We start from the raw sequence: 72,089 nt of genomic DNA, 5'->3' as shown, positions 1-72,089 counted from the left end.
AACATAAATTAAGTTCGTCAGTTAAGTTGCATTACATATGTAACATACTGTGAAGAGTCTCAGTCATCCAGGTCATGGCGTTCAGAGAAAGGGTTGTCATAGGCAACTGGACTTGGTTCCTCAGGACATTTAGCCTCTCATCCAAGAGGCTTCTTCAGTTCTGACTGACTAATTGGAGGTTCCAGGTATTTAACCTCTGTGGGGTTGTTAACACCTTGAGCAGTATGTGACTCATGTACCCACCCCTCCATTGAGTGAACCATTAGGGTCAACTGAGTAAAAGTGTGAATGAGACTCGTTAAGGTCACTTGTGAGTCATTGACGGGCCCCCGCCATCATGTGAGTCGTAAGAGTCAGAGACTCTCAAGGTGTTAACAGAGGTAAGAAAAACCTGAAACTCAAAACTAGTCAGTAAAAAATGAAAAAGCCTTTTGGATGAGGGGTGAAATGTCTTCAATAATGCGACCAAGTCCAGTTGCCTATGACAACCCGTTCTACATAAGTTAACTTGCGGACATAAGTTCAGTTAAGTCATTTAATGTGGTTTCACACAGGCCTTGAACAGCAGTGTCCTGGATGCAAGTCTGGGTGTGTTTGACCCATCTATCCACCTTAACCTCCATCCTATGCTAACTTTTTGTCCCTCTTTTACTCTTGTCTTACACATTACTACAACCACTAGATGTCAACACCTAACAATAAAAAATATGGGTTGTAATAAGCTGTCTGCACAGATAACCTTGCTTGTTTTTCTAGTGAGGGAGAAGTTTATACTTCTGCAGAGCAAGATTATATAATATTCTATCAAGAGACCCAACTTTTATCTCCTCTTCATTTTGGCCTATCTGGGTCCACTCCCTCAAAGATCAGCCCTAACAAAACAGTAAATTGTTGTTGTTTGAGTTCACCAAAGTTTTGTGCAGATTTTCCTCACATCTGTGTGTGAATCCATCAATTGCATTATTGAAATAAATTCATCTGGGCCTGAAATTTCATTAATGCAGGTGCAACCAGCCAGAATTCAAACTATTCTATCAGCATATAAAATAGTCTTGCAAGATATAGATAATCCCTCTTAGGAAAATGGATTATTTTCTGTTTGTTAAAATTGGTAACAGCTGACACCAATTAGGTGCACTGTAAATATCATGCAGTCTGCTATAAATGCCTTATATTCTGTAATACTACCTCACCTGCTTTTATCCTCATTCATCATTCTACGGTGTTCAGCTTAGACTGTCATTTATCATTGAGTGAGGGGAGAACAAGAGTTGTTAGTCTTCCATCTTGTTCCATTATAGTATAATGTGCTGAATATAATTCAGCATTGATGAGTCAGTCTGTGTGTATGTGTATAAGCTCTTGTAGTCTTGTGTTCTTGTATGGAATATGAACACATCGGTTTCCCATGCATGCATATTTGTGTGTGTGCAAATGTGCATGCGCATTTCTTAATGAGCGTGTATTAAATGGTTAATGAAGGATTTGTGGTTCCAGATGGGAAGGCACAGTTTGACTTCCTGATTCACGATCTGTCACATCCACTTTTCCTTTCTCCACCTCTCAGTGGAAGTGGAGCTCAAGCATAGACTGCACTGTGGAAAGTGATGATCAGGCTTAAAGAGGGAGAATTTGAAGACTTATTGCATTTTAATGAGGTTTTGACGGGAATTTATAAGGTATGTCTTAATTTCTTTGAATTCCAACATTAACTGCATTACTCGTTTTTGTTTAAATTAACCCCAATTCCAAAAAAGTTGGGATGTTGTGTAAAACGCATAAACTTTTTGACCTATAATGAAATGAATACAGTACGAAGACAGGATAATCAACCATGTAGCTTAGCATAGCGAACACCATCCATCAACAACAACTCGAAACGCTGCCAACTTCTCTGGAGTCCAAACTCATCTAAGATGCATGCTTATTTCAGCAAGACAATGAGACATTCGGCAAGCACGAACCAGACCCCAGACTGCTGAGCACCTGAAGTCATACATCAAGCAAGAATGAGAAAAATATTCCCTCTCAAAACCTCAACAGTTAATGTCCTCAGTCCCAAGCTATTACTGGGTGTTGTTAAAAGAAAAGGAGATAGAGTATATCACAGTGGACACGGTGAGCATGCCCCTGTCTCAACTCTTTGGAACATGGTGCAAGCATCAGTTTCAGAATGAATATATATTTACAAGAAACAACTAAGTTAATTAGCTTGGACATTAAATATTAGTTCATAGAGCTGATTGGATGGCAGCCATCATGTTCCCACTCAATCTGCACACACTGTACAGATTGTATTTACACTTGGCTCACTCCCGCTGATATCTGACCATCTCCAAAAGTTACCAGGCAGATCCAATCACATCCATTAGCATTGCATGCTATTTACATTATCACTTATCTACTTTACATCAGTCCATCCATGAGCTTGTGCCCAGAGATGTCTGCAGAGTTTCTGGACATTGTTGCTACATGGCTTTTGCTTTGCATGGTAGATTGTTAACTTACATTTTTAGAAACTGTGTTTACAAACAACTGCAAAAAGTACAGTATGTAAAATATTAATGGCAATGTTGACCCTATGTTCACATGGTATTTAAATGTGATCTTTCTCTGGATATCTTATCTGGATACAGAAAAATGCATGTTAATTGAAGGTGATAATGCACACTGCGTGCATGGACGTGATCGGATCTGCCTGCTAACCTTTGGAGGTGGTCAGATATCAGCAGCAGTCAGCCAAGTGTAAATGCAATCTGTACAGTTTGTGCAGATTGAGAGGGAACATGAAGGCTGCCATCCAATCAGCTCTATGATCTGCTGCCACTTCTCAGTGTACTATCATTTACTGCCAACAAGACTGCAGCTTCAGTGCCAGCGTATAAATTAGTCATTATGAATATATATAGTACCTTTCAAGTGATTCCAAATACTTTATTAGTCTTCATTTGAATTCACTACTGTCTGCTACAAGTCAGAAATTTTCAAATCATAGCCTACACATAGTGGCTTCAAGTTTGCTAGCATATGTACCAATCAACATTTGTATCTTGGAATAGTTCCAGTGTGAGGATCAGCATAGATGTAGCATAAATGTAAGTGTCAAAGTTCAGTCATGACCTTAAGACTTAAAGTTTGACAAAATAATCTTAAACCAAGGTGAGCTTACAAGCTTTTCCAGGAACTTTTACCCACCTCTCACAGTCTTCCTCAGTGAACTGAATTTGAAGATTAATAATATCTGATAACAAGTGGGCATACACGCTGTAGAGTGAATTGACAGTGTAAGATGTTGTCTTCAGATATGCTTGAAAGCTACAATAAATCTGTAAAAAAAAAAAAAGCTTGATTGTTTTGTCAAAGCCAAGATAAGTGTTTGTGTATCCCAAAATGTCATCCATCTTCTGAATGGAGAATAAAAGCTTATACAGATGTAAGTTTTGCATATATTTTCATCATGTGGTACCACAATACCATTTCTGGATTGAAGCTACCAATGCATTTATTTGGTTAAGTCTGTAAAGATTTGGTAGTACAGATCAAATATAAATCAACATACTGATATGTTTTCAGCCCAACAGAGGAAGGAGGGACAGCCCACTGTTAAAGGAGGTTATGGCATATTTTTAACCTCCTAAGGAACAGAGGGCCAAATAAAAGCAAATCAAATTAAACTGTTCGTCATGGTGAATGAAGTGCAATTGAACACAAATGAATAAACAAGCCGGTAGATGTTTTTGTGGATGGCAGTAAAGGTCTGCCAGGCTTCAGTTTTGAGGAGCTGCGATCGGCATTTCTGGTAAGGGCACAACAGCCGTCCTCATTTTGAGACAGTGCTACCCTGTTGAAATTCAAACACTATGAAAGTGAGTACATGGGGTCTGATTTACTGATTTACTATTGCACGTTTGGTTGGTGTGCGTTTTGTGGGTGAACAACTAACAATAATTGTGTAAATGACAAAAGGTACAAAAACTGTGGAGACTGTAATATCTAAATAAGGGTTTTGCATGTTTTACAGGTTTCTGCCATGGGGAGTTTGGTGCAAAATGAAATTGGGTCCCATGGAAATGTTACTGGAATAAGTAAATAAACATATTGTTGAGCTACAGCAAAAAAGTCAAGAACAACAGATGAAATTAAGAGAAGATGGCAAGATAAAAGATGAAGGTCAGTGTTAATTTTAATTTACAGTGGCTGAGAACAAGGCAGTTTCATTTGGTTGCAAATAGGCTGCAATGAATTTATGTTTATGTGCATTAAGGATTATTGAATGAAAATAAAAATAAATGGATCCCCCCCCCAAACAGCTCATGAGAAATGACTTTAAATCAGAATGTCTCCTCCTCACCACAATAACAGCAGCCATCTGTGCACACCACTGGGCTGATTAGCACCATCCTTTCAAACGTATTATATAGACACACAGTCAAAGTCATATTATTTTCAGGCTTGGTAAATCACAGGGTGTGTGCTAAAGTAGCCTTTTTGCATGTTCTACTCCCAACATTTTGCACACCAGGGTAGAAACGCCCCGTATTACATATTCATTAAGGCAAATGTACTAAAGACAGTACATCTCTTGATTCAATAACTGCATTTTCTAAAACTTCGGATGGCTCCTTTAAGATATGTTTTGTCTCTGTTATTTCCTACAGTGGCGCTGCAGTAATAAACCCTGCTCTAGTGCACATTGCAGAGGGGCTGATGCTTTGTTAATGAATCCAGGTAAACTGAGGTTATAGTGCGCTGTAAAACATTATGCTCTCACCTATTAAAAGCAATAATTTGTGTCACATTTAAGCAGATAAACCTACACAGACAGTACAGATTTTGCAAAATATTATCATGCATATAATCTGTTTTGTTGCATGTTAAAGATCGCATCACTAACATCTACAGTATAAAGTACAATTTTCATTCCTCTAAGGACTTGTCCTGGAATACCCTCACCACTCGCTGCAGCAGAAATAGCCAGAATGTACAAATGTCTAATAGAATTACTTACACTGACTTAATAGCTGCTTTTTTAATTGATTTAACACAATTATATTTTTTGGTAACATCATTTCTTCTAGTGTGCATCTGCACTCAACACAACCCTTCTGCAGTTTGCACAAGGACATCACTTGAGACCTTAACGTGTACTAATTAATGAATCTGAATAATACAATGTCTCTTCAACTATCTTATGCTGCTTCTACACTGACTGCTTTAAACATACAGAATTATTGTCTCTATGGAGTTTATACTGCAATTGGCAGAAGTCAAACGTCAGGATTACTGTTTTTCTCCATCAGTTGCTTTATTGTCTCTGCGTATCCATTAAAAACTGAGGTCAGTAATGATGAGTCACATTTTTTCAGTCATGGTGGCTTTTGTTGTGCAGATACAGCCTGGAGGGAAAACACTATTTGCAGATATTTCTCTGATGAACTTCCCATAGCAATTTTACCTGTGTGTGCTCACTATTTTGTGTGATGCAGTACTGTGGGAGGGTTGAAAAGTTAATTACAGTGCTTATTTTTCAGAGCCTCAGCATAATCTTGCTATTTTTTTTCTCCTGGCGCAGATTTTATCATCAAATAAATACAACACAACAACATGTTGCAGAGGTAAACACATGAGGTGGACAAAAACAGAAGCACCTGCGCAGTGTAATACAATCCAGTACAGCAAAGCTATAATGAATCCAACCCTCGCCCCAGCCAGTTTTTTTCTTCTAAAAGATCATTAGCTTCACATGGTGCTGTTGTTCCCCAAACAGGAGTGGGGGCAACAAAACATAAAAAAAAAGCTGTGAACTAGCTTTAAAGACACAAGATCCAACTCTGAAGAAACGGTCATGTGTACAACACCAAAGATGGCAAAATATAGTGATGCTCTACTAGCTTTGTAACTTTTTCCCAAAAATCAAGTTTGAACTAATTCGAAATGTGATACATAATTTGCTTGACTGAATGCGCATCCCCACCAACACACACACACACAACAGATAATGCTGCTGACAGTGTTATTTTTGTCATTTTATTAACTTTACATTACAGTAGTCTAACATCACATTCGTCCAGCTTTTAAACATTAATTATTTTGTACTACACTTTTCATTCATCACACAACCTAACCAAATAGTATTGTGCCTAAACCTAACCATCTGCGACCATTTTACGATATAAAGCTATGTCAACCGACTTCCGCAACAAAGTTGAAGTCTGGTTAGCCTGTAGCTGCCAGCACACTCTAATGGTAATATAAATTGTTTTGGCAGTCCTTGGTCACTGACTTGTGTAGGTATGACAATGTGTTGCAAGCTCAACAAGCATAGCACAACAGTTTAACACCACATGGGAAAGCATTACGCTATTCTAAAGGATAAGACATTTACTCTTACCACAGATGGATAGACATTGTTGGACATACCTGGTTAAAGTGACAGTTCACAGCTCAGTGTCTTTCATTTTCCTCATGTATTCTAACCTGAATATGATCCTAATAAAATATTTTGCCTGTACTTTTCCCAGCTTTCAAAAGATCAGGTTTATTTTTTTGCCAAGCTGTTCTGTTGTATCAAATGTATGATAAGACTTATCCAGCACTATCTTTCACTGAGCTATATCAGTGTGACGCATCTTGTCTCCTGATTAATTTAGTTTGACAACAATGTCTAAATTATACTCCTTAAGATTTTTGTGAACTCAAACCCCCTTACAATACAAGAACTTTTGTTTGTTTGTTTTTTTAACAGATCAGTTTTAAGTAAGACATCTGCAAATGCCAACCTGTAAGCAAAGTTACCAGCTCTGTTTATTTTTCCCTGTAGTTCTGTGGAAAATTGTGTGCTGAGTTCAGCATGAAATCAGACTGCAGTTGCCCAATTATTTCTGACTAACTTCATTAAAACAACATTAGTTTGTTTATCTACACTCTAAATACATACAGCGGTCGCTAGAAGTAGCTGCTGAAGGAGTGTTGAACTGCACATGCTGTTATCACCGGAAACCAAGGGTGCTGTCAACATCTTTGGTTTGTGTCTGTCTTTCAAAAAACAGTGTCTCTTTGGGGGTCCTTTCCTTTTTCAGATGTCTACAAGTCGTGAGCAGTTCCACCAAATAGTGATTGCTCCTCAGACAGTTTCATTTAATACCCAAAGAGGACCAATTATTTGCAAAATTTCATAAAACAAAGCACAAATTCAAGGTCCAAAAACTCAAAACATATTTTTTTATTTGAACATGTTTTCTTCTTTTCTCTACCATCAGTCATTTCACAGCCCCTTTGGAGGGGCTTGACCCCTAGGTTTGGAACCACTAGTATAAACTTTCTAACAGTGTAGATAAAACAGGCTGTAGCTAAATCAGCTACAACAGTAACTACACTACATACACATTTGTGCATCAATCTGATAATGTCAGATATGGGACAGGTACTTTTACTTTGACACTTTTAAGTATATTTAGCAAGTTTTAATTGTAGGAAGGACTCTTACCTGTACTGGAGCATTTACTTTTACTCAAGTAAAGTATCTCAATTAGGGATTCTCAGATCAATTGGCCACCAATCATAATCGGCCACTTGTAAGTAAAGTATGTTATTGGGATCATTGTTTTTATAGTCGCTATTCCCTAAATAATTTAGCCACTTCTCAGCTGAGTGGGTGTCATTGTCACATGCTAATTAACCAAAAAGAGCATGTCACTCCCAAAATGATTTCTGAATCAATTATTCCTTCCATGCAGCCTTGTGTTTTCTGTACATGAATGTAGAATGAATCCAGAACATGCTATCCAGACTTGATGGCGCTTCCTGTTTTTAAAACTATATCAAAACAGCCATTTAAAATCTCTCACACACCTTGTGCAGCAAAATCTAAGTCTCATATGTGTAGCTGTACACTCAATACTTCCAAAAAACATTGCTGATATAATCAATGTAATCAAACTGTTTTCGCGGTAAGTTGCTGGAAAGTTAATAAATAATGACCTCATCATTTTGCCTTTTCAATCTAACTCTAATATAACTCTATCCCTGATAACTGTCTTGTCACTAATGTTTATCACATCTGTTTACTCTGTCAGTCAGGTAGCCAGCCAGCTATATATTACGCTGTTAATACAAATTCAACACTTCTTGTATCTGTTTTAAATTTAAAGCTGTCTAGTATTTCAGTGTTTGAAAAAAAAAAAGTTCTTAGCATGACTTTTATTGTTTAACATTTACAGGAATGCGTGTGGAAAACTCATGACTTGCAACTCCATTCTCATTCATGGGCGTTTATGTCCCACTCGGGGGCGGTTAAGTCACCTGCAACATCTAGTGGGAAAATTCAGTCTTACAGTTTGGCTTAATATCAAAATGAGCAATAAAAGTGCTACTCCAGCTGCTATAACAAAACATCATCTCCCATCGCTTCTTTGCAGTAGAAGGTAATGCAATGCATCCTTTTAATGAATGAATCCTGGATGCACGCTTACTGCCCCTAGTGGTCAATAAATGTGTCATTTGGAACTGACCTCTGGGAGATCAATTGTTAATACACACTTGTCATTATCACAAATAACCCCAGGTGTTGTCAGTAAAAGCTCAAGAGTTATAACATAAAGCTCTTTGTAGTTTGTAGTCCTAACAGTGTGCTCTGGTTTATAGTTTAGTTCTTCCTTCACTTTCAGGTATGGTGGCAGTCCGTCTGACCTTTGTGCAGACAAATGAGCTGCAAATCCATGCGAATTGACCATAATGCATCTCTGTGAAAGCATCCTCCTGGTTTCATTGATATCCTGATATCATATCAGGTTATACGATCTTCCTGAAATGACTCCGGTGAAATCAATATAACCCAATATAACTCCACTTAACCTCGTACGATTCCGACATGAAAATGAGTTTGATGTCCCTCTGAAGCGCTCGATGTGAGCCAGATGAATTATACAAGGGACCTGAATGAACTCTGCATGACTCCGACAGCAACTCGATAACTTTATACGTCTCCAGATGACTTCTGTGACCTGAAGGTGTGCGGAGCAGACCTGGTGACTTGATACAGATGTTAGACACCCCTACAGAGTCCATATGGACCCATAGAACTGCAGTCAGCTGCTGAGGGATTCTAATGACTCCAAAGAACTGTGTGTGTGTGTGTGTGTGTGTGTGCGGAGAGAGAGAGACAGAGAGAGGGCCTGTGTTTGTTTTTCTTGTTGTGCAGAAAAGTACCAAAACTTTAACTACACATTGATTAGGTTGTACTATAAATAATTGCTTCAGATATGTAAGTGTGTGTGGGGGAGTTGGAAAGGTTAACTCTCTGTCTCTTCACTCTTAGAAATAAAGGTACTAACTAGAACCATAAACAGTTCTTTGGCCTTTTATGAAGGTTACACTTGGAACCCTTCTACCTAGAACTCAACATAAAGGTTTACACATTGTACCAACTGTGGAAGGTTCCACCCAGGTACCTCTCCACCCAGAACCCACCCAGGGGGGTTCTACTGGAAAACTTTTTTTTTTATATTACATTACAAAGAACCCCTTAATGGATCCTTGACAAAAAAGCTCCTTTTATTCCCTTCGGTGGGTCTATCTAGAACTTTTCCCCTTTCCAAAGATGCCACCAAGAACCCTCCCACGGGGTTCTACCAAGAACCTTTTTATTTTCCAAGGGTAGTATCTAGAGCCCACCCCGGTGTTCTACTGAGTTCATGAAAGTCTCACCCCAAAAGCCCCAGTGTGAGGTTCTACAGAGAACGTGTCTATGGTATATCGTTACACCCAAAACCTTGTCTGAGGGTTCTATCTAGAACCTTTCCACCTTCTAAGGGTGCTTCCAAGAACCCATCCACAGGATTTTCCCAACCCCTTTTTATATACTAAGGGTTTTCATCTAGAACATACCCAGGGGGTTCTGCTGAGCTTTTTTTTTTAATTGTATTCCAAGTGTTTTATCTTAAACCTACCAAGGGAACCAAGAACTCTTCCATATTCTGATTCAAAGAATTTTTTTTTTTTTTTTTTAATTTACTGTTTATTAATTTTCTTTTAGTAACACGTTGTGCTTATTGGGCACAATACATACAACAGAACATAACAGTACACGAGGAGAATTTAGACATTAAATAAGACAGCAAAAACAACATAAGTACATCATATATAGAAACATAAAAAAATTGCTGTTGAAAATAGGGAAAATCATTTTCTATTAAGGGGTTTGATCTTACTTTTGTCATTTATATAAAATCAGGTCTTACATTTGACACATAGGTAAGCCATTTTGACCAGTTTTCTTCAAAAATATCTGTTTGATTTCTTAGTTTGAATGTGATTCTCTCCATCACGTATATATTATAAACTATATCAATCCACTCGTTTATTGTTGGTTTGTCTTTCTTAAGCCATTTTCTGGTCAAGGCCTTTTTGCATCCCACTATCAACACTCTCAAAAGATATTTATCCTGTTTTGTATATTCCAGTCTGTCTAAATCACAAAAATACATGACTTTAAAGTTTAAGAACATTTTCCTTTTGAAAACAGCCTCCAGGACCCTGAGAATCTCTCTCCAAAATGGAGCCACAGAGGGACAGCTCCAAAAAATATGAAAATGGTTTGCTACTGTGTTTCCGCAGGACCTCCAGCAGGCAGTTTGAGTTGAATATTTGGTCTTTTGTGCTGGAGTACGAAAGAATCGAGTCACGTTCTTCCAGCTGAATTCCCTCCAGGAGGGGGAACTTGTTACTGACCACTGCTGTCTGCAGATCCTGTCCCACTCTTCTTGTGAGACTATAAAGCCTCCCTCTGCTTCCCATCTTGCCTTGATATCCAAAGTATGATCCCTTTTAAGGTTTTGGAGGGCTGAATATAATTTGGATATTATTTTCTGAAGAGTAGCATTCTTGTAGGCTCTTAGAAAAATGTTAAGTATTTCATCCCTCCCTGAAATGATATCCCTTGGAAATTTTTTGCCCATAAAATCCCGGATTTGTAAATATCTAAAGAGATCTTGATTTTGTAGACCAAATTTTTCTTTAAGGTCCTGGAAGCTGAGAACTCCATCCTGATCTAAGAGTGTGCAATATGCTGTAAGTCCATTTTTCATCCAATTTTTAAAACTTATATCATAGTTATTCGGCATAAATTCTGAATCATATGCAAACCATTTGAACATTTCAGTTCCTTTCTTCAACTGGTAACTTTTGATTACTTCATTCCATACTGTCAGCGAGCCAATTATCCATGGGTTGTTGGGGTCTGATAGGTGATTAGCTGTTGAGGGGTCTCCAACCAAATTATTAACTGGTAGTCCCTTCCCCATTGCCATTTCTATTTCTTTCCATTTTGATCTATAATTTGGTGTACACCATCCCACTAGTGGCCGAATTTGAGCTGCTCTATAATAGTCTCTCAAACAGGGAAGGGCTAATCCACCTTTCTCCTTTGGTAATTGTAAAGTTTTATATTTTATTCTTGGTTTTTTCCCTGCCCATATAAATCTGGAGAGGATTTTGTCCCACTCCTGAAAATAGAATTCTGGTTTCTCAATTGGTATTGAGTGAAATAAATACAAAAGTCTTGGCAAAATGTTCATTTTAATTGAATCTATGCGAGAGCTAATATTTAGATAAGGGATTAAGTTCCATCTATTGATATCTGCTATAATTTCTTTTTTAAGAGGGCCATAATTAATTTCTTCTAGTTTTGATATGTCTAAGGGCAGAAATATTCCCAAATATTTTATATAATTTTTGTCCCAGTCTAAATGGTATCTGGAGCGGAGACCTTGAGGGGGATCATAGTGAAGACTAAGGACCTGAGTTTTTCTCACATTTAATTTATAACCTGAGTATGACCCATATTCATCTAATATAGACATCAACACCGGTAAAGATTCTGTTGGGTTTGAAAGGCTAACAAGCACATCATCCGCAAATAAGGCCAGCTTTTGTTCACCTGCTGCCATGTTTATACCTGTGATCCTACTGTTCTGCCTAATCCATTGTGCCAAAGGCTCAATAAAAATTGCAAATAGGGTTGGACTTAGGGGGCAGCCCTGTCTTGTTGACCTTTCCAGCACAAAAGAGTCCGTGAGCTCCCCATTGATTTTTAACCTAGCTGATGGTTTATCATAGAGGGCTTTTAGTGTATTAATAATTACTTGATTGAAACCAAATTTCTCCATAACACTGAAAAGGAACTTCCATCTAACTGAGTCGAATGCCTTTTCAGCATCTAAACTAACCAGCATAGCGTGGATTTTATTTTGATTTATATGTCTAATAATTTGTAAAGATCTTCTAATATTATCGTGTGTCTGACGTGACAGAACAAAACCTGTTTGATCCATATTAATTATTCTGGGTAAAATTTTCTCAAGTCTTTTTGAAATAATTGACGTAAATAATTTATAATCTAAATTAAGCACACTGATTGGTCTGTAATTTGCGCAGTCTAATTTGTCTTTATTCCCCTTAGGTATAACTGATATAATCGCTTCTTTCCATGACTCTGGGGTTTCCCCTTTTGTCAGGACCCAGTTAAATGTTTTTAATAAAATAGGTGTCAGAACATCCTTCAGATTCTTATACCACTCCGAGCTGAATCCGTCTGCACCCGGGGACTTATTAGCCTTGAGTCTGGAAATAGCTGAGTGGATTTCTTCTTCTGTTATTTGTGAAGCTAATATTGTATTTTCTTCTTCTGTAAGTTTTGGCAAATTTAGGGATTTGAGTAGTGACTCCATTTTCTGGTCAGTATTTACTTGAGGTTGTGAATATAACTTTTCATAGTATACTCTAAAACAGTCTTTTATTTCTTTAATTTGGTGGTAGATATTCTTGGTTTTTGGATCTCTTATCTTGTATATTGTATTGTCTGCCTGTTGTTTTCTTAGTTTATATGCTAATAATTTTGAATATTTGCTGCCCCCTTCATAGTATTTTTGTTTAGTGTATAATAATTTCTTTTGAATTTCTTGTGTGTATAATTCTTCAATCTGGTTCCTTTTCTTTTTTATTTCTATATTAACTTTTGGATCTATTGATTCTTTATGTTCAGATTCTAAGTTTTTGAGTTCAGTCTGTAGAGTCTTGATTTTTTCTTCCCTTTGTTTTTTGAGAAAGGATGTCACTGCAATCACTCTCCCTCTCATTACCGCTTTGCAGGCATCCCAGAGTATGGGCGGAGACACCTCTCCGTTATCATTATATTCTAAGTATTCCTGAATTTCTTTTGCAAATTGTTCTGTCCTGTTATTATTCAATACACTAGGATTTAATTTCCAATGTGTATGCTTCATTCTACATGTCATTCTCAAAGACAAGTAGAGTGGGCAATGATCCGACAGGTCCATTGTTCCAATATGGCAGTCTTGTACCATGTTACAGTCTGTTCCAAATATTAAAAAATAATCAATTCTAGAGTATGTTAAGTGTGGAGATGAATAGAAGGTATAATCTCTGACTAATGGATTTAGATGTCTCCAGATATCAATTAATCCTATTTCTGATAGGAGTGAATTAATTTTTTTTGTTATTTTTTGGGGGCGAGATATTCTTATCCTAGTTGAGTCAAGGTTTGGGTTGAGCATAATATTAAAATCACCCCCACATAATAAAATCCCCTGTGCTTCAGTTGCAGTCTTCTCAATTACTTGGGTATAAATGTTTGAGTCTGAACCAGGTGGAATATATACATTATATAAAGTAAACAGATTTCCATCAACTTTCCCCCGGATCATTATGAATCTACCTTCCTTATCTTTTATAGTGGAGACGTGTTCATATGTTACTCTTCCTGAAATAAGTATTACTACTCCTCTAGTGTGTTTTGATCTATTTGAGGAAGAGAAAACATATTTAAACCCTTGTCTTTTGAGTTTTTCATGTTCAGCTTCCATCAGGTGGGTTTCTTGCAGAAATGCAATATCTATGTTTTCTCTTTTTAGTTTAGTAAGGATTTTGTTCTGTTTAACTGGGTTACGAAGCCCATTTACATTTAGAGAAATCACATTCATTATATGGTCCCTATATGTAAACATTTATATCTGAAGTTGTGTAAGGCTATAACCTCCGTAAATACAGATTTCCCTTATTGAAGAAAAACAAACCTCCCCTGTATTGAACATAGAACAAGAACAAACATTTACAATGAACATAATAAATGTGAAAACTTCCTGTAACTGAGAAACCCTTGTCTCTCTAAGGTCCCTGTTGGTGGGGGGAGGGAAAACCCCCTCCTGGATGACTGGGGCCCTCCTTAGTGGTGTAGTGACAGATCTGCTGCTGTACTCCATATCCACTAATAAGTCCAACACTGCTTTTCTGTTCAGTCGGTGATTTACAGTCATTTCAACAAAAGAAAGAAGGAGAAAAAAGACGGGTTACCTTCCTTATTTTCCAGTCCACTCACATGTTGTGCTGCTCAGTTATTCAGTCTAGCATTGGGATGGACTTCTAAACTCTTGGAGCTTTTCTTTCACTCGTGTCTCCATTTGTTTTCCTCCGTCGGCCGCTCGTTGCCATGGGAACGCCTTCCGTATTCTCTCCTCTAGGTTGGAAGCCGGGTCCTCTCTGACATCAGGTACCTCCATTCCTCTTGCGCGTAGCTCCCGTGTAGCTTGGTGTGCATCTTCGTATGTCCGTGGGCCGGTGCTCCAGTGAATCCGGATCTTTGTGAATGGGGTTTGGAAGCGGATGCCTTTTTCTTTCAGCGCTTTCTTAATTCCCCCGTAGGTTCTGCGTTTTTCCATCACTTCATATGCGTAGTCGTGGTCAAAGAAAATCGGTTTGTTATTTAGATACATTTTCTTTTTCCATGCCAATTTCAATACTGTTTCTTTAACATCGTACCGCTGAAAGTTTATTACAATGGATCGAGGTGTAGCGTCAGGTCCCGGCTTCTGTGTCAAAGCTCTATGAGCCCGCTGAATCTGCAAAGGCATACCGTCAGGGAGGGTTAGCTCCGTGGTCAGCAAGTTTTCCATAAACTTTATCATAGAGTCACCCTCCGAGTCCTCCGGTACACCATACACTCGGATGTTGTTTCTCCTGGATCTGCTTTCCAAATCGGTGACTTTTACTTGCAACCTTCGTTGTTCTTTCAACAGACTCAGCAGAGCCTCTTTCGTTGCAACGCCACTTGTTTCTATGTCCGAAATGCGCTCCTCTGCCTCGGCGATCACCTGGTCATGGCCCTGGAGTCTGTTCCCGACTTCAGTTAGCTTCTGATTTAGCTCGTGTCTCAGCGTCGCTAGCTCGTCTTTGAAGTCTTTCTTTAATTCTCCTTTGAGGTCGGAGATAGCTAAATGAATGTCATTTTTGAAGTCACGAATGTTATTTGAGATAGTTGACAATTCCCGAAACAACTTGTCTTGACATTCACCGCCATCTCTGCTAGCTAGCAGGTCGCCATTTTCCTCGTCGGTTGGCTCCATTTGTTTTTTACTGAGCTTTAGTTGTTCAGTTACCCGTCCTCTGCGGTTCGTATCTTCTCTTTTTTGTTTACCCCCACTCATACCTTGTCCCTCAAAGTCCACGTTAAAGTTTTCGAGTTCGGGGGTTATTTTTTGATACCGACTGATTCTGAGCAATTAACTATGCGTCCACCTCAAGCATGGCCTCACCGGAAGTCCCTGATTCAAAGAATTTTTGACAAACCTTTGGTGAACTCCTGTAACAATTTCAACAATTCTTGAAGAACTATTTTTTTTTCTAATAATCCTTAGTCTTACGAAGACTCCTTCACAAATCTCTTTCAAAAAAAGTGTTATTCAGAAGCAAATGGTTCTTGGTGGAACCACAGCCCTTCAGGAAGCCCTTATTGTACCCTTACTTCTGAGAGTATATATCTCTGCCTTTCAACCTAAACACACACACACACACACACACACACACACACACACACACACACACACACACACACACACACAAACTTCCTGTGAACTTAAACCTTGCTCTGTGTGACTCCAGTGAGGTGAAAGTGTGTATCTATGTGTATGAGAGGAGTGGAAAATCAACATGGCCAGTCTGTATCACATGCCCTGGGGAATCGGCCAATCAATAATGCAGCGAACTGCAATACATCCCCTCTGTCTCTGACACACACACACACACACACACACACACACACACACACACACACACACACAAACATGCAGCTGTCCCAAGGGGGCTTTTTGAATGTGTTTGTGCCCATGTGTTTAACGGAGGGAAAGAAAAGGGTGAGTGAGAGAGGGAATGAGGAATGTGTGTGTGTGTATATGCCTACGTGTTAAGTGTAAAAGCACACTCACACACACACTCTAAGCCGCAGGGAGCTAAGGTGCTTCCTGCAGGTGTTGTTGATATTATGAATATAAATCCATAAGGCTTTGTGAGCCTCCTAACTGATGCTGCAGCTTCTCACTATGACTCACAGTTTACAGATGTGTCTTATGGAAATTTCACTGTTGTTCTTTGTTTTTCTAGTCTTGCGTGCTCAGTTATGTTGCATTTGAAAAGCCCATCACAGGTGCAACAATTTGTCTCTGACCAAAGGAGCGTGATTGTCAAACCCGAACCTGAGAAAGCAAAGAAAAAAGCTATGGATCTGTAAGCAAATGGACCTGTATCCAGAAAAAAAGTGGTGAATACTCCCTGTCGCCTGAGTTGCTGCCTGAGATTCTGTCATCACAAGAAAAATTACAACATTGGTCATTGGTTCTAATACTATAACAACTTCTAATTATATTTTTAGGACAGGCGATTATATGAATGATTGTTATCCAAAGGTGGCAAAAGTACGCACATTCTTTGCTTGAGTACAGATAACTGTGTGAAAAAAACACTCTGGTATAAGTGGAAGTGCTGATTCAAATTCTTTGCTCAAGTAAGAGTGAAAAAATACAGACTTTGAAATCTGCTCAAAATATTAAAGTAAAAAGCCTCTGTTTCATCTTGTTGTGTCTTTGTTGTCTCGTTACATTTTTATGCTGTTTTTATCCTGTTGTGCCTTTTACGTTGTTTTTCTTATTATGTCTCTTATGTCTTTTTTTGTCCTGGTGCATCTTTTACATTTTTTTATGTCTTTTACATCGTCTTTACAATATTATTTTAGACCTATGTCTACAGATCAGCGGTTTTTTGTCAAAATTTTTCCAGTGGTTAAGTTTTAGAATTTAATAGTTGAGGCTCCAGACAGATTTTTTTTGCTACTTTTTTGGCCAAAATGTCTTTTTTGATAGGGTTGCAGACCCCTGGCCTAAGTCGAACCAAACCTCGACAATAGAGATCAATGGCTCTGAAAAAGTTTAACAATTTTATGTACTTCTAATTTGAAATCTCTTTATAACTTTTTACTGAGAAACAATTGACCTTGATCTGACACTAATAATGGAAGGTTAGGTGATTTACTGGTGGTGATGGTACTTTTTCTGGAGAAGCCACAGGGACAAATTGGCTCAAGGCTGGATCTGCCATGCCGGATGTTTTTCATTTATTGCGTGATAGAGGAATTTTTGACTTTATTGGAAATCTAATGGTATAGAGGGAGACAGAAAATGAGGTGAAAAAGACGGGTATTGCAAGCAACAAAGACCAATAGCTGCAATCAAAACATGGATGTTGTGGTTATATGTTATCACCTTAAACATTCAGCTACTGGGATACTATGTATCCAGCTACTGTAATACATTAATGTGAAAAACTTACTTCACCATATTCACACAGTGGCCATTTTCCTCAGATGTCATGCTAAGGGTGGGGGTCTCAAATGCTCTCATCAAAAAGGACAATGCCATACTGTTATGTTCCAGGTATGCTACGTCATATGAATGTAGGGAATTGGACTTATCATTATCATTTCACTGGAAAGCTATTATCTCAATCATTCGGTTACCAGGATACCATGTATCCAGCAATCATAATACACTGATGTGAAAAACTCACCATTTCACATTGCAGCCACTTTACTCAAAAGCTGCTATCAAAAGGACAATGCTGTACTGTTGTATCCCCAGTATGGTAAGTCATGCATGTAGGAAATCTGACAAATCATTTTACCATTTCCTGATTCGTAACTGAAAAGCCAATGGGTTGTGAAAATCTGGAGGGACATCAGGCCATCTTTCGAGTTAAAATAACGTATTTGATAACCCATCAGCAACATTAGACAACAGCTAACATTAGCAATCAACAACTTCTGCACTAACATTACTGTTTAAAAGTGTTAAACAATGTGTTGGTTCTTAATCATTACACAGGGCCTGAAAGCTAAATCAGAGTTAATGTAGTTCTAATACCAATATTGGAAAATGCTTACGATATGCAGCATTGGGCATCATCAAGTATGCAAGTCTGTGCACTGATCAAATACCACATTATGTATTAGCCCTGAAACAGGACCTTACTACTTCCCAACAGTGTCCTGTGTGCCAAATTTTATGGTCAGTGGAGGGGAGAAATGGCAGTTTTACCTCGGCGATGCAGAGTCCGCGTTATTGTGGAGTCTGTGTCAGAGGGAGCATTAATCCTGTGGATTGTGTATTTCCCAGTCGGAATTTCTCCAGGAGTTGCTGGTGTTTTGTTTAAGGCCAACGCTCCAAATCTGACCAACTATTTTATATCGACTAATCTCTGAAATCTTTCTCTTATTGAACTGCAAATGCACATGTTGTTATATCAGTCTTTATGTCCTGATTTGGCTTGTTTTTGTTGGGATCTGTGGTAAAATCGAGCTATGATCTCTCTTTCTTTTGGGACTGTTAACTGGATTGGACTGAGCAGTTTTGGGTTTATGGAGAAAATTGAGTAGATTGAAATCTTATTTTTTTTTTTTTTCAACACAGATATTGGGGTGGTACTGAGTATCAGCTAATATGCAAAGTTATTGGTAAAGAAAAGACAAAGCATCTGAAAAACACTAGCTGTATGGATTTTTCTCACAGCTGTAAGATATAAGATAAAAATACCCCTTTATTAGTCCCACAATGGGGACACTGTCAAACATGGTTGGTTCTATGGTTCTATTATTGTTACAATTCTTCCTCCGATACTTTGTCAAATACATACTTTCTGGTTGTAAACTTCATGAGAAGCGGTGAGAAGCTGTACACAGGTTTACGACCAAACATGAAGATAAATCCACTTTTTAATCCCAGAAAAAATTAAAGTTAAAAGTAAAATAAAAGTAAAAGTAATGATCTGACAAACTCCTGGGCTGAGCATGTTGCTCATTGCTGGACTCTTTTTAAGATTCTCTCTCTGACAATTCCCTTTCATAGCGGCTTTTCCTGCAGGGCTTTCCACCATTGATTCAGGGTCTCACAAAGGGAATTTGCACACACAGTGGCACTAGTAGGATAACCTGGTCTCTGAGATGACCTGTGATCGGTTTAATTGTACTGTCACGGGCCTGATTTCCTAAAACCTAAAAAGTGAGCAAAGAGAAGGTGCAAAAGTCTAGTTCCCTCTCAGACCAACTGATTTACAATATGCTGAAAGGTGATTATGAAATTATTGTTATTGACGTAAAAGAAAATGTGATTAAAATATTATTAGGCTGTGGAAATATACTTCAAAATTGATTACATGGCAATATAAAATTAACTTGATGCTTTAAGGGCACAACAATAGCATTGCCAGTATATATTAGGTTTAAAAATAAAACATTTCCCCCATTTAACATGACTTCCCGTACAAACCATGTCCGCTTCTGGTCCTCTATCTGATTACAGATACAGAGACAGATCATTTTGTTTGTTGAACAGATCCAGACAGAGATAATGACATCTCTGTGCACCTCTAGTTGTGACCATTTCACTTGTGAATGTATTTGTATCTCCTGCTTGATTTTCTGCGCCAAACATCCTCTTAGACACTGAAGATGACCAAATTAGTAGAACATGAAGCGTCTAAAGCATGTTCTGCCCGTTCAGACCAGAGAGAGAGACTGCAGTACCCAATCTGACTCTGTCTCTCTGCCTCTCCTGATTTCCTTCTATCTCTCATGATGAATGAGGGGATCTGCTGTAAATCTGGGCTGGTTGGACACACAAGTCCATGCATTGACAAACACACGCGCACACACACACACACACACACACACACAGACACACAGAGGCGGTGAATCTGGGCTGGTTGGTTCTTTTATAAATGAGCTCTGCTGAGCAGGGAGGGCTGCAGTGATGACGCTGCAGAACCAGGACGCTGTGCCCCACGCACACACACACACACACAAACAAACTGAGAGTCAAACACACACAATGGAAGAGTGAACACACTCACAGTCACATGCATGAGCAGGTACAGGCTCAAATGCCCTGAAACTCCTCGATGCGTCACATATTTTTTTGAAAAACAGCATATCCTTACATTTGTTCTGCTTGTATTACTGTCAATAAAAAGGAGTTTGCTGAACAGTGGTGGACTCTGAATGACAGGGTTGAAAAAAAATAAAACGGGCACCACCTGTGTGCGATGGGGCACCAGCATGGTAAAAACCGTTAATCAATAAAAAGACACAGGGAACTATTTATCTCTTTAAATTCACATAAAGGCCAAATAATTTTCTTGTATGTAGGATGGCCAATGGTACTGCATTATATCGCATTACATTTTCTTCACTAGAAGTGCGTTTAAATTCAACAATTTCCCACATTTTGTCCACTAGAAGAGCACTTTAGAGGGCATTTTTACCAAGTTTTATCCACTACAAGGGCACCCTAGATGGCACATTTCCTTTAGTTGCATACTTTAGAGGGCATTTCACCACATTTTGCCTATTAGAAGAGTACCCTAGAGGGCAATTTACCGGATTTATAACCCCCCCACCCCCAAATCGATCAGTGCTGCTGAATATCATTATATAAGACCAAAGCTGCACAACACACAATGCTTAAGTTTGAATCAATACACAAACAAATGCAAAAACTGGCTCAATCCTAAGAATATTAAAGCTAAATAAATAAATAACCCCGCCCCCTCTACACGCTGTGATTGATGAATAGATCCTTTATGCTATGCACTGCTATGCAGTCTGCACACAAACACATATCGGCTCTCTCTATCATACACACACACACACTCACACACACTATCAGTCTCTCAAATACTTCCAACAGTTTGGCTTTTCATCAGTAAGCAGTGACCCACTGTTAATGTATCTGACTAAAAACTCCAGTAACTGCTGATGTGGCACTTCCTTTCTCATTTCAACTTATCTCCCGTTGATTAAAGTGAATATTTAAAACATAATACGCTGTTACTTTTCTTTGTGTGTCCATCCATCTGTGCATAGCTGAAACAGAATCATAAAATTTTATATCGAATAGTTATGTCACTGTAAAACAAATTATAACTGTTCAGTTTCTCACCCAATCCCTAGAGCGTGAAAGGAGTCAAAATTAATTTTGGCCAAGAGATTCTGCATCATGATGGCCAAGTCTCACCAAATGATGTATGGATAACACAACAAGTCCATTTAACGCTGTTTAGTCTGCACTGATTTAAAGTGTGCAGACAGTGTGTCATTTTACTTGCAAATGTCATAACGAAAAAAAAAAGTCAAGTGATGTAGTGTAAAGCAGTTGTTCCCAACCTATTTATATCTAAGAAAAGCTGAAGTAACCTATACGGTATTTTTGAGGGAGGACAAAAGATGTATAATTTTCAGCAGTTTTTATACAGACTTTTGTATTTAAAAAAAGAAAAAGAAAAAATAAGACATTTCAGGATGTCACCTAAGGCTTTGGGAAACAGTGATTGACATTTTTTCCGATTGTATAATACTTTCCTTACATTTTTGGATCAAATAACTGATGTTGCAACAGCCCTTGCCTAAAACCAATCAAACTGCAGCCTATTTTACAATATTAACTACACTGGTCACCGTGATGGCAACGGTCACGTGACTCCATAGAAGATAATAGGAAAGACTGGTGTAATACCTGCATGTAAAATTGGACTGTGGCATATCTACTGCATGCAATTTGAAAGTGTGAAGTACTACAAAGTGCCTGGCTCGATCATGATGACCGCCACATTAATCAGACTGGCACATAATTGACAATACAGACACATCGTAGAGAGAACAGTGGAGGCCTGCAGGACATTGTCAGAGAGGCACTAATCCATAATTTCACATTAACATTTGATCAAATGCTTGTAAAATAAAAGAGCTTTTTCCTACACAATGTCTACCCAGGGGTTTGGCAGCAGTCAGAGTCCAACACAATCATTGTAGTTACACGCATAGAATATGAGAAAATAGACTTGCATACACTTCAGATGCAGATGTGGATGTGTATATAGTGCCATGAGTTATTACTTTGCCTGTGTAGACAACTAGATTGATTATAATAGAAACAAATCTGTCATTGAAAAGTGGGTTCTCAATGTTTAAATGACAGTGGCAATTTAGGAAGTAAGCATGATTGGGAGACGTCCAAGAAAAAACCCCTGGACTCACACCTGTCAACTCACCCGATTTCACCTGGATTTTCCTATATTTCGCCCTTCTCTCTTCTGTTTAAATATTTTTGTGTAAATGTCAAATTAAAGAGCTTAAAAGTCATATTTTACAAAGTAAAAATTAGATAAAATATTTTTAAAACATTGAACTTACGAGATAAAAGTCATAATGAAGTTTTTAAAAGTCAAAATTATGGGATAAAACTACAAAAAAGCAGAAACTCTCAGATAAAATTCAATTCTGACATTTAAAAAAAGCAAAATATTAAAAAAAGTCAAAAGTCATTATTAAAAAGTCTACATTTGAGATAAAAATAAAAAAGTTGAAATTATGAGATAAAAGTAATAAGGATTTTTTTTAATTGAAATTATGAGATAAAAATATAAAAACATTGAAATTATGAGATATAAAGTCGAGATTTTAAATAGTTAGTAGAGTAGATAAAGATGAAATAGTTATAGAATTATAAGAAATTTTCCTTTATTTTCAAATCGTGGTCTCACGCATAAATAGTAGTAATAGTAGTATTTTTTGGGGGGGGTTGCTTTAAATGTTCCTTAGCAACTTTATTTTGTATGTATAAATGGACATTATGTGTTACTGTTAACTTGACCGCAGAACAAAAGTGAGGGAAAATGTGACGCTGGTATGTTAGACCGGTGGGCCTGTTGCACACCTTAACGTGATACTGGGTTGAAAAACAAGGCTGAAATACCTCACACCATAAGCGACAAACCAACAGAGATGTCATCTTTCTTCCCTCCCATGAGTATTTGCCTGAGGAAAACCTGTAGTTGTAGAAATGTCAGCGATAAAATTACAGGGAGCTGTGATTCCAGTGTCGGGTACTCCTTGTGTTGTCATTTTATTGATTTTCACGTACCCCGAACCTATTCCACTGAGGTTCAGTGGATGTATGGATTACAGGAAGCCACAATAATTGAGTCAACAGATCACTACCCAACTGAACACCTGTGGGAGATTCTGGAGTGACATGGCAGACAGCTACCTCTATCACCATCCTCAATATCCTAAGCTCACCCCTCCAGTAGAATTCCACAGAGGAGCTGTGACAGGGAGCACTGGAGCAGCTCCTCTGGAGGATATTGAAATGATTTACTGGTAAGTAATTTTTAAGTTCCCTCCAGCCATCCTTCCATCTTTTTTTACATGTCAGTATAAAATTCACATTCGACACTTTTATACACTTACAAATTATACAATTCTTCATATAAACCTCTATGTGAAGATAAAAAACATGGTTAATGCAGCTTTTACACTCAAATATCGTCTCTGTCCTTTTCTGTTCTACACGTTCAGGATATTTGGCTTACTATCAGTATGATCAACTCGTAGCGCCCGAGTCTTAGAAAGTAATGAATGGCTAGAAATAACATAACCCACGCACACACCCAGTCACACTCGCCGATACGTGTAGCAGCTCCCCTCTGAATACTCTCCTCAGGTTCAGGATATTGACCTTGTCATCAGAATGCAGTGACCCTCAAGCAACAAATAATGAATGGTTTGACATCAAAAAGTGCTGAGATAATACAAGCTGACAGCTCTGATAGGCACACGTTTGCTGCCTAAGCAGGCCGGCCTCATACTCAAGATTTTGTTTGTGTGTAGGGTTGCACCCTGTTCAGCTGTAACGCGTCAAAGCGTTCTTATGAATCATAGTGGGCCGCCATGAAGGCGCAACAAGTTAAAGCCTCTGAGTGTAGAATTTTGATGGGTTACAGCCTTTTTCAAATTCATTTAAGGAGCCGTTTGTTTGTAGAAAAAGCAAGACAATCCTGGTGAAGCTCAGTGCAGTGTATGTGTTGCATTCAACCCATTATTTTCAATCTCCATATCCAATGGAGAGGGAGGGGAGTAACATTCATCGCTGTCTGCAACAGCAACTAGGTTGTCAAAAATATCAATTTCTTAAAAACTTTTTTGGCACAATTTTTAGAATGATACAATATCTGTTAATTATAGTACCCAGCAAGCACCAAAGCTTTAAAAACAAATGATCATGTAAGTGCTCATTTAAGCTCAGTTCAGTTCAGTCTTTATTGTCCCTCCTGAAATGCAGCATTGGAAAAACCACACCAGACCAGTGTTCATTGACTTTTTCTGCACAAGAACTGTGTGCAAGTTGTCTTAATTATTGTGCCTTAATTTTTGCTCATTCTCCCCTCAGCATCAAATATAGTCTCTTTTTTATACTGACATTGTGACAGGTCTATTAGCTACACTATTCGGGGGGTCTAGGCATGACAAAGTTGGTTGGTCTGTCGGTTTGCTGGCTGGTTTGTTGGTCGACTGGTTGTTTGGTTGGTCGGTATGTCCATTACTCCAGTCCAGATGGAAAAATCTTGACAGATTCAGTGGATTGTCATATTTATTCATGGTCGCCAGAGGATAGATCCTAAGAGCTTCATTAATCCTCTGACCTTTCCAGTCCAGTAAAATTCCTCAATGTGTTTTTGATGGATTGGCACTAACAGTGGCCCTACCCGTGAATTTCAATAACTTTGATGATCCCTTGACTCTCTGTTTAGATAGATAATCAGCTTAAAAAATCTTTTTGTTTAATACTTGAGTAGCAAATATGTTTAGTACTAATTAGCAAAAGTTATCATGGTAAAACACTAATCTTAGATGGTGACCGTGGTAACCTTTATATGTTATATATACCTTGTATGCTAAAAACCAGTATATCAGCATTCTTATTATGAGCATGCTGATGTTAGCAGTTAGCGTAGAGCACAGTTGTCTCTTAGTACTGTCTCACAGAGGTACAAGCATGGCTGTAGATGTCAAAATTCTTTCTACACTGTAGTTTCCTTGTACACAATAGGACAGGTATGCCCTTTCCCTTAAGAAAGCATCATAGAGCAACACATTAGCTCAATATTAATGCAAATACTGATTTTTTGTATGCTGATATACCAATAAAAAAAATCTGACAAAGATATATCAGACACATGTAAATATCCCTTAGAGCTGATTGTAAGAAAACTATATGACGCTGATATATCTGTATCTGGTATGTGGCGGGATGAATAGTGTTTATATCTGTAGTATAGGTCTTGAACTGTAGTTGTCAAATGATGAGTCTATTGTTGCTCTCTGTTTGCTGTCCTCATGTCTTTGCCCAAGCTAAATCACTGTACATTGAGGATAAAGACGGGGATTGACCAGGAACTCAGAAGAAGTGGGACCAAACAACGGTTAAGCGGGTCTGCACTAGGCCGTGATAGCAAAGAGAGAGCTGAGTCACAAAACCAAACTCTCAATTCAATCATCAATCTTCATTCCAATCCTCACCTGTTCTCTGGAGCTCTGGCTGGTTGACTGAACGAATGAGATTCCAGGCGCAGGATTCAGAAATAAGGTTTCTCCACAGGGCTTCACCCGTGCAAATTGAGTAGAGCCAATTTAAGAGTTTCAGGCACCGGGTAGAATGGATTCTACTACCAATAAACTGAGATAATACCCCTTGTTTCTAGCACCATTTGACTTGCTGAAAGATTTTTTAGGAGTGAAAAGAAATAAGGCTATGGAAGCTAAGATTTCAAGAAATAACTGGAGACAAAAACACAACAAATTACATCCATATTGCACCTTAAGATTAACATCCAATCCTGCACTTCAAGATGAACACTCAGTGCCAAAATTGAGCCAGTCAGTGCAAGAAGCCTTGTGCACTTGATGTGGCAGAGCAAAAAGTAAAGCTTAGCAGACACCATCATTATTTTGCAAACTGGTGCATTTGCAGCCTTTGAATACACTTTGGCCTCAATGTCAGTTATTCTACCTATTTTCATTTCTCAAATACATTAGTAAAGGATTTGATAGTGACTCGACCATAGTGGCACTATTCACCTAGCAGGTCTAAGGTCAGTGGTGGACAGTAACGAAGTATATTTACTTGAGTACTTTACTTAGGTACATTTTTTGAGTATCTGTACTTTACTTGAGTATTTGTATTTTTGGAAACTTTTGACTTTCACTCCACTACATTTCAAAGACAAATATTGTACTTTTGACTCCACTACATTTCTAGGAAGGTTGTTGTTATTTTTTGACTGAGCACATCGTTGAAGTCAGCTGTTGCTGTTTTGACCAGGAGTATCTATACTTTGACTCAAGTACTGGGGTCGAGTACGTTGTCCACCACTGCTTGTATCTAAAATCCCTACGTATTTAAAACTTTAAAAAAATTTAAATTTTAGGCCTTTAAATCTAAGATTGTGCAAAAAAAAAAAAAAAAAAAAGCCCTGTTACTGAAGGGCACAGATGATGACATTAGTCATGTCTGTTGGAGAACTAGCTCAGTCCATATCATCTTCTCAACCTCTATTTATAAACTTCTGGACCAGTGACATCATCATGACATCACAGGAGAAGCTTGTAGCCGGCCAATAGGAATCCAGCTGTGACATCATCGATGATGTCACAAACCAAATATGGTAAGTCACATGATCTGAACTGTGACATCATCACTGATCTCACAGAACTTTAGAAAAAATATCAGATCAGTTACATCAGTCCACATGGTTTCAGAGAGTTACAAGCTTCTGTAAATACATCATGAAAACAATACAGCATGGATTGATATTAGAAAATGTAATTTATAATTTGTACTTTTGAATACTTAAGTATTTTTTAAAACATGTACTTTTGAATACTTACATATTTTTAAAACCAAGTACTCTAGTACTTTAACTCAAGTAAAATTTTGACTGAGCAACTTTCACTTGTAGTTGAGTAATATTTGACCAGGAGTATCTATACTTTGACTCAAGTACTGGGGTTGAGTACTTTGCAGGATGAAGGCTTCAGTCTCTCTGGAAGCGTGGGTTCAAATCTCAGCCAATCGGATATCTGCCAGTGTCATGAACGGCAAAGGACGAAAGGCAGAGGTGACTCCACTGTACATTTAAAGGAGTGCTCAGAATAGTGTCTCCTAAAAATCACGACCTGGTTTTATTTTTTAAATGTATTGTTTGCCACTTTGAGCACCACAAGCCAAGTGCCATTTTACTGGAGAGAAGACAGACATCTATATGGCCAATATCTCCAAAACTCTACAACTCACAAAAAAAAAAAAAAATCTAGATGAATAAATACAATTACAGGTAAGATGAGAAATATGTACTTTTTATTATTACTGCAGTGAACTGTCCCTTAAAGCTAAACTGTCTAGTGGGCAGTAGTTCAGACTGCAATTGTACTGGACAGCTAAAAGTTGTGAATGGGATCTGATTCTTCCTGAGAAAGAGAGCACTGCTGTTAGGGAAACTCCCCTGAATGAATAAATGAGAGTAAAAAAATGATGTACATACCACAACCTTTCTCTGTATAGTCTTGACAAATTAATCCAAAAAAAGGACAAAACTCACCCTATTAATAGACCAATAATAAATGAAGACTATGGACACAACAGAGGGTGCAAAAACATTATTAAGCCACATAAATTAAATAGCCTGACATCTCTTGTAGAATCAACAGCTGAATAAAACCTCACCAAAGCAACAGTGCAGAGATGTATGAACAACATAAACTCCACAATAGCCGCAGCCACAAGTACACATATTAAAGCAAAGAGAACTGCACACTTTTTACATTTTCTCCTGTTTTATTCACACAGTTTATATGGTCTTTTTCATGTTACTCTGTAAGATATGTGACTTGGAATGTAGCAAAGTACAATAATTGTTCAAAAATTTGGATTTTGTGGCAGTGTAAATTGCCACCAGCTGAATACTGCCCCCCTCACCCTCCTCTTCTAAATGTGGCCAAGAAACTTGTGAAAAACACTACAGGCCATCTCTGGAGCCAGTGGTTTGATTTTGTCGATTCTTGGCTACTGTAGAAGCACATGGGGGGAATTAGTCGTCAGGGTTTTCTGACCCTTGTCTGGCAGAAATCTAAACTTACTTTTGTTGTGTAAACAAAACTGAACTGAGACACAAAAAAGCTTGCTAGCTAAACTAGCTAAGTGAATAAATACTGTAAACTGCTTACTGTTAAATACTGTTAGTAACATGATGTGACTGATGCTGGCGTGGTAACCATGGTAACTGAAGCGCACATATCCTGTAGTATGGCCGTAACTGCCATGAAAGCCTCAGTCTGAACACTTAGACATCCTACGAGGCTTTACAAAATGCCCCTACGTCAGGGGTCAGGAACCTGCAGCCTCTGGAGCCACATTTGGCTCTTTAGCCCTTCTCCAGTGGCTCCTTTTGGCTTTGGTAAAAAAAGAAAAAATACATGTAAAGGAATGAAGGTTACTTTTTAAAGTTTTGGTTCATTAAGCATAAGTCAGCACTGTAAAAAAAAAAAAAAAAATGAGAAAACGTTTGAGATAACTTACTGTTCTTTAAATCTTTGAGTTTTAGAAATAAAAAAATATGTCAAAGTGACTGACATTTATTTATTAACATATTTAATTAAAAACATATCATTTTCAGGCACCAAAATATTGACAAATAAGGTTCACAGCCGACTTTGACCAATGTTTGAAAAAAAATGTTTCTAAGACTCAAAGATTCAAGTTTGAAGAATGAAAACGAATGAAGATTATCTGAACTAAATTTTTAAAAGTCAGCAAAACTTTTTTAAGTTTATCTAAAAACTTGTTTGGGCTCAACTTTTTTTTTACAGTGTAAAGTGATTCTTACAATCTCAAACTGTGAAAATATGTAGTCTCTACAAAGATTTCATATTTCACCACCTAAAATATGCACCATAGGCCACGTGGTTTGGTGCCTTTTCCTTTAAATTTTGTCATCTTTTTGAATCTCCATAGTGCCTGCCTTTTTCTTTTTCAGCAAAAATGGCTCTTTTGATTGTAAAGGTTTCGGACTTGTGCCCTAAGGGAACCCCTTAGTTAGGGAATATATTTTACTTCAGGGACAAATTTAAGCTTGAAACGCAAGGTGATTTATGTAACCAGGCCCAGACTGTTAAAAAAAATACACAAAGAAGTACAAGTACACAAATATGTGACTTTTTTACAGTAGCAAGGGCAAATGCCAGTGTGTCCTGTGTGTGGGTCCACTCTGTGACCCAGTGGATGACAGTGCCGCTGTGGAGGTGACTGGCCAGCAGAACACACCAGCGAGGTGAGCAGAGGTGAGCAGAACGCACCAGCGAGGATCTTGCTACTGGATTGTGCTGGTGGCCATGGTAACCACAGAGAACCCTAGTGCTGAATCTAAAAAAAGGTTGCAGAACACTGCAGCTGGCTGCAGAGTAGGAACAGAAGAAGAAGAAGGAGGAGAGGAAGGAAGGGAGGCTGACTCATTTTAAGACTCAGTTTGCAGGTGGAGGATGCACCAGATCATTCTGGCAAATACACAGCAGAGCCTGAGGGAGAATGAACAACCGGCACACATGCAGACCAGACACATAATTTATCTCGTTACGTGCTTGAATATGAGAACTGTTGCAAAGAGCTGTGTTGCTTTGGTGAGACAGTTTTACTAGTAAAGCATCAGATGGATTAGAAGAAGCAGAGAAAAGGAAAGATATTGAGGTGTGTGTGTGTGTGTGTGTAAGAAGACTTCCTCAGGAGCGTGAGAAAGAGAAGAGAGAGCTGTGTGTGTGTGTATGTGTGTGTTACAGAGACAGATGCCTTTGAAGCAGAAGTGGGAAGTAACTAAGTATAAATACTTTGTTATTGTACTTAAGTAGATTTTTCAGGTTTCTGTACTTTACTTGAGTATTTATTTTTCAGATAACTTTTTACTTTTACTCTCTATGTTTTAACACAAACATCCGCTCTTTTCACTCCTTGCGTTTCCTTGTAACAAGATCATTACTTTACCTTAAACACATTGCAGGGGAATTATTGATTATTTTTATTTGGCATAATCACGCACTGCCTTTTCAATGTCAAGAGCGATTTCACCTGAAATGGATCAGACAATGACAAAGAAAAGACGATTCCTTGGTGGATCCATTGGTGAATATAATGCATAACAGATACTACAAGACAAAAACCACGAAAGCATCATAAAACGAAAAAGACCTAACAAAATAAAAACCACAACAACACAAAAACGTCTGTCGAGACAAAATAAATGTAAAAGATGTAACAAGATGAAAATGATGTAACAGACGAAAAATACGTAACAAGATGAAAAATGCCACAAGAGCAAAACAAGATGGAAAATATGTAAAAAGATGAAAGCTACATAAAAGACGTAATGAGATGATAATGACATATCAAGTCAAAAAATACATGACAAGATAAAAACAACATAACAGGATGAAAATTATGTAACAAGACAAAAATGACGTGACAAGACACAAACAATGTAACATGACAAAAGCAACATAAAAAGACAAAAACAATGTAACAAGGCGAGCACAACAAAGACAAAAACCACGTAACAAATGAAAACATTGTAATAAAGACGAAACCAGTGTAAAAGATGTAACAAGACAGAACAAACAGAGAGGGACACTCAGCTACAAAGAAAAGGTGAGGTTCAGTTATCTTTTCACGGAAACAACTCGTACAAATGACCTTCAGGGGGCTACTTTTTGCTTAGTACATTTCGGAGCCTGTACTTTTTCACTTTTACTTGACCAAAGAAGTTGAATGAGTATGTTTACTTATACCAGAGTCTTTTCTTACACAAGTATCTGTACTTCTGCTTGAGTAAATAATGTGTGTGCTTTTGCCACTTCTGCTTTAAAGCAATTTATCACCAGCCTAATATTCAGATTCTGCACAGAAAACACAAATGTAATAGAGAAATAAAGCACACAGAAAGTATGAAACAGACAATCAGGTTAAAATGAACCTCTAACACAGTAATTCCCCAGTAGATGCACACAGTGTGTCGCCTGTAGTGAACACAGGTGCCTCCATCTGACCCAAAAAGTTTTGTAATAAAATTGTAGAGCCCGATAATCTGATAAGCAGTCCATATAAACAACAGACAAATATATACGGTATTCCTCATCAAGGCCTTTCTGCACTAAGGGTGGTCCAAGTGTAAATCAAAAATGGTTTTGTTTTGTCTGCCCGACACACACAGGCAGACCAAAGTTCTCCAGAGAGTGATTACAAGCTCAAGTGTCAAAGCGGGAGACATCGACAGGCCCAACAAAACTCTTTTGTTGCGGAGTTTACACTTATCTTACCCTCCCTCATCCATCAGTTAAAGGACTCTGCAGTGGGATGAAAACCTCATTTCTCCAAAACGTCAGCTGTCCACAGGCTTGAAAAAGAACACTTAACTTTGTTTCTGTGCCTGCTGCTGCTGCTGTTAGTTCGTTCCACTTCATGTTTTCAGGGTCATTTCGAGATGTAGGGCTGATGTGTTACTGATGATGTGATTTAATTGCGTTTGCCAAGCTGCTCAAAAAAAACAAGCAAGAGATCTGAACAGATTTAATTGGCAATATCTTGAAACTTCATCACAAAGCAAGGCTAACACCATGTCAACCTGTTCTTATAACAGGCTGCCAATTACTGATGTATTTGTCAAGCCCCCGAGCTCCTCATACTGGTGCAAATTATGCACTTTCGTGTCTACACCAGATGCTGACAGGAAGTCTGTTTAAAAGTCCTGTATGCAAGATTTAGGGAGGTTTATTTTCAGAATATGGGATAAATGGAATGCAATATCCATGTGTTTTCATTTTAATCATCTGAATATAAGAATGTTGTGTTTTTATTACTTTAGAATGAGCCCTTTACAGCTACAGAAGGCGTGGGTCCTCTTCCATGGTGTCCACCATGTTGCACTGCCATGTCTCTACAGTAGCCCAGAATGCACAAATGCTGGCTTCAGATACAGGCTTTTGGATTTTGCACAAGTGCCACCGCCACCACTCCTTCACTTGAAAGGGGAGGGTGTGAAGAAATGTTTGCAATCTGCAAGTTCACCATTAGATGCCACTAAATCCTACACGCTGGGCCTTTAGCATGTGGCTAACGGTGTGAAACAGTCAGTTTGGTTAGTATAGGCATCAAACCTACTCGGTTAGGTTAGGGAAAAAATCATGGTTTGGGTTAAAGTAAGTACATTATTGTATGTTATGTATGTCACATGTATCACATGATGTGAGTCACATCTGCTAAGCTGCTTCATGCACATAAAGTTATGTAGCTTAAATGTTTGGGTAACATTAACTTTTGGTTTCACGTGGGGTCTGGACCCCTTTCTCAAGTGAAGGTCCAGTGTTTGTTTGACCTGTCCATCCACCCCACCTCCTCCTCCATACATGGACTTTGTTGCCCCCTTACACAACATCACATCTGTAAGCCTTGTTTTGTGGTGAGGTTTCAAACTATTGCTTAATTAAATCTCTTCAGATCTAAAGGCTATAATTTAAGCTGCTTGGCAAATGCAATTAAGGTAAAGGTCAGCTTTATTTTTTTTAGTCACTGTGCTGTCCCCTGCCTTGGTCAGGGGTGCTGAAGGCGTTGGAAACCGGAACAAGGAGGAGAAACCCATGCAAGCATGGGGAAAACATGCAAACTCCATATCAGTAACAGGTAGCTCAAGATCTTGAAACACCATAGAGGCTCATGCAGATGCTAAAGGGTGCCTTGTGTGTCCATACAAGTTGCTGAGGGATGTGACAAAACATGGGAATTTTATGACCTGGGAACGAGAAAAGGCTGGACATGCTAGCTGCTCAGTGAGACTGCATTTTGGCACAATTATACTTTGAGCTAAAAATGAATGTCTGCATTCAAACATGCTTATAATGGCAATGCTAACATACTGATGTTTAGTAGGTAAAATGTTTGCAATGTTTGCCATCTTAGCTTAGCATGCATGTTTGCTAATTAGCAGAAAACAGTACAACTGAGGCTGATGAGAAGGTGTCTGGTCTTGGACCAAAATACAAAGTCAGTATTAATTTCCTGGTGGGGCTTGATAAAAGGTCACAATATCACCACCAAAGGTGTTAGGATTCATGGGCACCATGAATTTCTGTCCAAAATAAGGCAATCCATCAAACACTGGTGGTGAATGGACCTACCAACAACAAGAAGTATGTGAAATATATATGAAATATATATTTTTGAGACCATTAGTGAGTATCTGAAGGTGGAAAAGTTTGAATATTTAAAATCCTCAGGTAAAATAGACATTTCTGAATAATGGAAATAAATGGTTCTTCATGAGACCCTTCTGTGAAGACATATTTATTTTATAAATTGTCATCTTTTAGTGCTTTTGGCTCAGTAAATGAAATTCCAGCAGGAGTCCCATGTGTTTCTCTGAACGTGAGTACATAAGACCAGTGTCTACGGCTCAATGCCTCTGTGTAATTTAAAGGTAAGTGACTGTCTGTAACTGTGGTCAACATACCCTTGAGCAAAGTATTTAACCCCAGGCTGTTCTGGTAAGCGCTCAGGGACCAGCACAGTGGGAGTGGGAGGTTCTAATTGTGTAGCAGAGTGCTGCATGCTGTTGGCTGTATTTTTAAATATGACAGGAAGTTTTTAATCTGTTTTTAGTATTTATATATTGTCATTTATGGACTCAGGGGGATGGGGAGAGGGCAACTTGAACCCCCTCTAGGGTGCCCTTCCACTGGAGAAAACCTGCTAAAGTGCCCTCTGGAGTGTCCTTCCAGTGGGGAAAACATGATAAAATGCCCCCTTGAATGGCCTTCCACTGGAGAAAATGAGATAAAGTGCTTCTAGAGTGTCCTTACACTGAAGAAAACATAGAAATGTGCCCTCTAGAGTGCCCTTCTAGTAAAGATAACATGCCAAAGTTTCCCTCTGAAACCCTCCAATAGAGGAAATGTTTTAAGGTGCCCTCTAGAGTGCCCTTTCACTGGAAAAATGTGGTGAAGTGCAGTCAGGGGTACCATTATGAGTGAGAAACTGCCCTCTTTTTAAAAAAATCTAAACTAGGAATTGGAACGGTCTCAGCATAAATGCATTATGTCTTTAGTTGTGCTGGTACACTGCCACATACAGCCCTTTTGATTTTTTTCACCCCTGCCCCTCAGAAAGACTTAATCCGTCACTGTGTCTTATTAATATTTCACTGCGTTCACAGATCATTTTAGAGGTTTCAAGAAATTAAAACTAAAAAGTAGAAGAAAGAGAAGTTTCTTTTTATAGTTTAAACTAGCATAATGACATTGTGTTTAAGATTTTACTGCCCCGTAGCAAAAGAATGAACACAAAACCAATGACTCAACAATTACTGTGCCAAATGCCTCCAAAACTCATTTTCTAGCCCGTGGTCTGCTCAGAAACAAGTCCTCCCCATCTTAAATGATCTGTGAATACATCAAAATTATGTGACAATCCTTAAATAAGGTTCCCAAATCTGGTAACATTACAAAACTACAAACTCAGCCTGAAATTTGTTTGCAGTGTGTTGCAGAAAAAGAGCAGGAATAATCCGACAACATTCCCCCTGCTAAACAATTCCCCTGCTAGACCCAAGTGCCAACCGTCCCATTACAAGAGAAGAAATATTGATCCAAAGTGTTTGCGCACTTGCATTCTACCAAACAGTGAACAGCTTGTGTCCTACTTAGAAAGACACAGAGTGAATGAACAATCAGGTGTAACCTTTCATTTCTTATAAATGTCAGCACACTCATGACCTGAGGTCTTCTGCTTACAATAATAAACTGACTCAAAGTTTAATGCCGACGACAAGAGAGTTTAATTATTTATTATGTGTTTTTATTAATCTTTCTGTGAGATTATTAATTAAACAGTGTGAAGTAGCGATAGCACAGATGGGAATAAAAGAAATGTGACGGCAAGCGAACAGAATGCACCTTTACACCGTGACGGTCTTGTCGTAATAAAACACAGAGGTTCCGTTTTTGGAACAAACTGTTTCCAAGCCTTCACCCCGCCACATAATGAATAGCTCCCCGATGATGCACAAGGACAAAACTTCAACGCAGGTTTAAATAAAATAAGAATAACCCGGGCTGACAATGACTCAGCCAAAGTAGTGACCAAAGGACATGAATGAACAAAAACAAGTCCTGACCAACCCCCGCGCCACCTAATACGCACACAGTGAACACGCAGACAAGCTCCAAACACTCACATACACACACTCTACATCTCTTAAGTCTAGCCCAAGGCTTTATCCCATTTTTTAATGCACTGAAAAGGTCAGGCTATCACAAACTTACTTGATGGAATAATGAGACGATGTATGAATACCTGAAACACTCTGACAGCCCTCGCTGTCCAAGCTGCTTACACACACTCTCAATTATGTTGTTTTGTTCTCCTGGCGCCGAGATGGAATAACTGCTGACATTTACTGGGATTACAATAGTCTGATTACATTTACTGACATGAATAATAATATTAGAGATTACGGTGTTCAAATACTGGAAATAGTTCATTTAATTGCATACTAGCGAACCAAAAAATATCTAAAATATGTGAGGTTGCTAGTTTGTATCTATTAGATACATATTTAGTCCCAAACAGAGAAAATAGGCCTATACATTTTTTTAATTATATGATCCACTGCAATTAAAAGCTGTTTTGGAAAACAATTTGACTGAGCTGTGATTTAATGGTAACACTACAGTGGGGTACACATAAATATAGTTATTAAGTCAAAGGACTGCAAAGTAACTACTCAGTATCACGTATCACTCTGTTTGAAAGGGTTCATAGTTAATCAAGAATGACTCATGAAGAGGTAAGTAATTAAACATTACGGTTACATAATGATTTACTAATACAGGATCTCCCAGTCTGTTCTATAGTAATTCATCATGACTCACAGTTATTCAGGAATTACTCATTTATGAGCCATTACCAGGTTGTTCCTGATTTTTTCCTGACTTGTTCTTTAGTAATCACCACATTTTTGTATACCATATTGTTAAGTGTTATATCATTAAGATGCAGGTCAGATTCAACACAGTTTTCTGTGTTCGTCACAGCCCCGTCCTCACCAACTCAACACATTATCAACACCAGGCAGGCGTAATCAATTGTTCCATGGTCCATTGTTGGAACTTTAGGCCTTAGACAGGAGTCAGCATGGAGAACCAGACAGACTAGCCTTGGCCCCCCATGTGCATCGGTGAACCTTGGCCTTAAACCACCTCTGGTATGTACTAAGGTTTGGGTGATGCCTACCTAATTGACATATGATGATTGCGCTAGAAGATGACATCATTGTTGGCTCTGTCTCTGTTGGCCATTTTAACAAAATGATCAATGTTATTCACTTTAGCCGTCAGTGGTTTAATGGTGTGGAATGATCGTTGTGTCGTTTAGGTATGTTGATTCTCCAATGTGCATCGTTTAATGTTTAATCAATGCTGACATACAGAAAGAATAAAAAGAAGTGCGGAAAGTCTCAGATGATACACTAAGCCTTTTAGCCTTCCAGCTTCAGTGTGTTGGAGGTGTGATGTGCTGTTCAAAAAGGATAAATTAACTGTGTGTCTTTGATTAGAGCAGGTTGAGTGGGAATGGAGCGATGGCCTTAGGGAGGAATGATGCAGAAAGAATTACAACAACACCTGATATAACCCTGACTGGCTGGGCTACAACACAGGAGGGAGGGAGGGGGTACATGCACTCTTTCCTCCTCTCTGTCCATCTCTCTGCACATAAGGCTGCATAGCCAAACACAAACTTCTCTGCCTCTGTCTCACTGCTTTTTCATCACGCACACACCAATACACACAGTCTCTCTCTCAGCCCTGCCTCAGCTCACACACCTGCAATCACTGCGGAGCCTCTTTCAGAAATGGGTCGCTTGCTATTGTTTTCTTCCTCTTTTTTTTATTTATTTCTTTCCTTAATGAAGAGATGGTTGAACTCATAATACGTGAAAAGCCACTGACCCAGTTTCCTGGCAGCGTGCTCGCTGCTCGAAGCGCCATGTAAAGCATACAAAGGAAAAAAAAAAAGCTTTTGATGATCATGGTTTAATGACAAACATGATGCTCGCTGTATGAGCTGATCCAGTGTGGAATAAAACAGCTTTATTTACTCCAGCGAAGCTAAAGCTTGCTGAGTGGCTCGCGTATTTTCACTTTCAAGTACGATGACGTTGTGTGTAGGTTTGCTCAGAGCGGTTTTTGTGTGTGTGTGTGGCGGGGAGGTTGAGATGCAGGGAGGTGTGGGGGCAGCATTTACTGCTGAGCTTTGTAGAGGTGCTGTGTGTCTAAATGCTGCATTAATTTCATTGGGAATAATCATCTGCCTGGCAGCGGTCAAACACAGCTACTTGACGTCAAGTGCAGATGCATTAAAGCTCATTTCATTTTCTACAGCTCTCTGTTGCTCCTGATGATTTCAGCCTACATTATATGGGATCAGTTTTATCTGTTAATAGAAACACAAACAAATATGAGATCACACACCATCCAACTATAATTGTGGCCCAAAATTATTATTTTTACAAAATATGGCTAAGCAATACAGCATGAAATTTAAGGACATGTGATTTGCATCCAAAATTAGAGCTTCAGTTTGACTGTACAGCCTGTCTTTTTTGGTTTGTGTTTGTTGTTTTTGGTGTGCAATTCTTCTTACTTATTTAGGACTCAAAACTCAAAGATTATGACTTGGGACCTGTCAGTCTTGACTTAGGACTTGACTTGGGACTTGAGCGCAAACACTTGAGACTTACTGGTGACTTATAAAACAATGAACTTGGTCCCACCTCTGCTGGATAGTGACCACAGATAAGTGATGCTATGGACAATCCCTAAAGTTGAAAATAATAATATTTTCAGTGTTGGGTTTTGTCAGTTACTTTTGTAACATTACATTTGCATTTTCATTAATGAATAAAACTGATCCCAAACTTTTACAGTCTGGCAAAACAGATTGTGACATTGATACTGAAATTTGAACTGTAGGATTAAGAGCTCCACAGATACCCTTAGTTAGAGAGTTAGAGACCCAAACTGAGGCCCAAATCAGGCTGGGTTCAAATTATATTCAGTCTGATAGGGCTGGGTAGGACCCATGGTATTACCCAGAGATCAATGTGCCAACATGTTCATTCCCCTAAAATCATCACAGGTGAAAAATGTGTTTTAAGAGGCAAGGCAGAGATTGTCAAACATGACCTGCATGAAAAATGAAATAATCACATCTTGGATCAGGTCTAACTGGTCTTGAGACCTTTTCAAATTGGGTTTCAAGTTATTTTATTTAGAAATTTGATTAATGCACCTTCAGTTTGGTTATGTTTCCCACAGGTCTACTTCACATCAGGTCCCCTACTTTCGAGTTCAGTTTTGCAGGTAAGAATACCTTATTTAAAAATCCCATTTACATTTGTAATAATGCAAATTACAAAAACCCAGCTCTGAAAAATTACACTTCACTTCCCAACAATCTGTCATGCGGTTCTCTACACTTGTGAAGACAGTAAGATTTTTATTTAAATGAATTTCTGTGCTTTGCAGCCTTTAACAAATACCATTTCCCATAATCACCAGCCTGTCATCAGTTTGGCTGAGTGAAACCTGTCAAGAGGCAAGATATTAAAAGGAACATTTTAAGTTGAATGATGGCATTTTTAGACATCAGACTCTATCAGATAAGACAGAAATAGTTAAAATGATTTATAATGTCCACACCTCCATGCTGGTAAAATTTAATTGGAGCTGAGGAGCTCCTCTGGCTTAGTGGGCTGGAGAAATCTTGTACCATGACCTCACCATCTGAGTATGTTCCAGGTTTGCCAGTAAAATGAATCTTTTTCAGATAATAGTGGAAAGGTCAGGTCCTGATTGTCTGGCCATGTCTTGAGGAGCAGATAAAAACTTAAGTGTGTCTCGGTCTAACATCACTTTGGACAGACAGACATGGATCGGCTCTTTTCATAACACTGTGAACAATTTGATCATCTAAAGGACATGAGGTGCCTGTGAAAGCCTTGAATTGTGGCTGTTTTTTAACTCCAGCTGAAGGTTTACACAGTGTTTGATGCCCCTGAAACTCTCCACTGGATAAATTCGAAAAGGTCAAGCTAAAACTGAGGCTCTTTACTTTGTGTCTGAAAAGTTGGCATTTGAGATGTACAAGGCTTTCACCTGATAGGTGACATTTAAAAATAAAAAATCAAAATCATCTGGCATACACCAGCACATTATTGCACAGTAACAAGATTGCATGGCTTGGGAAAAAGGTATTCTGAATGATGATGGACTAGACTGAAAGGTAATAAAACAAAACTTACAGTTAAAAATGCAAATTCCTTTACTTTTTTTTGTATGTAGGGTTCGTATGAACATGACCAGTGAGATTAAACAAACACTTATAACTTACGATAATTGTATACATTATCCACCTGTGAATATTTGAGTTAACACCCCAATTATACCAAATAAGGCTATATGCTTCCTGCTTCATATGTCAGGAAGTGTTCATTCATAAAAACGGTATCAAAGAGAAAAAAGAAGTTTGGAGTTTGACGTCCATTCAGAGATCCATGAAGGGAGGACTGAAGATCTTAACAGATTTTAACAGTTTCAGCAGCAGAATTAAAAGTTCTACACATTTATTGTTAGTTTACATGATTTTTAAGTCCTATGTTTGTACCAGGGGTCATATGTGTTGTTTTGGGAGTCACTGGTAGTCAACCTATTCTATCATTCAGGTCAATTAGGACATGTTGCTATTTTTTCCTATGCTCATTTTAAAAGTTAGAAGATTAAAAGAGTCTTAGTACAGTCAGTGAAAACACGAAGAAAGCCAGTAACAGCAGGTTTAGTGTTTCCTGGCATGCTGCAGCTGCAGGTATAAAACTGACGATACAGTCTGTCTCCTCTCAGTGACATCAAGACACAGTACAGCAAAAGCTGCCACTATGAATTGTGTATTGTTTTGATTCAATGAGCAGTCCTATCTCATATGCCGTACTGTACTCTACCTTATACTTGTTTTTAATTTACAGAGTTGTTTATTGCAACATGAGCAGTCACAGTTTTTCTGTAGGTTTTCTTTCTTTCTTTTTCTTTCTTTCTTTTTTTACTGAGTGTTGCAATAAGTAAAGCAGCACTAACAGTATATGGTAGGAATATAAAGTAGGGAGCTTGTATAACACACACACACACACACACACACACACACACACCACTGCCTACCTGGATTGCTGCCAGATATTGGAGCAGTGAAGAAGAGTGTGCTGCCTGCATAGATTTATGCTCAGCAGCTGTATGGAACCAAGATATACTGTAGACAGACAGACAGACAGACAGATAGATAGACAGATAGATAGACAGATAGATGTTCGTAAATGGTTCTTCCTGAAATGCTGAGGTTAGAACCTTTTTTTGGATAAAGGGTTTGTCAAGGGTACTTTGTAAGACTTAAGGTCCCATTAAGAACCCTTTTCACCCAAAGAACCCAGAGGTTCTGTGTTATATAATATAAAAGGGTTTTTGGTCGGGTTGTAATTAAGACCTTAGGAAATATAAGGGGGTTCTAAGAAGAACCACTCTGGGTGGATTCCAGATAAAAACCCTTGTAATATCAAAAGGGTTCTCTATAGAACTCCCTGGCTTCGTTCTTGTTAGCACTCTTAGAACTCTCTTAAAGGTTTCAAGTGGAACCTCTATAAAAGGTTCTACCAAGGTTTTCCTATGGGGACAAAATGAAGAACACTTTCAAGATCTATTTAGCACCTTTTTGTCTAAAAGTATGAATGCATACATACACAGACAGACGGACAGGCGGACAGCTTTCAGAGTTCAGGGCATGCAGGGTTCTTCGAGGTACTGTGGTTGTGTTTTCAGCTCACTGACTATACAGTCCAGCATGCTGGCAGGATTATACAACCACACAACTGCCAGGACTCTCATCAGTTCTGCAACAGTGGTTCCCACCGCGGTTTCACAAAACTAAGAGGAAGAAGAAAAGAAAAAAACTTGTTGTGTTTCATTGACTCTGTTATTATGAACACCCCCAAGATAGCAATGGTCTCTTAAATGCTTTCTAATTGCCTTGATGTGCATTCTAATTGCTTAGAAGTGTGCAAAACAATGTCTAGAGACCAGCTGCTTAATAACTAAAGTCCTTGATACTGCTGGCACCCGCCCTGCAAACTCCACTATGCAGCCTTGCAGCCCACTGTTGGCCAAATTTATTACTATCATGCTTAACATAATTACAATATCTCCTCTATTTCATTTATCCATGTTAAGATGATGGGCCACATACTCTTTTCAACAATGCTCCTGCCTCACATTTACTCTGGATGTCAAACATTGCAATTACACATGTAACATTCACCGCTTAGCAGTCAGTGTTTTTATTTATAGTTTTGTTACAGGACATCTCTCCCATATTTACATCCTATGTGATATGCCATGAAAATCATGTGTTATATGAAATATGAAACGTGTAGTGATGGGACCGGATTAAGTGCAGCAGACTTTGAAAAAGTCACCCAGCCAGGCCAGCCTGACCATGATCGCCCCAGGAAGAGAGCCATAATAAGAGCTGAGCTAACCTGACTTAGACCTCAGGAAGCTAGCCAGGCATCGATGTGGTTCTCCACCAGCCCACATCCTCCCCCTTAAACTTCCGACATAACACACAATCATAATGTCACCCCTGTGGCATGAACTACCTGTAGTGGTAACTAGCTAGTGTTACGTGCCAGTCAGGAAAAGAGCTTGTTTCTTGTTTTTCCCTCCTGTCTGCCCTTTCTCCCCTCCCCCTCCCCTCTTGTCTCCAGGTGATAATGGACAGGCTCCTCATTGGTTCCCTAAGCTTGGAGCTGTCCACTGGTTGACATGGGAGGGTCATCAGCTGATTGAGCTCACCTGGGCCTCTGAGCTTAAAAGCTGGGCCCTTTGCTCACTCTGTCTCTCCCTTCCTCCAGCTGGCATTCACCTTGTGGTCTTTTTGGGTTGTGTTTCATTCTGCTTTAGCTTTAGGTTAATAAATTATTCTTGTTTTTACTTTAACCCCTTGTGTGGACTCCCCTTCTTGTTGCATTCCTTGAGCCGGTTTGTAACACTAGGGATAACATCCCTGCAACCACTAAACTAGCGTGAATTAGCGGTATATGCTAACGTTCACAGTTTATGCTAGAGCAGGTTAAGACAACGTTTAATCCACTCCCCATGTGTGACTACGAAAAATATGCCTCCGTCCAGACTCATTAAACACCGAGTGTTGCTGGTCTCAGAGCACACCACTCCAGCATGGAGAGATTGCTATGATTGGACAGTTACTGTTTGTAGGAGGGGCATAGCAAAGGGTAAACTAATTGAATTATATTTTGAGGTTGCTTGCTGTTTTGCTCTGGTTTTCTTACATTTTGGTTTTGGTTCACTCAATTTAGAACCAGTTACTGAAAGTTTTGATGACTGAGTGCCAATTTGAGGAGGCAGCATGTTTTTAAGATAAGGTATTTTATTTGTCCCCTGAGGCCCAACTAAGTAAGAGCAGATCCATTTTCCCTTAAACCCACAAGTTGTCATTTCTAACCTGACAGACGCTTGTTAGGGGGTCGCAGTTAGATGCAGTAGCTGAGAAGTGTTTTAAAAAGAGGCTACTGAAAGTGAAAGTAATGAAATTGAATATTAAAAAAATTGAATATAATTAAGTATTCATGTCAAGCTCTGATATGGATGTTTCTGAAGGCCACACTTTGACAGCCCCTGGAATAGAATAGATGGGTGAAATATTTTATTTTATACAATTCCCCCTATATATAAATTATCTGCTACATATTCAGACAGCATTCTAAAAATACAACCTATTTTTTGTATCTGCCATTATTATTTTTCCAAATACAATAGCCTGTAAGTGTGTCTTTGAAAATGACAGTGAGAATGTGAATAAATTGACTTTTGCGAGACAGATTTGACATGATGCTCTTACTTGCCAAACAGTACCACTGAAATCATATGACAACCTGTGGAGAGAGTGATTATGGACCTTTCTGTGGACTCTCATGAACATGCACACTTAGGACAGAGACAATGACACTTCTGATAACCATAGGTATGGCACCTGAACAGACTAATTCTTGCAATCTACAGAGAGCAAGGACACACACACACACACACACACACACACACACACACAAACACACGCACGTGGCCAATGCAATGAGATCTTTGACAGCCTTTGACATCCCTCAGAACTCAAGAATATAGCTTTTTCCATCCCTGTCAGCTTATTATTATCTTCATCCCTATTATTGGCTGCAGACCACTCTGCCTATTCAAGAACACGGGAGATAGTGGAAACACAAGCCCACGCATACTTATACCATTGTACACACACACATACGGTGCATGTACATGTGGTGAAATATAATCTGTGCACTCACACACTCATCTCCCAGGTGAATGGCTGACATTAGCGGCTAAGCCTCCCCGTGGCTCCCTGACCTTTATTGGCTGTCAGAAGCCGAGACCACAGCTCTAATCAAGCCTGGGACACTTCCTTCTTGTCTTTCAGTCACTCGTGGGTCTTTCGTGATTCAACGTCTCCATTCACAGCTTTACAATGTCTTCTCTGTCCTTTTATCTTTATTCTTTTGTCCTCATTTGATTATGTCTTTTCCATACCTCATTTATCTGTCCATCCTCCATTAATGTCACATAGAATAGAGAGATATTATACCTGAATGGCTGTCATTTGACAGAATCAGTGCAGCTGCTGTTCAGTCTAATAGTCAGATACAGAATATAATCAAAGTAATATTTCTATTCTATTTCCATAGTCATGCATTGGGAAACAAACACAAAAAGTGACAGGAAGATGAAGTTGAGATTTTTTGCATTTAAAATTTTAAATAGACTAATCATTCATCTGAAATTTTAAGTAATAAATTCTTCTATGAAAATCCAAAAAAAAAAAAAAGATTACTGAGTTAAAAATAATAGACAGTCTGAACCTTTGTATTAGGACAAAAAAGTGTTTTTACAAAGTGCAAAACTACAGGGTGAAATTCGGTGAATCTCACGGGCGAATAAATCAGTTGAAGGTTATTGTATTGTATTAGATACATTCTTGCCAAGTCCAAACCCCTTTTTCTCTGTGCTCCAAGAACAGTTAAGCAAACTTGCTACCTCAGTCAACTCACTTACTAACTTTCCCTCTAAAAGCGACATAAAGTCATAAAGGTATCTAATGTTAACAACATGCAAGCAAACTAGAAAGTACAGGTCCCCCAGAAATGTTTTTTAACCACTGACCTTATTATATTGGATATGATTGACCTTCCTAAATTCTGTTATCTCGGTCAACTAGCTAATGTTAGCAAAATGCTAGCAAACTAGTTAGTTAATGATTGATGCAAAATAGCTAGCTAGTTAGCCAGCGTTTTGCTAACATTAGCTAACTTAAGATGTGACTATTTGTCGCTTTTACAGGTCCCCCAAAAACGCTGGGATAAGAAGTTTTTTAGGTTACACTTTTGTTAGTTTATCCAAAGTGAGGTGACAAGAACACGCATCAGAGTTTTTAGGGAGTACCTCAAGCTTGCACAGAGTTTGTAAGGGTCAATTAAACTTGTCTAGACAATAAGTACAATGCATTTACCACTTGACTGAAGTCTCACCTCATTCTCTGACAACCGTGCAACATTCCTGATGAAGTCTATTACATCCAGATGAAATCTCCAGAAAGAGGTAATAAGTGGACCTTACGTTTATTGTTTTTTTTTTTTGACAAACTTCTCCTCTCAAAGACAGAAAATCATCTTTCAATAGATTACTTCAAAAACTGCATCAACTTTAAAGAAATGTTTTTAATATCAAACTTTAGATTGGTAGGTGATTGTGAAAAATCCTGGTCATTACATTGGATCGCAACAGTGGAAAGTTTTTACAGCATAAAAACAAACACCATCGCAAGCTTGATGCTCTAGTAATCTTTCAGAACTCTTTAATGGCATCATTAATCTTACTTGTGAGTGTTTTGTGGTGATGCTTTTGACTGATATTTTTCTCTCTCCTTTGTGTTTTACTGCTCCTGGTTAATTGTTTGCTAATTTTGTAACAGACCATGTCTTTGTTGCCATGCAAGTGGGTCTTCGTGAGCCTGTATAATTGGTATTCAAATTTAACTATGCTATAAATATCTTATTTTATTCGAAAACAGCCATTTCTAATATTTTTAGGGATATTCTAGAAATGTTATATTGTACTGCCATTATTTGGAGGACTCACAAGAAAAAAGGCTGAAATCAAGGCATCAGAAGTCCCGACTTTTCCAGGCTGGAAAGGCCAGGCAGTCTTCTGAAAATGCACTGCTGGGAGTTGCATTGGAGGTGCTGTGTTTTTTTTCAGCTGAGATGCTTTGGTTGCTATGATATGGAGCATCTGTGGAATTAAGAGCTAATTTATGTGTTACGTAATTTTGCTAGTCTGACTCACCGGATCCACATTGTGGGTATAAGCCTTTCACTGGCTGCCTGTTTGAGGCCTTATCTCCTATCTGCGTTTTCAAAGTCGTCATTGCTACAGGAAATAAAAACAAGCTTTGAGCTAGCAAACTACATAGTGAAAATGACAAAAGCAGAATTCAGGATATGAGGAAAAGCAAGACTTGACCTTGTCTGGTCATTTCATCCTGGTTTTATATGTTTCACGATGGTTAAGCCAGGCTGAGGAGATGTGTCTAGGTAGGTGAGTAATTCAGGTAAACACCTTTCTTCAACAGACCACTCGGTTGATCACAGATTTACTGATGATGAAATGGAAATGGAACATGCGATCCTGTGTACTTTACACCCAGTGAGCAACAGATACTAATGGACACTTCTGGGGAAGCAAATGGACCCCTTTTTGATTAACTGTTACTAAAAGAAAAATGATACAAGAATATTTTTCTCCACATGAAACTCCATGGCCTTAGCTTATGTGAAGAACATGTCAAACAAAAAACATTAAGCACACATGCTACACATTTATGTCCTTCATACGATGTTCGGGTCTGTTTAACTCTCACATACACACTCACAGAAAGAGAACACACTCACTGACTCTGTTATGTAGACAGGCAGGCCCATGCGCACACACAATCCAGCATTATTTCAGAGAGATATATTTTTCAGATTTATATCGGCAGTGTCTAAAATTGTTCCCATTTTGTTGGTCTTTTGTCTTTGTGTTTGTTGTAAATCATCTGCATTTGCAAATTATTTCTGAGACATTTTTGAGATATTGTGGATTTGTCATGTTTTTTTTTTTTAATATTATTTCTATAGAGCTTTTAAAACCTTTATAATTCCCCAAATCAGTTTGACTCAGAAAGTACCAAAGGGTCCAACAAGTGAACAATAATGCGATTAAAACCGTCCTAAAATAAGTTCCCCCCGACACTGTTTTACAGAAGCACCGTCACTGTATCCTGGGCTTTTCACAAGCCCAACACAATTGTATTTGGTTAAAGAAATATAAACCAGTCAGAGCATATTTTTCCCCTATAGACACAGATCACATTTATGCCCCGTCCACACAGGAGGGGAAAATAATCCATGATTCTCCATTGGTTTGTATTGTATGACGGTGCCTCTTATCACTTTCTGTTTGCTAGCAAAAACGCTGTTGTGTGCTGGGATGCTCTACCAGAGTTAAAGAACCCAGAACTTTTTATAAGCTACTGAACTGAGAAAATGCGTCTTTAAGAAGAGAAAAGTGGACACAGACATGAGATGTCAGCAGGATGAATGGGGGAAATTCAGTACCATTATGCCTAGATTACAGCTGCTAATGATAAAGTGGCTATTAAAAAGCCTAGTTTTGATCTTTGTTAGGTTGAATGTTGATCTTACCTGGTGATGTGATCAAATAGTCGTTCATATCAAATGATTTCACCACTGGCCATTCAGTGGGATCATTACGCACAGGAAATCAAGTTAAGGAGAAAGGATGCTGAAATTTTCTGGAAATATGAGTTTGTCAGTTAAACTTTTCCTCTCTGGCAGACTCAAGGTGCTAAAATAATCTATCAATGTCTAAATCTAATGTTTTAGTGAGCTAGTGAGTCACTGTGTTGAAGTATATTCATATTGTGGTTCCGATTTTTTCCCCCTGGTGGACATTTTTTAGAGTATAATGCGTTGCGCTCTGTTTCTCTTGCAGAAGTGATCATGTGTGGAGCTAGACCTTTCTCCAGTGCTGAGCACTAAATTTTGCAGATAGTTTTTTGTTACCAATCAATACTGAAAGTAAAAGTGTCAGCAGAAAGACCCCGCCGGTCTGTGTGGGTTCATGACATTTTGTAGGGGAGAAACATTTTCTGCGAGTCCCATTGTTTGGCTCAAGAGCTGAAGATGGATGGATTCCAACTGAAGGAATATTTTTTTTATGTACAGAAAACAGTTTGTGGTACTTATTCTGTTCCTCCTCGGCTATGACTGGATAGCAGGGAAAAAAGTGCTTGAATGCTTTTAAGCTCTTAGTGACCAAAAAAAACAAAGAACAAACAATCAAAAAAGAACTTGCAGCACTCAGAGCAGAATAAACAGTCAATGTTTTGTCAAGCTGCTTCTATTTCTAGCATAAAATTGCAAATAATTGAAAAAATATGGTAGCCTCATGAAAAAATCTCTATTGTGGACACAGCCAGCTATGGGTCCTACATGTCCCCTAATGTACCTTGAAATCATATTTGATTGGATGCTTCTTGGCTTGTAAAAATCCACTTGCAAGGTTTGTGGCACAATTATCCTTTTAAAACAATATGTAGTCTCCTGAGATAACCTGATGAAATCAATAGGGTTAATTTTCTCAGACCTTAGAAAGCTCAAAAAGAGCCACAGAAGATATTATTACACAACTGCTTTCACAGACTGAGCAGCGCTCCTTGTGACATGTAGACTGACTCATAGTCATTCATGTGTAAAATTTGGAGTGTCCCTTTAATGATCACAACCATTGAGAGTCCTCTCACATTTTGAGATAAAAGAGAATAATGACTTCATTCATTATTTCCAGCTTTCAAACACTTGCATCGTGTTAAAATTTGAATGAAAATGATGATTTATCTTTTATTATCATACATTAACTTTCTCCTTTAAGAACATGAAATAACTTATTCAAGATTAAACATGGAGAAAATCCAACAACATGTAATTAGAACATGGGGGACCTCAAAATAATTATACTCAGAACATTACGCATAAATTACAGAAGCAGCATCCAGAGAGCAATCTATATATGGAATAGTACAGTATGTCTTTTTACCACTAACAGAATAATTGATATTGTCTTGGGAAGGAACGGGAACTTCAATCTGAGTTAATCCCCATGCATATGGTGGCACATTATTCCACGTGACTACAGAGAATTGGCTCATTATGTGGTATTCAACTGCCAAGAACTGAGGGCTTACATTTAACTCTATAAATAATTCCCACCTTCAGCACAGGGAATATGATGAAGGAAATTTACAATTATGAGTTTAACTCCAAATTAACTCTATACATATGGATGGATGTCTTGGAAGTTGAAATACACCACGGGGACTTGTGAGCTTGTGCCAGTGGTACTGACTAAAGAAACTGGATAATGAATGATTCCAAATATATATTTTATGGAAATTTACTGTGAGTTTTACTGTAATGATTACGCAATTTAGTCTTTTGGGCATGGAAATCCATATATTTAAGGCTACACAACTCACTGCAGAATTCCCATATCTAATTGGGGATTTAAGCATCCGAAGTTAATGAATACTTTTGAGCCAAATCAGTTGCATACTGGGGATATAACATAGAATTTCTAGGAAATCCCAGCATTCCAAGCCCCATTATTTTGCTTTCCAGTTGGGGATTCATTGGTAGAAAGCAACGCATTCCTCCGACTCCACGAGCACGGTGGAGTGACAGTGCTGCTGTCTTCCCAAGACCATGTGCGCCCTCAAATGTAATGGAATCTGATTTTTTTTTTTCCGTCATACAATAGGCAATGTCACATGGAGAATTCCCAAGCTCGTGGACCTTTCGCTTCCTGCCAAAAATACTCCCTGCCCATATTGGATAATTTCGGCGGGATGTCATGCCACTGAATTCCCAGAACTCCTCGCTATTATTGGGGGTTTGAATGCTGGACGGATCGGAAGGAAACGCTCCATCAAGTGTGACCCACTTAGCTGCTGGAGAGGCACCAAAGGACCACCATGACAATTATTTAAACCTCCGCTTTATTATTCATAATTAGCAGACGCTGTACAGAGTGTGTGTGTGTGTGTGTGTGGGTGTGTGTGTGTCTGATAAAGCTCTTTCAATAATATGCCACCTCTATGCAGAAAAAAATAATGGAGAAGAACAATGTGTGTGCATATCTATGTGTGATAATGAGGTAAGTGTGTATTTGTAAGGGCGTTTACTGCTGGGCATATGAGTGTGTGTGTGTGCATGTTTGTCTGTGTTAACACATGTGGGTGCATTAATGCGTGGGAGTGTATGTAAGTGTTCAGCTTCACAGGGATTCATATGCTTGTGTGTGTTAGTGTGTTGTGTGTATGATTGAATATATATGTGCATGCATGCATGATAGTGTCTACATGAGTCATGTGTGTTCTTCATGTGTGTGCTTGAAGATATCAAGGTAATTTATTATCACTGACCTTCACAACACAGGGTTGCACAACAAAAAGAAAATTTTAGTCCCTCCATGCTACACACACACACACACACACACACACACACACATAAAACAAATATATAGAAGCAAAAGCAGTTCATACAGATATTCTATACATATATACATACAGTTCCCCAAGAGAAATAATTCTGTGTATGCTTGGCATCTTCATATAAAAAGTTAGACGCCTGCGAGACATTGTCCATCCACATTGACTGTGTTTGTGCACCAAGAATCATCGATGTAAACAGAGTTCTCCTCCCCTCGTCTTGTTGGAGTCTTGCGTGTTTGCTTCTGGTCAACTCAAATCTGATCCGCCCATCTAGTAAAACAGCTTTATCTGGGCTGTTGTGGTACAGCAGGTCTAAGATGTGGGTGTCTTTTGTCCATTTCATTCATCTGTTTCATTTTCATGACTAGCCAGGAGCAGCCTTAAGTCCAAGCTAGTTTAGCATCGCTTTTGTCTCCACTCACCTCCACTCCTACTGGGGTGGTCCCTGGTGGTGCGTCCAGCTAGTGGCATAAGATAGTTACAACAGACCCAGTGCACATTATTATGATGGGCTCTGGTACACAGTAGTTAATAGTTATAAAGGTCACACACAGGTAGGTGTAGATATATGAGTTACACAGCATGTCAGATTTTCCTGCTAACTAGCTGCTGTATATCATATTGTTTCATCACATGATCAAATAGACTTGACTTTGGACAACAACATATTACCCTCCAATTGTCATCGCATGCCTTTATATGACAAAGAAAATAATAAAGTATTAGTTTAATTGAGTTTTTTCATAGCCGGTTCATAGTTTCAAATGTTGTCATGATACTGGAATTTCTCATTTTTATACAATACCTTGAAAAATATCAAAATTCAGTACAATTTTCGATACCATGGGGAAAATGTATTCACACTGAGCATGTGAAATTCTAATGTAGAATTTTCATTGATTATTATTAAATAAAACAAGATGAATGATACAAGAAGACAGTATTGTGAGTAAGTGAGAGGAGGTGGGACTATGAGGGCACTGCAGCCGTATGTGTCAGTTTGCTGAGACGAGAGAGTGAGGAAGTGCATCTGGTACAGGGGTATTGATACTGCAAAAAATAATATTGAAAGCTTTTCAATTATTGAGTATTTCGATATTTTTGACAACACTAGCTTCTAGATGATTTCAAATAAGCATATCATTTTGTTCCAGATTTAATGTTACCAATTAATTATAATCATGAGATGGGCTTGCCTGTTTGTAGTCATATATAAAAAATGGCACCATTATTATTTAATGCAAGCTCTTCTTGAACAGAAGCGTATTTCCGAGGTCGAGTCTGTGCAGGTTGTGTGTTTCCATGTATAGTACATGTAGCTGCATGAATGTGTGTGAGCTCCCATACGTCTGTGCATGTTTGAGTGTGAGCATGCATGTTTGTTATCATTGTGTTATCGTGCTACTTGTGTCTGCATAAACGTGTGTGAGTGCATGCATAGCGGTGTCACTATGGTAACGTGTGTTTGGATTTATAGCATATGTGCATGCATGAATGTGTTTGAGCTGCCATACTCTTTTGCATGTCTGTGTGTGCCTGTGCATGTTTGTGTGTGTAGGTGTGTGTGTGTGTAATGAGAGCCTCTCCACCAGCTGCCACTCTGGTGCAGCAAGCAGCAGCAGAGTCTCAGTGGAGTTCACATCCAGACTTCCTCTTATTATTTCCTCTGTTGTCTCTCAGGCCTCAGTAATTAGTGGCTGCTTTAATGAGACTAATATCACAACTCCAACCCGCAGTACACCACTCTAAATGATAAGAGGCTGATAAGTGTGTGTGGTGTGTGTGTGTGTGTGTGTGTGGTACGTGATGATTAAGTAGTGCCAGTGTGTACGTGTGATGGAGAACGAGTGTCAAGGCGATGAGAGGGTGTTATATGCAGAGCCTTGATGATCAAGTGCTGCGTAATTGAGTGTACTGTGTGTGAGCAAGTGTGAAAGAGAGAATGGGAGAGGAAGTGTGTGTGTGTGTGTGTGTGTGTGTGTGTGTGTGTGTGTGTGTGTGTGTGTGTGTGTGTGTGAGGGAGAGAGAGAGAGAGAGAGAGAGAGTATACCACACTTTTTGCTGTGATTTCAAGGAATTAACCATCTACAGTATATTCTTACAGTCATACATATCACCATCATTTTGTAATCTACCCATCTGGTCGACTTCTGTTCCAGTCTGTGATAACCAAAGTTTCCCATAGTGCCTTGCAAATGAGAGTTTGATGTGTGGGTAGTGAGAGTAATGGCAACAACAACATGTTAAGTGGTAATAGTTATTTTATTTATTAGATTTATTAGATTTATTTATTTTCCCTCGTGCAGGCCAGCTAGAAATTCTTGACATAATTAGAGGACCATCCCAGCAAGAAATGAAATGTTCCCAGAATGTTCTGAGAAAGTGATGATGTGGAGCTCTGTAAAGGGTATGGGGACATTATTTGACTTGCAGGGAACATTTGGGACGTTCAGGGAACATTTAGGGGACCATCCCAGCAGGAAAATACATGTTCCCAGGACGTTCTGAGAGCATCTTCACTGGTGTTACCTTGTAACGGTCCTAGAACGTTCACGAATGGTCCTAATGCGGAATTATATTAAGGGTAGGGGACGTTATATAGTGGACTCTCAGGGGACATCCCAGACGTTTGGGGAACATTTAGGGGACCATCGCAGCTGGAAATGATAGGTTTCCAGAATATTCTGAAAACACCCCTGTTGGTGTAAAGGAGGTTACTTTGTTATGTTCCCAGAGTGTTCCTGGATGGCAATGATGTGGAGTTGTTTAAAAGGTAGGGGGACAAAACTTGGTGAATTTTCAAGCAACATTCAAAATGTTCTGAACATTTTCAGAGCCTTGACATTGCAAGGAGTTTCACATAACTTTTACAGGACCTAAAAAATAGTATCTTGAAATCGTATGCTTACAAGTTACATTATCTTTTATTAATTCCCACAGGGAACACAGTCATAGAGCTTTGAACTGCAGCACTTCTATTACCAAGAGAGGATGTTTTGAGAATGTCCCCAATCATTTGTAAATGTTCAGGACATCTGTCACCTTTAGAGAACTTTTTGGGAATGTTACACAAGGTCCCCTGAATGTAATGTTGTAGACTCAAAAGCTTTAAGGTTTGAATGACTGATTACTCATAAATGAAACACCTGATGTCAGTAAATTACCCAAAAAGGAAGCTGAAATGTTACAAAAAGCTTTTTGATTCTCAGATTTGAGCATTTTTATTGAAAAACAGAGAATGGCAAAAAACTATGACTAATGGTAACAGATTTTCTTAAAATACACCTTTGTTGCAGTCTCTGCTTCTGCTGTTAACAAAGCATTCATGTCATGCTGTCATGTTCTTTACTTTCAGCCCAACTATTTTGTGCAGACCTGTCACACTGGCAACCTTGGTAACTGCCTAAGCAACCACATACAGACATATTTTTTTCAGGTTTTGTATTATTTTATTTTAGCTTTTTCTGTTCTAAATATTATGTGCATATCCTACAATTATGTTGTGATATCTGTACTGTTGTTGTGTTTTTTTGTTTGATTCCTTGTTCATTTATCTATTTTTTGCATAAATCGAGAAATGATTGGGTGGTTAAAACACAACCAACACAAACCTCTATGACAGCTGACAAAATAGTCCAGACACTGAGGTGAGCTCACACTGCCTGTAACCTCAAGACAATTTTGACAAAGAATGTTTGATATTGAAGAAACTTGTTGCAGAAAGTTACATCGTCTCTACAACTGTTTTTACAGCATATTCTCTCTCCCAACTCATCCAATTCAGCAGCTTGGCCACAGTGTCACTGGGTACACTTTTTGGGTATAGGTTTAGGAAAGGATCATGGTTTAGTTTCATAAGTTCATTAATCATGTAATTTATGTGCATAAGTTATGCAACATCTTGAAAAAAGTCTCTCGGTTTCACATGGGATATGAACCCTGGTCTCCTCCACACGCACACTTTCTCACTCTTGACTCAAAGACTAGAGGCTCGCCTTAAGAACAGGGAAACCAACTGTATCCCGTGGGAGTGAGAAAGGGGCTGGGTTTTATTACCCTAACACTTAAGGATGCTTCTAATGCTGCTCTTGGTTATTTCAATCACTGCAAAGGTTAGAAAATCATTATCTGAAGTGAGACACCAGATAGTTTGCACCTTCACTGATCACATGAACAGAAATCAATTTTAATAGAATGTACAATAATATGTTCTTAGCCCGCATGAAATCTGTAAAGGTTCCTGAGTGCTCGTCCTCTTTTATTCTTTTTCTTTTCTTTATCTTCTATTTTTTAAACCACCATTTACCTTCTGTCACAACTGCCAAACTTAGCTGGACTGCCTAGCCTTAAAGTCAAGGTATAGCTAGGGGGTGCTCATTTACTCCCCCACCGTAGGTTGTAAGCTAATGCTCTGATTTGTCAGTTAACAGTGTGTGTTAATGGAGTGCGAGTTAGTATGACAATGAGCCTGTGAGCACTCAGCTCTGCAAGCCCAGCTGTCCGCAGCAGAATTAACCTACATTGGATCAAAACAAAACCGGCCCACCAGGATTTCTCCTCAGCCTCCTTATTACCTCTCCACAACTGGTTTGAGGCCTCCACTCCAGCAAAAAACAAAGCAGGCATGTAAGTTATATAATCTTATCATCACTTCTTGGTATGAAGGTAGTTGATGGAAACACTGATTTATATTTTGTTTTCTGAGATTTGATTAAAACCTGCACAGATGGAAAATAAACTAATACAGAAATTAGCATCTTTATCTCCTCTAGGATTCCTAATTGGAAGACAAACAAATTCCCTACTCTGCTCTTTCTAAAGGGATGAAAACTTCATATAGCTGTGTTGAAATTACCTTGACTCAAGCTTGTGTCAAATATGTTGCCAGTTATCCTTGAGAGTGAAAAACAACCCAGAAAAAAAGGCACATAACAGATTTTAAGCAGTGCAAGCTAAAAAGTGAACCTGAACAGAAACTGCAATGTAACTTCATCTGTCCCTTATTTCATTGTGGTGACTCTCAGCAGGCAGGCTCAGAGCTGTTGCGTCCCAAATATCAAGCACATTTGATGAGGACATATCTCCCTCCAGACACAGCTGCTGTACTCGGGAACAGTGGGGCGCTGACCTTCTCCCAGCAGGGTGTCGATGAGGCTCTGCCAACATGTGTATTCTGACTGCTACAACTACAACCCCTCTGGAACTCCCATTCTGTCATTTCGGAAAAGCACACACATCCTTTCATGGTTTCTCTTGGACACATGCAAGCTCTCTCATGTCATTGTTCCAGCTACAAGGACTATTTAGGATGTGGGTCGTGTCCCCGAGTGCAGCGTCCTCTAATTTTCTTCTGCTTTTCTGGGGTCAGGTCACGGTGGCAGCAAGCTAAGCAGGGTATTCCAAATGTCCCTCTCTCCAGCAATGTTTTGCAGCTCTTCATGGGAGATCCTGAGGCATTCCCAGACCAAATGAGATGTGTAATCCCTAGAGCGAGTTCAGGGTCTACCCAGGAGTCTTCTCCCAGTTACAAATGTCCCACCTATAAAACAGTGTGGCAGCTTGACTGTGTAATAAATGCTTGAAAACTTAAAGTTTGCATTCATCACAAAGGTCTAGTAATAAAAGGGGATTTTTTTTTCTTTACTGTATGTCTTTAGGTTTGTTAGTCTGCAGAGTCTTTTATTTTGAAAATTGACAGGACACTACTTTTTCTGTCTGACTTCTTGTCGCTTGATCTGCTTTCTGTTAATTGATGTGGCATTTATCAAAAATAGACTTAGCGCATATTTGAAGCAGAGCGGAGACCTGCTACTGGAACGCGCTGAGGCACAGGAATCACAAGCATTGTGTAAAATGGTGGCGATCAGCTCTGGCTGCTGTAATGCAGCACAGTGGTAGCGCCTGGTGGAATTTAGCCATTCGTTTTTTAAGGACCACCACCACCCCAAGATTTTTAGTGTCCCTTTCAGGCCGGGACATCCTAAAAACTTAGGATCAGTTTGTTTAATGGATGTCAGGAGTAAAGGGTGACAGAATATATTATTCATGTTTTTCTAGAATTAAATTAGATTTAGTCTCAACCTATGTGTATGGAAATAGATAGCCTGCCTTGTAAACCAGTTCAGCCTGAGCATAGTGCTGCAAGATACTAACTTACATTAATATCAGAATACAGACCCCCCAATCTGAGTAGATGAACAGTTACCAAACATAAAGCAAAGGTTAGTTTAATGCACAAATTTTCCGGTTCACAACACACTATGTGATGCCGAACGTAAGTCCAACTCAAGTCCAAGTCAAGCCCACGCCTCTGTTTACAAGGAAGGGATTGTTTAATCCTTTTTTTAACTTAATCTGTCTATGTGTCTGATGAGGGTTGTTATAGTGAAGTTCTGCCATTTTTTTTTCTTTTGCTCCAGCTTTTTCAAGACAAAACTGCTTACTCACTGCAGTATTAAAAAGTTAAATATATTACTCCAACTTTTGATTCATTACAGTTGTTGCTCAGAGAAATCTGAATATCCAGTCAAACTCACAACTGATAATGCACCCATTACCAAAGGCAGTAGAATCCAAGCATGCAAATACAAATACAAGGTTAAGTGATGTAAGTAGTTCTTTAATTTGGGTAAATGGGGTCAATCTTTATGAGCAGAGAGTGAAGCTATTTTCTTCTATGCCCCAGTTTGTGATTTAGGCTAAAATGGCTGCTATTGTGTTTTTTTTGTTTTTTTTGTTGTTTTTTTTTACATAAAAACCTCGCGTGCCGCAGCTTTTAAGGCATAATGTCTCTGCCAGTTTTCTCACCCTTCTCCTCCCTTCCTTTTCCTTTCTCCTCTCCCCTCCATCCCTCAGCACCACCGGGCTCCGCTGCCTGGCTGCTCTCAAAACAAATGCCCCCCTAACTCTCCCAAAGTTACGCGGAATAAATTGGAAAAATACTTTTTGACATGTTGAGTAATGCATCAAATCGTATTCTCTTTCCTCCAGCAGCCTGACTATTCTATTTCATCTGCAAGCCTTCTTCAGGCAAATGGATTGCTTCCATAATGCTCTCTTTATCAGGCTGACTGAGTAAGTGCTGCTGCTCGCTGTAAGCAGGGGAAGACCAACATGCACATTCACACATTCTGTCTTTCTGTGTCCAACACTCACACAGACAAATGTGTAGGATCACTCTAATGCACACATATAATCAGGCATGTCTTTCAGTATGTGTTTCCATGTGTGTACACTCTCAGACATATAGGTTCTCAAAAGGTTTCATTCTGAAGGGCTGAGGTTCTACCAAGAATCAGTTAACTTCTGAAGGACCCTTTTTTGAGGAAAGGCTTCATCAAGCCTCCTTTGTAAAGCCAGAGGTTCCATTAAGAACCATTTCCAAACTGCTGAAATTCTTGAAGAGCTCTTTCGTCAAAGGTTTATTCTTTCTACCGTGATGTAAAAAGGTCTTCAGCCGAAGCCCGAGGAAGGTTCTAGATAAAACTTTTGGAATGCACAAAGGTTCTCAGTAGAATCCCCTCTGTGAGTTATGGTTGAAACCCTTGGAATATAAAAAAGTTCTCAGTCAAACCCTATGGGTGGTTTCTAGATAAATCCGCTTGAATATAGAAAGGTTCTTTGTAGAACCTTCTGGGTGGGATCTAGAGGAATGTCTGGGAATATAAAAAGTTTCTCAGTAGAACGCCATCTGTTGGTTTTAGATGACATCCTTGGGATATAAAGAGGGTCTTAGTAGAAACATCTGGGTGGGTTCTAGATGAAACCCTTGGAATATAAAAAGGCTCTCGGCAGAACCTCATGGTTTGGTTAAGATAAAACCCTCTGAATATAAAGGAGTTTTTGGTAAAACTCCTTAGGTGGGTTCTTGATTGAATCCATTAAATCCTTGAATGTAAAAAGTTTCTTAGAAGAACACCATGGGTGTGTTCTAGATAAAACCTTTGGGATATTAAAGGGCTCTCAGTAGAACCTTCTGTGTGGGTTCTAGATGAAAACTTTGAATATGAAAAGGTTCTCGGTAGAACCTCTCATTAGCACCCTTAGAAGTCAGAATGTTTCTGGATAGAACCCCCAGACAAGTTTTTCAGTGGAATCATTATCCAACAGATGGTTCTCTGTAGAACCTGCCATAAGGGGTTCTGGGTGAAACCTTTCACAGGTGGTTGTAACCCTTTATGTTGGGTCTAGGTAGAAGTTTTGGAAAGGGTTCCTGGTGTAGCCTTTACAAAAGGTTCTACCAGGAACCAAAAAGGGTTTTCCTGTGGGGACAAGCCAAAGAACCCTTAAGGGTTCTAGTTAGCACCTTTATTTCTAGGAGTGTACAGTCCCAACCCACTAAGACTGCTTCAAATCACTCTGTTCCGTTGACACACACTGCTGGCTCCAGTGGCTCTGAACACTTAATATTAAACTGAGACTGAGCCAGAGGTCTGCTTTGAAGTCAGACCCAGCACACACACGCACACACACACACACACACACACACGCACACACACACACACACACACACACGCACGCGCACACACGCACGCGCGCACACACGCACACATCAAGTCTAAGCCTCAGAATCAGCACCAGATCATGCTCACGTTGACTCAGACAAGGACGACACGCCGATTCTCCGTCACACACACCACATGTACTGTCATTCACACCCATGCATGTACAGTAAATACACACACCTCCCACTTGGACACACACCATCTCTCCTCCGTCAGACACCCTACGAACATTTAAATGGGCTTAAAGGCTTTGTGTGTCATGTTATCCTCCAGCCCTGTGATCTAGTTCTAACAGCTGAGCCTGCTCACCAAGGACATATGGAGAAAGTAAAGATGTAGCTTGTGTTAGCACTGTGTGTGTGTCTGTGTGAGTGTGTATGTGTCAGGAGCACTGTGTGACATATCATTCAGAAGCTTAGCTGCCTACTACAGCAGCCTGTTCACCAAGGACATATAAGACAAATACTGTAATATGCAGTGTTTATGGACGAGTGTGTCTGGAAACAAAAAAGCGCCACATGGAGATAAGCAATGCATCCTACTGCGTGGGTGAGAACAGTTCAAGGCAAGGTGTGTATTCAACATGTGTACAGAAATATCTAAATGTCCTTCATGCAACATTGCGATTTTAATAACTTGTTTACGAGGATAATAGTCATTGCTCAACTTTTGTACAATTATTCATTACTGAAACTGAGTTATTTCACTCTTTTTCTGCATTATTATTCATAATTTTTCATTTCATTATAAAGCTTGAATTTCACCCTCCAGTTTGTAAACTCTTCATAAAAGCTGTATCAAACTGTGTGAGTCTGTGGAGCATTTTGTACATTTTTTATTCTTTCCCTTGTGCTTAGAGAAAGATAAAAATTACTGGTGTCAAAATCTGCATAAAGGCTGCTTAAAGTATGTGTAAAGGAAAAATTGAGTTTTAATTATACATGTTAGAAAAACAGTTGCTGAAAATGAGTAAACTATAACACTGAATTGTGGAGTTAGACAGATAAACTCACAATTTCTGTGGGCCAACCTCAAGCATGGCTCCAAGGCAATGTTGTAGAAGGCTGGGGGTGGTCTTCAACATGCTCAGAAATCTATAGAGCTTAAAGTACATCTCAACCAACACTAAAATATGCATCTCCAATGTGAAGCTGGAGGTTCTGTATGGACCAGAGACATGGAGAGCAACAAAACACACAACAAACAGGCTGCAAACATTCATTAACAACTGCTTCTGGAGAATTCTTAACATCTGGTGGAGAGACAAGCTAATGGACCTGTGTGGACCTCTAGAAAGGAATGAGCCAGTATCGCCCTAACTTACAAATATGAAGGAGAATCACTATTGAGTCTGACTGCATTGAATTTATGCAGATAAGTGATTGTTTTACTTCCAGTTTGAAAGTTTCCCAATTTAAAGCAAATGTGTTACAGGATGTTTTACCACTCAGTCCAACTGAGAGGGCATGTCCTGGTGGGAAAGTGGCATCAGTTCATACATTCTATTTATCTTTTATCATCTCACCAACAAAGACCACACCATATGTTCAGCATAAAAGATAGTTTATTAAGATTGGCAGTAAGATTCAGGAAGGATGGGATGAATGCTGTATACGGAGGAATGATAGAGGTCGAGGGGAGGGATGAAAGGGGTTGATTGCATGGTGAACAGGTTAGTTTTGTGGTTTGACTGGAGCAGCTAGGAATCTGCGGAGCTTGAGACTTAGGATGGGAGCATGTCTTGATGAGTGTCAATGAGCTTCACCCCCCCGTGGATCCTGTAGAATAAGAATAAGAACTACTTAGATGATATATTAATCCTAACATGCATGTCTTTGATGGTGTAAGGCAAGTCAAGCACCCAGCAGGGACCCTCAGGGAGAACATGGGAACTCTCAGTCAAAAGCACCCAATTTTACCAATACAGTTTTAACAGATGAATTAATGATTGAGTTCATGTTTGCCGTGGGTCCTCATTTAAAGTATCACATGCTACAGGCACAGCAGACATAGATTTCCTTGTGTACTCTGTCTCACATTGTTTTACACATGATCAGCGTTTTTTCTTCATTTGACATTAACTGCATAACTAATACTGTTATAAGAAAAAAATAAGATAACATGTTGCTAAGATGGTTGTTATAGGGGTCACCAGAGACCTTGTGTGTTAAATATGTTGGTATGAGGGATAAAGTTGTCTGCATCAAGTCAAGTCTGAAGTCACTGTGCGACTTAAGTGGGACTTGATCCCAAGTGGTAGACTTGTGTCACACCTGTGACCAAATACTTGAGAGATGACTTGGACCAGCCACTCAAAGACTTCAGACTTGACTTGGACTTGCCACTTAAAGACTTGACTTGCAAAAACAAAAACAAAAAAAAAAGACTTGTTGACACCTCTGGCCTGTATAAAACTGAAATGGTAAGCTTGGAAATTGTTGCTATGACTGGTGTGAACAGCTGTTCACTTCCACTTATTCTCCCCAGAAATGTGTTTCTGCTAACAGTATTTGAATGTTCCAACTGTTGATTGTCTCTGTCTAACGCAATTGTCAAATTATTCCGTGGTCCTGCAGTGGTTTAATTGAATGTGATCAAAAGGTTCAGCCAGAGATTATGAGCCAAAGAGTCCCAGCTTTTGTTCTGGAGATTCAACTGGGCAAAATCCCAAGACAAACATATTAATTCCTGGAAATAGTCTTCATAGTATTACTGGCCATTCTCTGTTTTCATTAAAACTGCACACTAAGAGCTGAAGTGTTTCTCACTACCTAGTCCCATTGTCATTATCCAGATGCGACTTTTGAGTACAGTCAGCCTCCACCTCCACATGCATACACAAACACGTACAGGCACACACAGTATTCTAACAGAACACAGCTCATGTTGTCTTGAATTTCTTGATTATACAGTTCCCATTTATTTTTTCTAGCAGTATTACAGCATGACATTTCCTGTGCAGAATATTTTTAGACCCCTGTTGATTTCTTAATTTGGTTTTTGGGTTCACAGTCTCTGACATTCTTAGTTTCCATCATATGAAATTAATAGGCTAAAGCTTTCCTGAACAAAATGATTAGAAATGGAACTTGCAGCAAATGGGATACATGACTGCTTTAGACCGCTTTATTTTTTAGGCAGAGATCCAGCGGTGCACTGTGTCTCTGACATCACATCTTTGTAATAATTCTGCTTTTGAAAGCTGATGCCTGCAGAGAACTATCGCTCAGAAAATTAGTATTATGATAAAATACTGTTTCACTTCATTCAACTCACTTGCACAAAAACTCCAATCAACTATCAAAGAGAGTTTTCCTTAAATACAGAACCAGACTGACAACAAGGTGAGGATTTAGCACATAGGCACCTTTATAGTCTGGGAAGGAGATAATAGTAACACTGAGCTCTAAACTTCATCAGCTGAATTTGTATCATGCCATTAAACTTTATGTTAGAACATTTTGTCTGTTTATCCAAACTGAACAAATTCTGATCTCTAATCCGCACTTCCCTCTGCTCGACCTTCCCAGTGAGCCTGTTACCCCAAATACAGAGCCGGACAATGAATCACTAATAAGCTTTTATTGGTGTGTACAAGAGAATAATGCAGAAATTGGTGTACTGCTGTTGTCTGTTCTTCCCTTTTTTGGGCTATAATCAGATTTGTTCTTTAAGATAATAATATATCAAATGACAACCTAAAAACATGCAACAATGTTATGGGGTCTCTTGTGGTGATGTATCAACAGAGAATTATCATGTGAATCCACAGCTCCACCTGCCTTTATACAGCTTTATAACGAGTTTTACCTCAGTTTTTTAGCTCCCTGGTAGCAGATTTAGTGTTTTTAATTTTTTGTGGTTGAACTGGTGCTCTTTTATTTATGTCATCTTGTTGCGCCCTCTTCTTCCACAATGCTACAATGGTTTTCTGACTGGACAATTTGGTGCCATTTACCGCTTATCTCGATGAACCAACTCCTCGTAATTGTAAAACATAAGTGAATGGATGCAAGCATCCATTTGCATTTTCTTTTTCTGATTTATCTGAAATTCTATTAGAATCTGTGATACATGTGGATGGAGACGTGACCCTTATGTTGGTTCTGCAGCAGAGACCAGACCATACCAGAGAAACATTCCAGGTTACAGTACCTGAACAGCAGAGAAACACAATTAAAGGCTAGCTGCTACCCACAGTGGAGCATTTAACAGTTAAAGAGCCACATATTTCCCTCAGGAGTTGGTACACACCAAAAATAGAGCTAAAACAAAGTGAATATGTTGCAACATTCCTATCTTGAACAGGTGGGTAAAAGGGGCTGGAGTTAGTTCATTTGTCTTCACATGACCTACTACAAAACCGATCTCCAACTATCTCCATCTAGTCCATAGACCTTGACTTAAAATTGTTTTGTCAAACCAATACTTCTGGTTAATGCTGTACACATTTTTTTTCCTTAACCTCAACCAAGAGTTTCAGTTGACAAAACCCAACACTGCATAGATACAGACATGACCTTCAGTTTCTGGGGTCAAGGACCTGCTCTCTGCACACCAAGTGAAACTAATCCAGGCAGCAATTACATTTCCTTCAAAATGTACTTGCAAAGCAAATTAGTAGGATATGCAGATATTTTGTAGGAGACGGGGTGCACACATTCAGGTGTTCATGAGCTTACAGTATTCTTACACCCTTTAATCTCTGCAGGAGTGTGTGTGTGCGTATTGTGTATGTGTGTGTCAGAGACTAATAAAGTCTCCTCTGATGCTTTGCTTTCTCTCCATTCATTTGTGCAACAAACAACCAGCTAAATGCCAGACGCATTCATCTCCTAATAAGCCGACACTAACACAGGGATTTTCATGAGGGGGAAAATAATTGCCTGTTCAAGTACTTTTTCATAAGTTCCACGTCTAATTTGGCAACTCATGAAGTGTGTCATGGAGGGAGAGAGAGGAGAGAGGATCACAGCTTTTGCCTCAAGTCTACACTTCACCCAGAAAAGCCCTCTTCCTCTTCTTCTTCTTCTTCTCCTTCTTCTTCTGCGCTTCCTACTTTTTTCTGCTTTGCTTTGTCTTTTCCGCCCTGAATCGAGTATTTCAAAACTCACCTTCAATCAGATGTTTTTACCTCAGAGGCCTCTTCCCCCTCTTCTTCCCCCTTCCTCTCCCACCCACACCCCTGTTTCCTCCACTGACATCCCTTTCAACAGCAACACGAGTCTTTCTTCTTCAACTTTCCATTGCGCCGGCACGGTGTTCGTGCCTCTTTTTTATGCTTAGTCGACAGCGTAACAAGCTCTGTCTCGTAAGGAGTTGGCGCCAATGAGCGTCAGTGCGTTGTCTAAACTGTTGCGGATAAAGTATTATACAGCGGCGGCGGGTGAGAAAGAGAAAAAAAAAAGCTGCAAAGCACATCATCTTCACTTGATCATCCCTCCAAATCCCTCTGGCGCAGTGGCAGCAGGCAGACATGCTGGGGAAATTTGAGAGGTCAGGACATAAAAAAAAAACGCAAAGAAAAGAGAAGTGAGGGATGAGCCAGAGGGGAGGAAATGAAACCAAGAGAGAGGGAGAGGGAAATGTGAAAGAGACAAGAGCAGTGGTGGAGTGCTGGGATGATAACGCCAGGGGAAAACTGATGCGGGGAGTAACAATCCGGTTTATTTGTGCTTTGTCGATGATGATAGACGCCTAGAAAGCGGCAGTCTGAAATCACCGTGAAGGCAGGCAATGCATAAACAGGACAGCAGGGGTTTGAACACATTACAAGTGGGGGGAAGCTTCACATACATGATGAACAGAAATGCTTGAAGAAGCCCTTGACGGCTCTTTGCGATACACATGAAGCTGACATTTGCACCGACTGCAGTGCTTAAGCCCTGATGGCTTTATCACATAACATATTCTATAGCTGTAATGATGCCATGGGCTGAATAGTGGCACTAGGGGGAGACGGCATTCACATATGGAATAGCATTGTGTAGTGGAGCCTGACATGGCTGCACAGGCAGAGGGTGGTGTATTTAATGATGATATTAAAGCAGAAATGTGATGCAGAGGGATCAAGAAAGGAAGCAGCAGATCCTCACAGAATAGGACTGCTTGCAGAAGCTTTATACTGGTATTGTTAGGATTTTTGACACATGCTGATTCAATGAGCTAGCAGATGTTCCTACACGGGTTAAACATATTACTGAACAAGCAGAGTGGACGCAAATAGAAAATCTTACAGAAGCATGTTTCTACAGCTGCTTATTTAAAATAAAATTCTAGTTTATTACAACTATGGGCTTATTTTTGTGGGTTTTGTCCATCATGTTTGTTGGTGATGATAGCATTCTTGTCTCCAATGGTGAGATCTGGTAATCCAGTGACATCATTACAATGAAGGCAGACAGGGTGGGAAACACAAGGTGTCACGCCATAGGACAGACATTTTATTATCCTAACACAGGCTAACTTCAACCAATCAGAACAAACTCTGGGAGAGAGAAGAGCAAAAACATGTTTTTCATGTAGAAAAGCCTTTAATTCCATTTTCTGCTCTTCTTTCAAAGAAGAAATACTCTCCACCCTCACAATATCTTTGCTAACCTCTTTAGAGGCCACCATTGTTTGTTCACTAATGATGGTCTGAGATGGTGGGTGGGATGCCCTTCTTCTAAAATCAACAACCATTTGCTTGGTCTTTGAGGGTTTAATTGGAGGAAGGCCTCATCGCACCATCTTTCAAACTCATCAACCACTGGCCCATGCTGTGACTCATCATGATGGAGGCTGATAATAACTGTGTCATCGGCAAATTTCAGAGTGTACCTATCCCCATGCTACTTTCTATAGTCACTGGTGTAGTGAATGTACAGCAACCCAATATTAAGATTAAAATAATAAATTAATTTCCAGGCTAAAACATGTGGTAAATTAGCCAACACCTTAGCTTGCATTTTGAAGTAAAACTGAAAGTGACTGAAAATTGTGTGTACAACTCTGCGCTACAAAGGCAGCAGAGAGCAGAACTGAGACTGTAAAGTTTTATTGTTATCCTGAAAAAATAGTTGTTGGCAGATAACTGGATATGTGGCAGTTTTATGGCTTTAAATGATATGAATCAAGAAAAGCAAAATCTATTTCAAATGAGTAAACATGTTAATGATTTAAATGAAATTAATGATTGAATACAACGTGATGATAAATCATGTTTAAACAATTTTAAAGTGCATGGGAGTGAGGCACTCAACACTGAGAACTTGAAATGGTAAAATGGAAAGCATTATAAACAGAGACATCACAGCAAATATAAATTATGAAGAAAATATCAACACTTGAGGAGGGCAAATTAAATGTAGTCTATTAACTTTTCATCTGTATCTGTTATTCAAAAATGCAGACTCTTAATCGAAAGAAAAAAAAAGGTATTCATTTCATTTCACATATTTTATTGTCTCTCTTCATCCTCCACAGCATTGCTCACAGGCAGTGAAAATCAGAAAATGCTTCTTTTGGGGGGCATAAGAGGACAGAGAGTTTTGATGATGTCACTGTTCTTGGCCTCGTAGACCCGCCCTGTCCTGTGGTCTCAGGGCAGTGGCCACCTCCAGTTCAAACCTTCAGCTGGAAGAAGTCCGACTCAGTAAAGTAAGCATCCGTGTGGGACAGGCAAAGATCTTGGGATCTTTGTACTGATGCCTTCACAACTGGCTTGCGAGGGAGCATGATAACTTTCTGAAAGTCCACACTCCTCACAGATGTCCCCACTGGCCTGTCCTTCTCTGCATCAGCCTGATACTACATCCTGCTCTCCATGGCAGACTCCTTACTCCCACGCCTCCTCAGGCACTGCAGGCAGTCTTTGACATCGCCATCTCTACTGTGGTCACCTTTCACATCCTGATCCAGTGGCAGACAGTTGTCACATTCATCCTCTCCATGCTTTGCAAATCTTATGTTTTTCTCCTTTACAGCTTTTGCATGAGCAGGTGTCGCCTGTCTCCATGCAAACTGTATACATCAGCTTGATATTAATGTCAACTGGGAGGTAACAACAATGTGGGACATGTTCCTTCCTGTAGTGGCTCGCAGAAGGGTTGAATGATTCACTGTGCTCATTCAAGGGCTCCACATCCAGCTTGTTTGTCGGCACATTCTTCCCTGTCTGCTCCTGAGGTGGAGCCAGTTGTGTGGTGTTTGACCTGTCCATCATGGTGGTGACTGAGCTGTCATTCTTTGGGTGGTTAGCCCAAAGTGGACGAAAAAAATGGCTCACATACCTGCCCTGCTTTGGCACTGCTGAGCTCAGTTTTAGTGTGGGATATCCAAGGTCTCTTTTTTTGTGTATGTCATGTCCCGGTACCTTCTCCATATGTCCCTTTGCCTTTCCTCTGAAATCTTCTCCATGCATCTCCTACATTTTGGATGACAGGCCTCTCTCATCGATGGAGGACAAGCGGATGCTGCTGCTTCACCTTAACAGCAACAGTGGGTTCTGGTGCTGCGACCTCCATGTCTGACTCTGGCATGGATGTCAGACTGGTCCCTGTGACCATGGCCGCGGTTGATTGGACCACCACATCAGGAGACACAGTTTCTACATACAGATCATCATCTGGAATGCTGGAGTCCAGAAACACATAGAGGCTGGTTTACTCTCTTTGTTCTGCAGGTCTTGCAGCTTCTTAGAGGAAATAGCCTTTTATCCACCTGGAATGAATAAGTTAACTTTGATTCAACTTTATAGTCCTTATACTTAGCAGACAATCAGGGGCATGCATGTATAACTATTATAGCCCATTTTTAAAATAGAAATTACATATAGGTTGAACAAATTTCTTATTTCTGCATTTACAAAATATTCTTTACTGAATAATCTGATCAAGCCTAACTTCAATCTACAATTAGTCCTCCCAAATGCAATAGGATCAACTGGAGTATCGAGAAAAGACAGCGGGCTTTGAGAAATGTCTAAAAGTATTTCTTTCAGTGAAAGCAAAGCAAAACATTCAAGAAGTTTAGCCCTCTGAGGTCTAAGGCGAAAGTGAGGAACTTAAGTGATTGTGTCATGCACTGATTTTTCTGTAAATTCAGTAACATCAAACACAGTGATTTCAAAGTGTTTCATATTTTTATTTTCAGCCCAAACTCAATAATATGGAAGCAGGATGTATGGAAGGTTGGTATTAGTTTTCTTAAACTAACAGAAAAGATATACATTGTGAACAGCAGTCTTGAACATGTGCACAAGTAACTGTGAAAAGCACATCCTAACAAATTGCGATGAATTGGTTTGATCATTCAAAGTGGTCGCACAGGGTCTTTGCTATGTAAAGACGACAAAATGACCCATTCAGCCTATTCAGATAGACAAGTAAGTGGCGATAAAGACACAGTCACTGATGTTTGTCAGCAAAAAGTAAGTGGGGAGGGGCAATGGCCTTTCTCTGTTGACTGTAAATACAGAAGAACTGTAACAATCTAAATCTTGTTTACATCCCCCAAAACGTTGGATGGGTGTGAGGTACTTGTATCAATTTTATTTGACTTTGAAAATCTAAATCCCTGATGCAACCAGTAAAGTAAAATAGATACATATCTTCGTAGTAAGACCATGGTAATCTGATTTTAAATTGATATTTGTGTGAATTTTTGTGAGCTTGTGGCTCTGAGAGGCAACTGAAAAGGACAGTAGAGAGGGAATGTGACCAAACCCCAGAAGTCAAAGGTAAGTGAGTGAGAAGAAAATATATAAAGTGATATAGTGCTAACATGTCTGTGTGCATCTCTGAAAGAGAAGGGAGAAAGAGGCAGCCTGTTTGTCAGGCAGAGAGACATTATTTCCGACAAAAAAAAAAAAAATAAATACAGTTTAGATAATAAAACAAGTGCAGTGATTTTCTCAGTTCTTGTAGGAGTATGTTCAAGATATGGCACAGCCTTGTGAAACAGACCCGCTAGATGTTCCAGAAGTGCAAACTGCAACAACCTTTTAAAGCACTCGTTCCTTAGATGCTGCATTATTACAACAATGAAATATGCAACTTGTTGGGTACTATACCCTCCACAGGTTTGAGGAAACTGGAGGCTTGTTTACAATGTCTGATTGTATGTTTGCACCATTTGCACCACATTTCTTGCTATTTTCTGCTGGGCCCAAATATCAGTAATTGACTTGGATTTCAACTCAAAGCCACTCACTTGCCAGTTTTGTCAGTGTTCACTGGTACACATGAAGTTTATTGGTTGTCATGGAACTCTTTATCTTCAGACCTTCCATTAATCTAAGCATTTTTTAGGATTTTTCATCCATATTTTCTTAAAAGCTAGGCTTGGAACAAACAAGTAAGTGGACTTGAGTTGAGATTGTTTATCAGCTGCTGTTCTACAAGTCAAAAATGAGCCATCATTCAGCTGCTCTGATGCACTCTCATTACCCTGGATGTGGACTGTGTGCTGTGTTGAAAATTTACACAAAAGACACTTTGGAAATGGCTTTGAGTGTCCAAGAGTCTGGACTCTGTAAAAATCCGATTGGAACTGCATTTCACCTCCAATATATATCTAATGTTGGTGGGGAGTATATTCCATACTTAAGAATCTCTATCAAGAACAGTTCTTATCATACAATTTTTTCAAGGAGTTGATACTACCAGAAGACCAGACGTCTTGCATACCCATTACTTTTTGCTTTCATCGTGAAGAAATGTGGTCGATCTGGTAAGACCAAGACAGTAAATTGTCTAATTTAACACCCAGTAATTTGGTTTTAGTGACCTGCCCAATCAGTATCCCATCTGTAGGCATATTGGTGATGCGCAGAAGAAAGTTAAGTCATCAGCATACATTACAACATCAGCATATTGAACTTTCTACTATTGATACAATCTGAATATGCCAAAAAAAACAAAGGCTTCACTTATGGTTATAGATTGAGGGTTTCAGTATCATAACTTCTTTACTTCTTTGCCCTCCGGGAGTCAATGTTTATACAGAGATTCGGTAGATGAAGAAAAAGGCTGTGCAAATATTTGCATTGACCACAGAACCAGTGGCTTGATCCCTACACATATGCTATGGAAATGGAAATCATCAGTTGAATTATTATTAGCAAACAAAACACTGATATTTAATACACATTAAGTATTAAGGGAAACTTAGATAATTCAATAGAAAGAGACACAAAGATGACATACATGTCACATGAACAACCAATGATTTTAATTATTACTTGTCAGAGATTGCATGCATGCATCAACACTATGCGTACATTACTTTAAGGCTTTAATCACCCAAGAGGTATCTCATGAAGCCAGTCTTCTCAGCATTTAATGAGTGTATTATAGGTTAGTCATATTTTCTGCCCACAAATATGCATGGGATGAACCTGTGGCTTCCAAAAGTCAAATGTACGCAGGTTAGATCAGGTTAATTTTAATTTTTCAGGAAGGGATTAAAAGGAAGAGCTCCAACAAAATAAATGTAGACCTTTCTTTAAAGTAGAAATCAAATTGAACCTTTTCCGCTCTGATTTAGGTAATCCTTAGAGTCTGTGTCACGCTCCTTGTAAATGCCTTTTTCTTTTTTTTCCTCTCTTTTTTTTCAACCTGATTATTTTTGTCATCTATATTTAACCAAGAAATATTTCAATGGAACATCTGATGGTAGTTTTCCAAAAGTGGCTTGTGGCAATCTGTAAATTAATATTCCCAGTTTATTCATTGCTGTTGTGAATAGCTGGCTGGGTCTGCAGTGAACAGGCTATAAAACAGTAAGAATCTGTTCCTTTGTGACTAGTATTGGGAAGTAACACATTCTTGACTGTCAGTAATGAAATTCAATGCCAACTTCTCTTATTTGCTCATGCCACTTAATAACTTATGTTCTGTACAAGTGGTTCTTGCATGAGTCCCAGCATTTTGTTTTTTTATTAAATGTATAAAGTATGACTTGTGGGTGTTAAATTGTTAAAACATTTGATGGAGCTTGACTAGCTCACCCCACACTACAGGAGTTTTGGGACGATTTATCTAAGATTCACCTTTACTGAGAATTGGAGAGAAAATATCCAGAAAGTAATGTAACTTTAAACTTTGAATCATGTTAGGTAACATTAGCTAACATGAGTCTACATGAGCCATTCTCATGTAGTTATGCAGCAGTGAATATATTATATACACACAACACAAAATACAATAAATTACAACAATGTTCATAACAATATAAACACTATAATAATGCCAAAGGCCAAATTTAAGAAGAAGCAGTAACATTTCCAGTACTATACGGGATAAGTACTTCCTTGAAATAATTTAGTAAACAGTCTTGTACTTTTGCAGTTTGCCTTTTCCCATCTTTGTTTTTTCCCTGACTCGATTTTTTATGCTCATGTGTTGTCTAGTAGTTGGTTGTCTTCCAGTTCCAGGCTTAAAACTCTTCATGTAATGATTTTCTGAAATGTCAGTGGTGTGAATGAATGGGAAATTCATTTTTGGAACAGGTGCTGTTAAAAAAGTGGGTGATCACTGTTGAGCTCTATCGTCTTCTGCCTTACTGCTTCAGCTACAAAACCTTGACTAACAGTTGAATTGGTATCACTTGGCTCACTGGCCTCTTCTCTCAGCTCTCTGCTGCCAGAGCCTTCAGGCTTACTAGGCTCAGATGATTGACTGGTAACGGCGCCAAATGAATAATTTGTTATTTAAAATCATTTGGCTGCATCAGTCTCAAAATAATTCAACCTCAGCTCACCAGCACCACCTTTGCATTTGTTTCTCTTTTATTTGTCATTGCTGTTCTTGTTTATCCAAACGTCACCACCTTACAGAGATGGGACAGAGTCCAGGTAAAGTTAGAATAAACTGCACCAAAAGGGAAATGGCTGGGAGAGAAAGGCTGACAGATATAATGTGAATAATGCTAATGCCCTGTTTTGTTAGCAATGCCACCATTTTCATCTGCACAATGATCATATTGATGTGTTCATGGTCTGCTAGTAAACAAATACAATGTGCATTGAGAGATGCAGACAAAATCGGTTGTAACTGTTTAATTCTGAACCGATTTTCATGAAACTTGGTTTGTTATAAATCTGAGAAATTGAGCTAGATCATGGTTACCTGTTGGGATTAAATTCAGTCACTGGGGATGATCTAATCACACTCTGACCTTGTTTGGCAACATCGATTGTAAGATATTTAGAATTTCAGCTTTTTAAAAAATGTAGATTTCTATTTTATTGTTGTAAAGCTGCCTGGTTGCTTGTAATTTTCTAAATGAATAACTTAAATGTTTAAATTGAGAAGTTTGGGCTTATCATCCATTTATTGCTTCCTTAATGTTAAATGAACCCAGGATACACAGTTACAGTACCATCATACTATTCTGTGAACCTTAAAGAAAACTGAGACTGTACTATACACAAACACTTTATTGAAAACTTTGCAAATCTCTGCTGGTTGCATCTGGCAGATGTGGTGGTATTGCAGTAGGTGCTTCACCATCAGTTGCCTAGTGAGGTGCTTCACTCTACTAGCTG

The sequence above is a fragment of the Lutjanus erythropterus genome, chromosome 5 (genome assembly GCF_056507025.1).
Source record: "Lutjanus erythropterus isolate fLutEry1 chromosome 5, fLutEry1.hap2, whole genome shotgun sequence".
In the NCBI taxonomy this organism is placed as follows: Eukaryota; Metazoa; Chordata; class Actinopteri; order Lutjaniformes; family Lutjanidae; genus Lutjanus; species Lutjanus erythropterus.
The sequence above is the reverse complement of the archived record's forward strand: the minus strand, read 5'-3'. Positions refer to the sequence as shown.